This window comes from Myotis yumanensis, unplaced genomic scaffold, assembly GCF_028538775.1.
Source record: "Myotis yumanensis isolate MYYU_CA2020_CCGP unplaced genomic scaffold, mMyoYum1.0.hap1 SCAF_2, whole genome shotgun sequence".
NCBI lineage: Eukaryota > Metazoa > Chordata > Mammalia > Chiroptera > Vespertilionidae > Myotis > Myotis yumanensis.
This window is the reverse complement of record NW_027223753.1, coordinates 133,932,486-134,004,574: the sequence shown is the minus strand read 5'-3', so window position 1 is coordinate 134,004,574 and position 72,089 is coordinate 133,932,486.

Sequence of the window (72,089 nt, the reverse complement as noted above, 5' to 3'; positions counted from 1 at the left end):
ATATATTCCCTTCTTCTCCCATTGACCTCCTCTACCCTGCTCTCACCCTCTTCCCAGGTCTTCACTGCATTATTGTTTGTCCATGTGTTAAGCATATCTTCTATATATATATGAAAGGCCAGTAACTGGAACGCCAGAACGACTGTAATGACCAGAATGACCTGAATGTCTGGTCACTATGGCATCCACTGTGGCTGGCCAACCCCCCGCGGCCCCTCCCCCTGGCCATCCCCGCCCACAACTGGAGGTGGGGCTGGACAGCCAACCACCACAGCCCCTCCTCCAACCAGCCACCCCCCCATGGCCCATTCCCATGGCTGGCCCTGTCCCTGATAAGCCCCGCCACCCCAATCAGGGCAGGGGCAGCCATCCAACCTCCCATGTCCCCTCTTCCCTCACCAGCCTGGTCCCAGTTGGCCCCCATCAGAGCAGGCTGGCCGGACCCCACCTGTGCACAAAATTGTGCACCGGGCCTCTAGTATGCATGGTGGATCTTTGGTTATTCTCTTCCCACCCCCTCCCCTCTGAAATCAGTCTCTCTGTTGCATGCTTCAATGTCTCTGGTTCTATTTTGGTTTGATTAAATGACTAAAAAATGGGGCCTACCCTCTAAAAATATAGTTCAAAAAGAGACTTTTCTAATAAACCACTTTTTTTTGCAAGGGTGGACAAAAGTAGGTTTATAGTAGTGAGTAAGCAAAACTCTAAAAGGGAGAGAGAGATTTATTATTATTTATTAATTATTGTATTATTTATTTGTATTAAAACAGTAAGCCTACATTTGCCAACCCTTATATATGAGAGGTTGCATGTTCATTCCTTTTCCATGCTATTTCTATGAGATATTTTTCTAAGAGGTTAGGAAAAGTAACTTAATAAGTTATCTAATAGATCTTAAGCTACACTTTTCAGACTGCTAAATATGTATAAGTTGATGGTAGAATGGAATTTAAAGAGCATGAGAAGCTGCAATAGAGCTTTGTTTTTTACCTGGCATCCTAGGAATGGTACATACAAAGAGAGATCTGTAGGCAGATATTTAGTTATTTTTTATTAAGTAAGTTTATCATTTTAACTATTATAGAAAAATAGAAACACATAACAATTACATGAATTAAAAGTACAGAAAAATTAAAAGCAGCAAATGAGAAGAAACTATGATTCTACCACCACACAAAGCCATTTAATCAATTAACTTCTCATCCTCCCTTTCTCTCTTCCTCTCCCTCTCTCCTTTTTATACACACATACACACATTTACATGATTTTGATCACACATACATTTGAATTCTACTTTTGCAAAAAAAATTTGTTAAAACCCTTGCTATTTAATATTCTATGTTTATACATGCCTCTGTTTAGTTGTAGTTGGATATGTATATTTTTATAGAGTTGTACTTAAGAATAATAACCCCACAGAGACCTAGCTTGTAGAAACCCAACTAGGGAGAAGCAGTGGAGAGTGTTAGCTAAATGTGTTCTAATTCTTTGAGAAATGTCCCTTGAGAATGCTCAATGACTGCAGCTCCTCAATGTGCTTGCAAAGGCAGAGCAATTGAAAGTCTGGGAAGAAACCTTTCTGCTCCAGTGGAAAAAGCAATCCTCAGACATTTATTGAGGAGCCAGGGTCAATAATTAAAGAACACAGGGCAGTTTTTATAGTTATGGGTGCATTGACGTTACTTAAACATAATAAGCACATGAGTAACAAAATCATAGCAGAAACACTTGCTTATAAATACAGTGTACTTTTACCGCCCACGACATAACTAAATATGTATTTTCTAGCCTGGCCTGTTTTCTTGTTCTGTGTTTTTGGTTTGTTTGGTTTTGTGTGTGTGTGTGACAAACACTTTTTTTTTTTTTTTTTTTGGTTGCCCTCTTTTAAAGAAAATTCTTCCTAATTTCTAAGCAGGTCTTCAGGTTTTGAATTTCAAACACTAACTGAGATAAAAGGTTTTTCCTAAATAATGAAAGGCTCTCAACAGGCTGTAATCTCACCAGCAAGAGGGGAAAGAGGGCAGCTGCCAGCAGGGAAATGTTCAGAATTTCCCTTTCTCAGAAATATTTCTTCCTGTGGATGGATTCCCAGTCTTTGGAAAGCTTGGTACAGAGGCTTCTTCAGATCTTTAATGTCAGATGTATTTACTTTGGGAAACATATGAGAACTGAACTGTTAATTTGTATACTCTTAGTATGCATGTTATGCTTGAGTAAAAGGTCTCATTTAATATCGGGCACCAAAAACACTGACTGACCCCATTCTAAATATGAACTCAACTGCTGGCAGAAAGCTGGGCTTTGCTGTTTCTTTGGTTGTTCTGTGTTGTATGGACACCCAGTTGAAGAGATAGTACTTTGCCAGGACTCAGAAGGTCCACTTATAGCTTAATTGATCTCATCAAAGTGGCTTTACCCTTTTCCAAAGTAGCCAGTAACTTTACTTCAAAAGCATGAATTAATTTGCCTCTTTGAATTAAATAAATGGAATTCCACAGTGGTATGCTTTTTGTCTGGCCTATTTCACAAAACATATTTGTAACATTTATCCATGTCATTACGTGTAGCAGCCACTTAATCTTTCTCATTGTACAATTTTCTACTAGAGGCCCGGTGCACAAAATTCATGCATGGGGGGGGAGGGGTCCCTCAGCCAGGCTTGTGCCATCTTGCAATCCAGGACCCTTTGGGGGATGTCAGGCCTAAACCGGCAGTCGGACATGCCTCTCCCAATCCTAGATGCTGCATGCACCAGTGACTATACTTTTTAAACAGGTGAAAGGCATCTTGCTGTTGTACCGGCAGCTACATTTTTTATTTTTTTGCCCTGATTATAAAAAGTAGTACATAACATGATCTTTCTGAGGCAGTAGTATCATTTTCCCCATCTTATGGGTGGAAACACTGAATCAGAGAGGTTAAGTAATTGGCTTTGTTACACGGTTATAAGTGTCAAAATTAGGGCTGACCACAAAATGTGCAAGCCAGAGTCCATGCATGTCATCACTGCATCTTTCTATTTTTTCAGTGTTAGAGTAGCCTTGCCAGGTTTTAATTTTTAAACCTAAGAGACTTTACCCAGTATATAGGGCAGGGTCCCTAGGCCTGGCCGTTGATCAGGGCCATCTGTGGGGCGACCAGTGGGCGGGGCAATCAGGGTGCCTCCACTGGCACCCACCTTAGCTAGCAGCCTGGCGCCACCTGCTGACCAGCCCCCCCCCCCCCCCCCCATTGCTGCCGCTGGTTGCCTCCCTCTCAGTGAGCAGGTGCTCAATACAGGAGCATCGTAGCACCAGTCATTCCGCCAGTTGTTCTGCCATTTGGTTGATTTGCATATTAGGGTTTTATTGTATAGGATAATAGGAAGAAAACACATTATATTAACCATTTAGCTGAAATTGAAGGTCTGGTTTATTATAAATAATGCTGTTATTTACCATCTGTGGTAGTTTGTTAAGGAGGTCATAGAAATAAATACCAGACTGGGTAGCTTAAACAACAGAAAATTATTTCTTACAGTTCTTCAGACAGGAAGTCCAAGATTAAGGTGCCAGCCAATGTCCTCTGGAAACCTATCTCCATCCATGGCTTACAGTTGGTCACCTGTTTGCTATGTTCTCATATATCCTTTTCTCTGTATGTTCCTGATGTCACTCTCTCTTCTTATAAGGACACAAGTCATATTGGATTAAGTCAACTCATAAAAACTTCATTTAATCTAATTGTCTCTTTAAGTGACCTATCTCCAAATATTGTTACATTGGCAGTTAGGGGGTTAGATCTTCAACATAAGAATTAGTGAGTAATAATTCATCCCAGAAGACTATCACAGCAGATTAATTTTAGTTTTCTTATTTTTTGTTATAAATATATGTTATTTATTTTGTCTTTCTTTTTTCATTCAGCATAATTATTTGGAAATGTGTTTAGGTAGTATAATACATCAAATGTTCATTTTTAAAATTGAGTAGTATTCTATTGTATGGATACCACAGTTTATTCACCAACTACTGGACATTTTGGTCATTTCTAGTTTCAACTCTTACCAAAAAAAGCTACTATGAACGTTCATTCAAAATTATTTAAAAAAAATATATAATTTCATTTCTCTTGTGAAAATACATAGGAGTGAAAATGTCTATGTCACATGTTAGGTATATTTTAACATTTCAAGAAGTTGCCCACATGTTTCCCATAATGATTCTTCCATTTTACATTCCTACCAGCAATATATGAAAATTTCAGGTATACCATCTTCTTGCCAATACTTGATATGAATACTATACTTAAATTGATCCATTCCAATGAATGTGCTATGGTATCTCATCAAAATATTAATATGTTGGACAGGGACTTATGTAAATAGTTACCACCCATACATCTTAGGTAAATTATCTGTTGAAAGTTGTTGTCTTTTTTAAAAATACAAAATTAACAGAATTTTATAAATACAAGATTAATTAGATTCTTTATTCCAGTTCTTTATCAGATATCATTACATCACAGCAGATTATGAATAATTTTTTGTTATTCTGTGGTTTGTCTTTCCATTATTTGTGATGTCTTTTAAAGAGCAGAAGGCTTTAATCTCGAGAAAGTCCAAATTGTTTTTTCATGGATCATATTGTGTGTATCATATCTAAGAATTATTTGCCAAACCCAACCCGAGAAATTACTTCCAGAAGTTTAATAGTTTGAAATTTTATACTTAAATCTGTGATCCATTTGGAGCTAACTTTTATTTTATTTTATTTTATTTTTTTTTAATATATTTTATTGATTTTTTACAGAGAGGAAGGGAGAGAGACAGAGAGTTAGAAACATCGATGAGAGAGAAACATCGATCAGCTGCCTCTTGCACATCTCCTACTGGGGATGTGCCCGCAACCCAGGTACATGCCCTTGACCGGAATCGAACCTGGGACCTTTCAGTCTGCAGGCTGATGCTCTATCCACTGAGCCAAACCGGTCTCGGCTGGAGCTAACTTTTATATATGGTATCCAGTATTTACCAAAATTCCTATTTAATAAATGGATGTCAAATCATTCTAACATCATTTGTTAAAAATATTATAATTTATACACTTAAGTCGGTTTGAAAGTTTGTAACAAATAACTTGTTTATATACCTTTGGTTATATTTTCTGGCTCTATATTCTGTCCCATTATCTATATATCTATTTTTATGCCAATTTCATAATATAGTGATTATTGTGCTTTATAATAAGTCTTAAAATTAGGCAGTGTCAAGTTGTCCAACTGTGTTCTTTCTCAAACTAGTTTGGCTAATGCAGATTCTTTGGATTTCCAGAAAAAAAATCCTACATAATAAAAGACTAATATGCAAATAGACCGAACGGTGGAACAACTGGAACAACCAAATAACTGAACAACCGGTTGCTATGACATGTGCTGACCACCAGGGAGCATGTGCAGAGCATGTCAGGTGTTGGCCACAGTGGGATGGTGGGGCAGGTGAGCAGGGGTGCCAGACCAAAGCAGGGCAACAGTCACTGTAATCGGGGCGAGCCTCTGGTGGTTACTGAAAATTCTTTGCCCTGGGCTGAGACCTGCCCCTGTGCCTACCACAGCCTCGAAACCCACAGTTCCTTTCAAGGTGCACGAATTTGTGCACTGGGCCCGTAGTCTATAATAAGGTTTTCAATTTTTATAAAACTCTGAAGGGATTTGGACTGGGATTTTGTTAAATCTATAGATACATTTGGAGATAATTGATATACAAACTGTATATAGCCTTATGACTCATAAACATCATATATATCATACTATTAATTTAATATTTAATTCCTTATAACAACATTTCATTGTTTTCAATTTAGGTCAATAAGAAGTTACATTTCATCAAAACTTATATATAGAAGTGGGAATCTATGTAAGTGAACAAACATTGCATACTTATGATGGTATGTGTTATACTATGCTGTTTGAAAATGCACAAATATATATAGAAACATAAATGAGGTGAGGGCATATTATACAATTTTGAAATTTAAGTAATTTAACTACGGATTATGTTCATTCAAGAAATAAAAACAGGCATTTGTGGAATTATTTTCCACTAGCCATTTGTTGATGATATTCAATTTGATATGTTTTTTGCACCCCTGAAATCCCATACAGTTAGAATCTCCTTGAACATTCCAATAACAATGACACATCTTCTAAAAAACCAAAAAACTAAATTTTAAGTATCCACTTAAAAAAAAGCAAGGTGTTTTCTTGTTGTTTCTGTTGTTCAGAAAGCAATGTATAAAACAAAATCCATTAAAACAAGACAATGTGAACTGCTGTCATGGTATATGATGATGTCACTTAATTTACAGTTTTAAAAAAGAAATAAATAGCTTGAGACAAAGTTTTGCCAGTTAAAAAATAGTTAGGCTCTGCTGGACTGTAAGGCATATTGTTTTGATTACTTAGCATGGATTTGAGATGGCTTGCCTGGAACATGTGAAGGTCATTTTGCTGGTAATTAGAAATATTTCCTGCAAATTTCTGAAAATTATCTGTTTTTATAGTACTCAATTAATAGTTATGATGGGTCTATAACTCAAAAAGGTCTACAAGCCATAGAAAATAATTCTTATACCTTGTCAATATGAAGCCTGCATTTATGGGGTAAATACTGTACGCTGCAATGAAACAATTAGGAGTAACATAAGTCTGAGCATAATCATGCTAAGTTGTTAGGACAAATTAGCATTGAGCTGGTCTAGAGTGCAGAAAGTTGAATTATGAATGAAAGGGTGATTTCTATGCAGTAATGCTAGCTAAAATAAAGAGAATGGCGTTGCTGAGTTAATTCTTTGCTCTTTTCAGATTATTTCTACCACTCTGAGCTAGTTCGCTCAAGTCTTCTAATTATGTTCACAGGAAGAAAGCAGCTGAAATGCTAATTTATGATACTGTGACAATTTTTCAAATGTCTAACAGGGTTATAGTGTATAGAAAATTGAAAACATTTTTTCCTTTGCCCTGTGTTAAAATTCTTGTTCATATGAACTGACATTAAAAATGAAAGTAAAACCTTTTGGAAAGAAAAGTTAATTATACATTTCTTCCTACACCTTTCCTGTCAGATGTCTCCCTATTATCATGTATATTATTAGCGATTTTAGGCATTTTATGAGTAATTTGCTCTCCCCAGTTCTTCTGGTAGAATGGCTTCTTGGCTGTGTCTTTAACTCATAAACTTTAGACTTCCACTTTTATTTCTTCTGGGATACCTCATACCAAAACTATTTACCCACTGAGAAATACCAGAGCTGGATAAAATAGTAAAAAATATATATTTTAGAAGTCATCTGAAGGCAGATTCTGTGACAGTCAGAATTGGAGGGATCATGATCTTGGAAGAAAGAAGAGTTCATAAAATTGAGCCAAAACATTGCACATGCAAGTATCCTCCTTGGGTAATTTGCTAACTCTGAAGTGCAGTGTAGCACTGACATACTTCATTTCTGACACCAGATGTGTGGTTTTTATTCCACACTGACCACTTTGCTGACACAGCTGGGTGTCCTACAATTCAATAAAATTGTGACATTAACCAAATTAATGTAGACTCCAGTTGTTAAAGGCTCAATCCTACAAGACTGCCTCCTGGCTTCAGATACCATTTACAAGTAATAGATCACCAGGTTATCCTCAAATTCTGTCCAACTGGGTTACAAATCCCACAACCACCTCTTCAGGGTCTGTCATTTGCTAGTACTCACAGAACCCTGAAAAACTGTTTACTTCCTGTTGCCAATTTATTGTAAAGGATATAATAGAGGGTGCAGATGAACAGTCAGCTGAAGATATACATAGGCCAAGGTCTGGGAGGGTTCCAACACAGGAGCTCTGTCCCCTATTAAAGGTCTAAAAGCGTTGAGGTGTGTTATCCTCCTGAAATATGAATGTGCAATATTAATGGAGGCTTTCTAATGTAGGCATGATCTATTGTTAATTTATTTTCCAGCCCTCATCCCTCTTTAGAAAATGGGCAGTGGAGGTGAAAGATGCAAGCTTTAATCATGGCTTGATCTTTTTCATGACCAACCTCAACCAAGTTGCCTCATTAGAACAAAAAATACTCTAATTACCCCGGAAATTCAAAGGAATTTTGGAGCTCTGCATTAAACACTGGAGGGTTTAGGAGCTCGGGATCAGGAACCCAGATCAGAGGTCAAATATTACCAGGAACCAGGAGCAGAGATTCATATATGTTTCTTATTATTTCACAAGCAAGAAGCCAAAAGCTGGGCTTAGAGGCAGATGGGACTTGTAGGATCAAGTCTAGAAAATAGGAGTTACAGACAATTAAGCCCAATTCTGTGTACCAATTCTCTTTAGAAACATTTGAAATTCCTAAGCTATTCATGATGAAGAATAATAAAACAAAAAGAATGTGACAGAGAATCTGAGTAGTGTTTTTGCTATTCGTATAGTGTGAACGAAAATGACAAGTGAAGAAAGGGCTCTAGTAAAATTTACAGGGTGTCTGTTGGAACCCCTAAATCTACAACTAATGATTAATCTTAAATCAGAGGTAGTTAAACTTTACAAAGTTTGGCATCTTGACAAAGTAATCTTTGTACCTAAATAAACTGAGGAGAATGTCTTTCTACTGTAGCTGCCTGTCAGTGTACAGAGTAAGAAAGAAAAATATATACATATCTGTGATCTTTCACATAAATGTCTGGCATGCAATAAAAAATTACTAGATGTACTAAGTGAAAGACTCAGTAAAGAATAAGATAAGAAAAGTAGATCTTTGAGAAGATTCACATGTTGGAATACATTGACTATAAAGTTTTTAAATGGTTATATGACATATTTCAATTATTTTTAGCTTAGCCATAAGATTTTATGAAAAAAAGCACAGCATATACCAAAAACCAGAAACTAGAGCTGTGCATATTTGGTATGTGGAAGCAAAAAGGGAAAGTATAAATGAAAACACTGGATCATTCTTTAGTTTTATATCCCTTTCCAAGGTAATCTTTTGATCAGTTTGATTTTTCCTTACAACAGACATAACTGAACATGGATGTGATGTGAAACAAACAAACCTTCTGGAAATAAGAGCTGTATTGGTAGGGCCTGCATTTTAAGTGGTTTGGTTAGTTTAATTAGGGGTCAAATTGACACTCAGAGAATTAGCTTGGCATACTGAGCAATGCAGCAGATATTGGTCATATGGAGAATCAGCCCTCCTGCCTCTTGCCTTCACACTTAGTTTCATTGATTTAGAGTGTGTATAACTTCTCTAAGTTCCTGTGGTTTTACATTAGCAATTGGTGTTCCTCGGTATTGTCTTGTTCATTTTGAAAACTCCCTCAGGAATTACAATTACTGTTATCTTTGGTGGTCTCTCTTTTTAGGGAAGTAGGTAAAATAAATCACACCATGTATGATTTTAACTTGTTTGTTTGATCTATTCTTCCCTTCATTAGAATATAAAATTCAGGAGAACAGTTATTTTTGACAATTTAGTCATGGCTTTATTAATGGTCTGGAACACACCTTGCTGAGCATAGAGTATTTGCTAACTATATACCTATATATTAATCCACCAACTAATGATTGACTCTTTTCAGGGGCCGGGCTGGTCAGGGGGAAGGGAAGTGGACAGTTGGGGGGGGGCATATCAGGGCCCCGATCAGGCTGGTTGGCTGCTTCAGTGTGTGTCATAGCAACTGGTAGTTCTGGTTGTTCTGGTCATTCCACCTTTCCGGTCACTTGGCTTTTATATATATAGATAGAACTATCTTAATCAAAGTATACAATAATTTACTCAATCTAAATATTTTTGTCTATTCTTTAATGATCCCAACCCCAGGTAAACACTGATCTACATTTTGTCACTGTAGAGTCATTTTTTTTCTCTAAAATTTCATATAAATGGAATCATATAGACATATTATTTTGGGTTTGGCATCTTTTTCTTACTAAGATGGCATCTATGGTCCCATTTATATTTCCATCTATATTTCATGTGTATCAGCTATTTATTCATTCGTATTTCTAAGTCTATACAACAGTTTGTTTATACACTTAATGTTGATGACTATTTAGTTGTTTCAGTTTGGAGTTATTATAAATAAACCTGCTGTGAGTATTGGGTGCTAGACTCTGTGTGGACATATGTTTTCATTTTTCTTGAGATATACTTTGGAGTGGAATTACTGGATCTTATGGTAAGTGTATGTTAATCTTTGCAAAAAATTGCCAAACCATCTGAGGATTTCAGTTTCTCTACATTGTCACTAATATTTGGCATTAGCAGTTTAAAAATTATAGGCATAGTATGGAGTATGTTGCACTATTTCTGTGTGTTCTTAATTATTATTTCCCTGAAGACTAATGATGTGCAATAGCTATTTATCTGCTTGTTGACAATTAGTATATCATTTTTGGTAAATTGATTGTTCAAATCTTTCACCAATTTTGAAAATTGGATTTTCTTATTATAAAATTATAAACGTTCTTCACATATTCTGGCTATGAGTCCCATGTAGATGTGTGCATGTGTGTGTACTTGTTTGTATGTATGTGTATATTTGCTATTTTCTTTTAGTTTGTAACTTAATTGGAGTCCAATTTATTATTTTTTCTATGTGTTCTATCTAAAATGTGTATGTAATCTCAAGGTTATAACATGGTTGTTCTATGTTTTCTTCCAATTTGTTTTTATGTTTAGCCTTTGTGATTTGGTCTAATATCCATTTTTAGCTAACTTCTTGTGTACATAGTTTTAATTTTGCTTGCCTTCTATTTTCTACAGTGTTTTCTTTATATGTCTCAGCTTCACTTTAAAATGGGTGTTGAAGTTTGAAAGCTGATCAGCCTACTTGCTTTTCCTAAGAGCAAATTTATCTGAAAGAAAAATTCAGTGCCTTTCTGTTGAGCACAGAGCTGGATATTTTATAACTCCCCATATGACATATGCTCATCACACATAAAAATACTAGAGAAGGACAATGTTAGACCTTCAGATTCAGAAAATAAAATTACTGGCTCTATCTTTAAATTATAAATAAATCAGATTGGTTATATCAGTGATTAATATGATTAATACACTCAGCGAAAGTTTAACTTAGATTGTTTCATTATATAATTGATATCAAATTGAATACATAATTTACAGATCTTTGCTCTGTCCTCTGCATATAAAATTAGGTAGACAATGAGAATTCCTCCTTTTTTTCCTCAATATACATATTACAATAGTTAATTTTTAAGAATCTACTTATATAAAAACCCTGAGTGGTATTCATCATGACCATCAGAACCGCAACCAAGTGGAAAGAAGTCAGTCCTGCAGGGGTTGTCTTGGCAACGCTGCACCCTCCCCCTAGCTGTTTCCAGTAAGGGCGGGGGTTTGAGGCAGGAACTTCCCCTGGGAGCCTGGAGGCATCTCTTTATAAAGTGTGCTGGCGCTAGCACAGCCAAGGGTGAACCTGACTGGGGGGCAGCTGAAAGGCTTAGAAAAGACAGACAAGAGAATGGAAGCCGGGTCTTGGTGGGACATTGCTTCTCTGAGAGACAATTACCACACCCACAGCCATGCCTTTATTTTATAGCAGAAGCTACAAGGCAAAGTAAGGGCGTGACCAAGTTGTTTACAACATTCTCCTGTGTTTCAATCCTACTCAACTAAATGCACCTGAACTCTATCAAGCCTACATCACTCAGGCACTTGTTCAGACCATAGGTTCAAGCTTACAACTACAGCTATTGGCTATAATTGTGCTGGGAGGGCCCTGCCCTCCAAGCTGGGACTTGCACGTGGCAATGAGAGGACTGTGCCCTCTCATCAGTCCAAGGCTTGAACCTGTCCAAAACACTGTAGCGGCTCCCTACAATAAAGTTTTAATTCTGTTTCTTTGTTACTAATGTTGTGGCCCCACCTCATAAAAAGAAACAATTTCTGGAGGATGAGGCCCAGGAATCAGGATTTTGAAAAGATTCCCAGGTGATTCTAATGTGCAGCCAAGGTTGAGAACCACTGCTATAGATAATATTAAACATATATCTAAACGTGTAATTCTTTGTCCAAAAAATGAGCATGTTCAAAAATTAAATGAAGAAAATTTGGATATACTCCGAGATTTTCACACATATTTGAGTGATGATTCCATTGATTCCACAGATGATACTGAAAAGGAAAATTTTCCCATCCAATTTCTTAATAGTATTACTCCTTCGGGAATGCTGTGTCATAAATTAAAATTGAAAGTGGGTGCAATCATCATGCTATTGAGAAATCTCAATAGTAAATGGGGTCTTTGTAATGGTACCAGATTTATTATCAAAAGAGTATGACCTAGCATTATTGAAGCTGAAGTATTAACAGGATCTGCAGAAGGAGAGGTTGTTCTGATTCCAATAATTTATTTGTCCCCATCTGACACTGACCTCCCATTTAAATTGATTCGACGACGGTTTCCCGTGATGCCAGCCTTTGTGATGGCTATTAATAAATCACAAGGACAAACTCTAGACAAAGTAGGCATATTCCTACCTGAACCCATTTTTGCACATGGTCAGTTATATGTTGCTTTCTCTCGAGTTTGAAGAGCATGTGATGTTACAGTTAAAGTTCTAAATACTTCATCACAAGGGAAATTAGTCAAGCACTCTGAAAGTGTTTTCACTCTTAATGTGGTGTACAGGGAGATATTAGAATAAGTTTAATTACTTTATCAGCCATTGTTTGTATCACTGTTGTTTTTATATCATGTTTTTGTTGTTTTCATATGTTTTTGTTGTTTTCATATCATGTTTTTGTCGTTTTTATATCATGCCTCTGTTGTTTTATCCTTTTGTTACTGTTTACTTATTAATAAATTTATATATTGTTTTCATATACATCTTACTAATTTCCTTTCATCTCTCACACTTCTATTATAGAGAAAGGGCAAATAGCAATATTAAAATATCTCTGCTAATTAATTCCCTTTTTAAAAATATATATATTTTATTAATTTTTTACAGAAAGGAAGTGAGAAGGATAGAGAGTTAGAAACATTGATGAGAGAGAAGCATTAATCAGCTGCCTCCTGCACACTCCCACTGGGGATGTGGCCACCACCAGGGCACATGCCCTGGACCAGAATTGAACCTGGGACCCTTGAGTCTGCAGGCTGATGCTCTATCCACTGAGCCAAACCGGTTAGGGCAATTAATTCCCTTTTAATGTGCATGAATTTTGTGCACCAGGCTACTAGTATTGCATAATGCCCATAATACTTATGGTTAGAATTTGCTGACATGTTCCAGATAAATACAACTAGATAAAATATTCAGAAGATATTGACGTGGTGAGCAAGAAAAAAAAAATTGCTAGTGTGGTTTATAAGTAAACAATGATATTCTTAGTATTGATCACAGAGGACTTTCAATATGATCCATGTTTCACAGGGTTATAACTTAGTCATATTCTGAATTGCTACATAGAATAGAGATTTTGCAAATGATTCCATAGTTTGTAATTTCAAAAAATATTACCTGCAATAATGTCAACATTAAAATTTTAAAATAAGAAAAATAAATAAAAAGCAAGATGTCCAAATTAAAAAAAAAAATATATATATATATATCTTACTTAAACTAAGGCCTTTTTCTCTATAACTAGATATTCAGCAACACAGAATCTCCCTTTCTCAATAAATGCCATATTGCCAAACATTTTGCTAACCTATTTATTATTTATTTATTTATTCATTTATTTATTTTAAATTAATTTCAGAGAGAAAGGGAGAGAGAGAGAGAATTAGAAACATAAATTATGAGAGAGAATCACTGACTGGCTGCCTCCTGCATGACCCCCACTGGGGATCAAGTCTGCAACCAGGGCATGTGCTCTTGACCAGAATCAAACCTGAGACCCTTCAGTCCGCGGATCGACGCTCTATCCACCGAGCCAAACCAGCTAGGGCAGGATTTGGGAATTCTTAACAGAAATACAAAGACTGAAATTTTACCCAAAGGAAAGTGTTAAACTGCATGACAATTATAAATAATAAGAGTAGATGCTTAATACAAAAATGCAAAGTGTATAATCTCTGACAACTGTGAAACTCTGTTCCCAATATTTAAGTGGGAGAATTAGGTTTGACTCCAAAGGATAGATTTTATGGTGTGGATTTTGCAGGCTCTTGACAATTGTTTGCATAGTCAACCAGATTCATTTTTCCAGAGAAACCTAAACAAAAACATAGAAAAACAATGCTTATTCCATCATGGATTAGAAGAGAAAGAAACACATGTGTACTGATCTCTTGACAAGATAACATTAGATTTCAAGCTGTAGTATTGTTTATACCAGGTTTGTTATATAACATATTCAAAATGAACTCATTAGAATAATCCCTAAACACAGAGCAGTGTTGCTGAGGTGCAACTGCTAAAAAACCTTGTGTTCAGCATGTCAGTCTTAAGAGGAACTATCAACAGGCTTCACTTATCATGTGAAATACATCATTGCTCATAGCAGTTAGCAAAACCTGGCACAGGCAAAAAAGATGTAGAACACAGCTCCAGTGATACTTCACACAGTATTTGGCCAGTAGCCTCTAATAATAGTGATAAAAACAATTAAAGGTCATTTTTATTTCTATATATTGAAGGCAAAGACACAAAGAGCTAACAGGAAAAGGTTTATAGCATAATAAAATTTCTCAGCAAAGTTAACATTGTACAAAAACGTTACTTGAAGAAAATATGTTTTTCCCCCTGAAAACATTATAAGTATTTGTTGTTTACTTCCATGTGCAACCACACAGTTTCACCTCTTAAATTGCCTTAAATTTAATTTATGATCATTATTACAATGTATGTCAGAATATTTGCTTAAGCATGTAGATTTCCATATCTTACTACAAAAATCCTTCTAGAGATTATTCAATTTATGTGACAAATTCCTAGAAAAATAACACAATTTTAAAAATTAGTGGGGGAAAAAACTGTTGGTGTGCAAATGGGAATTTATGTTTTGTCTTATCCAAAGGTAAACCAAATAAGCTTGCTATCAACCTACTCTTCCTGGATTTCAACTGAAAATGAAATTAATCTCTTTATAATGATTGATAATTATTTAAAAACCCTTTGACTTTTAAAGACTTGCATAACCTTTAGCAAGGCTATATTTATTCAGTTTCCTCACAGTTTAACTCTCTCGTCTTCACTTGTGTTCTCTCTGTGTTTTGCCAGAATTAGCCAAATCAGAGACATATATTTGAGTTCCTGCCTTGATTTAGGTAGGAACCTATACTGTCAATCTGAACAATCCTTGTTTTCCCAATGCCTTCATTTTTCCCATAAACAGGCTATGTTATCCTGGGCCCTCCTCCCATACGGCCCCCTGTGTGTCATGTTGCACCTCTCTCTTCTAGGAGCTGTGAGTATAATACATTTCTTTCACTTTCATATGACTCCATAGTGTTATTGTGTCCGCACCTGGTTGATCATGAAAAATAAGGTCAATGGGGGAAGGAGGTGAACAGATGTAATACTTTCCACCATAATTATTTTAAAAATAGTAATAACCCATGTTTAAGTAATGTAATCACTCCTTGCTTCACAACTGGCGAGGAGGGTGGTGTGATATGTGTCAGAGATGGAAAATTTCACTGAGGTGCCTTTGCACTGTTCATGATTTCTCATTGGCGATCCCAGTTGGACCCCATCATTTGGGAGGGCCTCTTTCTCTCTCCTGCTGGTGTTGCTGTGCAGTACTTGGTGTTGCCCCTTCCTTCCGAGTGCTGGCAAGACTCCCCACGCTAAAGTGCAGATTGCGTCCCAACCCCGGGAGAACGCCCCAGGATCCGATCCGTTTCCTAACTACGATCCTGGAAAGAGAGCAGAAAGTTGTCCTTTCCCCAAGAGACAGAACCTCTGGATAGATTGGCTATTATTTTAGTGCCCCACCTTTGACCCACTTGATTTGGTTCTTTCCTTAGACTAATTAAGGAAGAACCCCTGCCAGCTGTGTTTTGGTGAAGCTACTGCGGAGTCACAGGGAGAACGGAAAGCAGATTGGGTAGGCGGGTACTAGCCAGCTGGCTGACCCTGCCCGCCTCACTCAGTTTGTCTTTGGGTGACCTTGTGAAAGAAAAGCGCTGCTACCTCCCCACTGGTGTCAGGAGTGTCCCTTCCTTTGGAGAGTCTACCATGTCACCCAGAAATGTCAGTGCTCCTAGCTAGCAGCCCCTGCTCCGCCCTGTCCTTTGCTGTGGACCCCCTCATCTCCCAAAACCATGGGATATCTCAGATCGCAACCATGGAGACTTGGAAAAGGGAAGGGTCACATTGATGTGTCCCTAAGACACCTGAGGAGGTTTCTCAGCTTATTGAGATTGTAAATCTCTAGGCCAATGCCCTTGGACACTTTTTATGTGTTGTTGTTTATTGATATGACAAGAGTGTCCTCCTTAAAATCAAATTATCAGAAAAAAATTTAAAGGCAAACTTGAGTCCTGCCAATGTTTCTCAATGGTTAGCATCAACTTTGAACCAAGAGGCTGCTAGTTCAATTCCCAGTCAGGGCACATGCCTGGGTTTTTAATTTGATCCCCAGCAGGGAGCTAGGCAGCTAATTGATGATGTTTCTCTCTCATCGGTGTTTCCATCCCTCTCCCTTCCTCTCTCTCTAAAAAAATTAATAGAAATATATCTTTAAAGGCAAAGTTGAGGCTACTTTTGCTCTTCTGGATGTAGAGCCAGCCCCTCTGAAGTTGACTGAGACACTCTAAAGAGGAAGTCTACTGCTCATAACAGGGACCACTTGAAACACCAGGAAACTGCCTAGTAACTAACACTCAAAGAGAGAGGGGGAATAGCCACTTAGAGATACAAGCTTAAGAGATTTTGCTTAAGAGACAAAGAGGATGGGGGAAGTAAAGGAGCTGATTATCATTGCGGTAGGGCATCCCCAGGAGAGGTTACTGCTTAGAGGCACCTGTCTCTTCTTCTGCCTCCTTTTCTTCTTAGCAACCTGAGACAACAACTGAAAATCACAGTTTCTGGTGGTTAAAAACCCAAAGAAAGAAAAATAAACGGGGGAGGACTTTAAACCTTATGTATTGAGTAAATGTCAGGTCAAGCAATCAAAATGCTAGCCCTAGATTACTTACTGATTTAAAAAAACAAACCATGAGATACAAAGGGAGAAAATAAAAGGTAATTAGATAAGTATATATAATTAAATATAATAAATGTATAATAAATAGATTGTGTATATGCGTTTATAATATATAGCTAGTTTTTCTTTAAATGTCTTATATGTTAATGCACTTGGAAATAAAAAGCTTATACACTAAAGTTTTATGCTAAAAGATTTATATAACAAAATATAAAAAAAGAAACTGATTGTGTTCTGTAAAACATAGGTTCTAACTTAATCTTTACATTTGCTAAAATTCATCAATTAAGCCACATGAACTTCATTAATAATTGTGGCTCAAGTTATAATTATACCTACAAATCCCACTAAATTTAAACATTGTACCCTTATAATCTTAAGACAGTAACTAAATGTAAAATGGAGAAAAAATGAGTGTGCCTCACATTAATTATAGCCTTGCCTAAATTTCCCTTAGTTACAATGCCAAGCCTTCTGATGCACAAAACAGCCCCTCTTGGCCTCTTGCTATATGCCAACAAATTACTGGCTACCTACTGCATTTTCTTGGAAATAGAGGTTCTCCCAGACCCTAAGCCTATGACCCTCAGACCCAGCTTCCCATTCTGTTTTGTATCATGGAAATGGCACCCCATAAACTTGACACTGCTACAGAGGCCTCCCTAAGACAGGATGGAGCCAAACCTAGGGCTTTGATATATTCCCACTGCAGGAAGAGGTAGCTTTCCCTGACCTCAGTCTAGACAACAGGATAATGGAGATGGTCACCTCTCCTCCAGACTCTTTGGCTATCTGGGGAGTCCCTTGAGATTAATTGGCTGAATGACAGTGGGAATTCGTGGACTACACAAATGGCACTACTCTAATATGTGATGTAGCTCAGGAGATGTTGCTATATTTTATCGCTTAGACCGAATGCCCTTAATAAAGGACAGGATCCATGAAACAACATACTTGGCCAAACTTCAGACAGTCATCTTAACACTGGATCCTCTGGCCAACAATGGTCCTATCTTTACATTTATTATAAACCATTGGTCTATTGCCTAAAAAGTGTCTCCTTCAGGGTAAAAAGAGTCTTTGGGAATCTCTGGCCTAACAGATACCCAAAATATACATCAAAAGTGTCTCTAGATACACTAAGGACACAATACAAGGACATACATGGATATGCTTTATAATGCTTTATACAAGGACCGGTACACCCACACTACAAGGAATAGGCAGAAAGGTAAAGACAATTCATAACATAACCACAATCCTCCAACAGATTCCCTTAAAATCAGATGTATTACTTATTCTCTTGCCTATGGCCCACAAAGGAGACACCTGGTGGCAGACTGGGTTCCATGTCTTCCTCATATGCCTAGTAGGACTATTCCTCATCACTTTTATCAAAGTTTGCCTTTGGTAGCTAAATCAAGCTGTCCTGCTCAACTTAAACATTTCCAAAGCCCAGGTGACAAATGTTATTCATCCCAATTAGTATTATCACTGATGTTGAGGCATCATAGAATGGGTTGCATCATAGATTTTTCAAACTATCTGTTTTCTTTTTTAAAAAAACTCTTTATTATTTAATGTATTACATATAGTATTACATATTTCTCCTTTTCCCCCCATTGACCTCTGCCCAGCCACCGCCCTCACCCCCCTAGTGTCTGTGTCAATTGGTTATGTTTATATGCATGCATACAAGTCCTTTGGTTGATCTCTTAACCACCCCGCCCCCCCCCCCCACACACACACACATACACACTCCTGCCTTCCTTCTGAAATTTGATGTCCAGGGAGAAGCGAGTGCAGATTGCTCTGGGTCACACAGTCAGAGCTCCCCTGTGGCCTGAGTGGGGTGCATGCTGGGTTACCCTAGGTTGCCCCAGCAGCAAGACCCTCTGTTTGGAGTGGAGTGGGCGGGTGTTGCTCTGGGTCGAACAGTCCCTGCTTTCTTATAACCTAGAAGGAGACGCACACTGGGTTGCTCCAGTTTGCTTTTCCTAAGTGGGGAGTGGGGGGCAGCTTGCCCTGGATCATTCACTTCAAGCTCCCCTGTCACATGAGGTGAGTTTCTCATTGTATTTCCCAGGCCCTAGGAGGAGGTACACAATACTGCTGCCTATTCAACTGCCACTTTATTGTCCTCCAAACTATCTGTTTTCTTGATGAATTAACATCCCACAACAGGCTGTGAACACCCTACCTAAGTTAGCAGGTAGGTACACCAGTGTGATAAGGCTGGCCCCTGTTACAAGTTCCTCCATTTTCCCTCCCTTGACTGTGACTTAGTGTCATTCAAACATGCCAATGAATTCCCCTCATAACTTTTGCTTGTATACTCCCAATAAAGGGACTTACCCACAAGTCATCTTTCTCTCTCTTTCTCTCTACCTGCTTGATTGAGTTGCTCGATTGGAGCTATCCGATATACCCCCTGCATGGCATGCAGTAACTCTCTCTTCTAGTATATGAAGTATAATAAATCACTTTCACTGCCATATGCTTCTCCATGATGTTCTGCTGTGTTATGTGTTTGCACCACACTGATCATAAAAAATAGTGACCTAATTATTCTTTACATTACAGTACTGTGTCACTTATAATTTAATCCTTTCCTCACAGAGTCCATTATTCTTGACCTAATATGTTAACAATTCCAGCTCCAAAAAGGTGATAGCAGCTTTATATAATTTACTAGAGGACCGGTGCACAAAAAATTCTGCACTGGAGGGGAGAGGTCCTTCAGCCTGGCCTGTGCTCTCTCGCAGTCTGGAACCCCTTGGGGGATGTCCACCTGTTGGCTTAGGCCTGCTCCCCAGGGAGATTGGGCCTAAGCTGGCAGTCAGACATCCCTCTGGCAGCTGGGGAGCCCTCAGGGGATGTCTACTTGCCAGCAGGGAGCAGGCCTAAGCTACAGTTGGATATCCTTAGCACTGCTGAGGAGGCAGGAAAGGCTCCCACCACCACCACTGTACTGGCAGCCGTCAACCTGCTTGTAGCTGAGCAGAGCTCCCCCTGTGGGAGTGTACTAACCACCAGGGGGCAGCTCCTTCATTGAGCATCTGCTCCCTGGTGTTCAGTGTGTGTCATAGTGACCAGTCATTCCCACTCGTTCTGCTGTTGGGGTCAATTTGCATATTACCCTTTTATTATATAGGAGAGGCCTGGTGCATGGGTGGGAGCTGGCTGGTTTGCCCTGAAGGGTGTCCTGGATCAGGTTGGGGGTCCCGCTTGGGTGCCTGGCCATCCTGGGTGAGGGGCTGAGGGCCATTTTAAGGCTTGCGACACCCTCTTCAGGATGGGGGGTCCTGATGGGGTGCCTGGCCAGCCTGGGTGAGGGGTTGATGGCTGTTTGCAGGCTGGTCAAGCCCCCCAACAGGGACACTCACCCCATGAGGGTGTGGCCAGCTTGGGTGAGGGGCTGATGGTTATTTGCATGCTGGCCACAGCCCCCAACCACCCAAGCTCCCAGTGGAGACTGGCAGGAAGCAGGCATCTGGGATTTATTTATCTTCTATAATGAAACTTTGTTGCCTTGAGAGGAGGCCCCAGCCCGCCAGGGCAGGTGGGAAGCTTGGCTTCCTACATTGCCAGAGCAACCAAGCCTCCTGCTTGCTCTAGCACCCGTGGCTGCTGGCCACCATCTTGGTTGGGTTAATTTGTCTATAATCACTCTGATTGGCTGGTGGGAGTGGCTTGGGTTGTAGCAGAGGTGCGGTCAATTTGCATGTCTCTCTTTTATTAGATTAGATTACAGAGACTTGTTCTTTTTCTGTGATAAGCACCCATCAAATGCTGGAGGCAATAGTATATTTTTAAAACATGCTCTTTACTGAACCGGTTTGGTTCAGTGGATAGAGCATCAGCCTGCGGACTCAAGGGTCCCAGGTTCGATTCCGGTCAAGGGCTTGTACCTTGGTTGTGGGCACATCCCCAGTGGGGGGCGTGCAGGAGACAGCTGATCGATCTCTCTCATCCATGTTTCTAACTCTCTATCCCTCTCCCCTCTTCTCTGTAAAAAATCAATAATAATATATATATATATATATATGTATATATATATAAACATGCTCTTAGATTAAATACGCCAGTGTGAAATTCTTTTTTATATCTAACTCTCTTGAAGCTGTATTACATTTTAGTAAATGGGTTTAAACTACCAGAAAATTATAAGTAATAAAGAAGTAAATAAAGAAAATATCAACTACATTTTTAAACAGCAAGCAGATAAAAACATGTAAAATTTTACAGACCTATCCAAACTGAAATTTCAGCCAGAAGCAAACTGATTAAACCACAAAACTCCAGAAAGTTACAGGAATTAGTTCCTTCAAAAAAAGGTCAGTGTGGAGCTGAAAAAACAGGATTGAAATACCCTGAATCTTCTTGAACTCCATAGAATTCCCAACTCTTAATCCTGCAGAATATTGTATAATTAATTTATTGGGAGGCTGAAACTTTGACAGAAGAGAGATGGGAGTTAAAGGAGTTTATTTAAAACTAGAGGACCGGTGCACAAAAATTTGTGCACTGGGGGGGTCCCTCAGCCCGGCTGGCCTGTGCCCTCTCACAGTATGGGACCCCGAGGGGGATGACCACCTGCTGGCATAGGCCTGCTCCCTGGGGGATTGGGCCTAAGCTGGCATTCAGACATTCCTCTGGCAGCCCATGAGCCATCGGGGGATGTCCACTTGCCAGCGGGGCGCAGGCCTAAGCTGCAGTCTGACATTCTTAGCGCTGTTGAGGAGGAAAGAGTGCTCTCACCACCACTGCTCTACTGGCAGCTGCCAGCATGGCTTGTGGCTGAGCAGAGCTCTCCCTATGGGAGCACACTGACCACCAGTGGGCAGCTCCTACATTGAGCATCTGCCCCCTGTGGTCAGTGTGTGTCATAGTGACCAGTCATTCCCAGTCGTTCTGCTGTTAGAGTCAATTTGAATATTACCCTTTTATTATATAGGAATGCCTGACCAGCCTGGGTGAGTGGATGATTGCTGTTTGCAGGCTGGCTACAACTCGTTCAGGGTGGGGGTTCCCCCTGGGGTGCCTGCCATCCTGGGTGAGGGGCTGATAGCTGTTTGCAGGATGGCTACAACACCTTCAGGGTATGGGTTCCCCCTGGGGTGCCTGGCCAGCCTGGTTGAGGGGCAGATGGCTGTTTGCAGGCTGGTCACAGCACCTTCACTGTGGGGGTCCCCACTGGGGTGCCTGGCCAGTCTGGGTGAGGGGCTGAGGGCTGTTTTCAGGCTGGCCACACTCCCTTCAGGGTGGGGGGTCCCTGCTGGGGTGCCTGCCTGTCTGGGTGAGTGGCTGAATGCAGTTTGCAGGCTGGCCAAGCCCCCCAGCAAGGACCCTCACCCCATGAGGGTGTAGCCTGCCTGGGTGAGTGGCTTATGACTGTTTGCAGGCTGGCTATAGACCCTTATGGGTGGAGGTCCCCCCTTGGGTGCCTGGCCAGCCTGGGTGAGGGGCTGATTGCTATTTTCAGGCTGGCCACAGCCCCTTCAGGGTGGGGGTCCCCACTGGGGTGCCTGGCCAGCCTGGGTAAGGGGCTGATCACTGTTTGCAGGCTGGCCACAGCCCTTCTGTGTGGAGGTCCCCACTGGGGTGCCTGGCCATCCTGGGTGAGGGGCTGAGGGCCATTTTAAGGCTTGCCACACCCTCTTCAGGATGGGGGGTCCTGATGGGGTGCCTGGCCAGCCTGGGTGAGGGGTTGATGGCTGTTTGCAGGCTGGCCAAGCCCCCCAACAGGGACCCTCCCCCCATGAGGGTGTGGCCAGCTTGGGTGAGGGGCTGATGGCTGTTTGAAGGCTGGCCACAGCCCCCAACCACCCAAGCTCCCAATGGAGGCTGGCTGGAAGCAGGCATCTGGGATTTATTTATCTTCTATAATTGAAACTTTGTTGCCATGATCGGAGGCCACAGCCAACTCCCGGCAGGCAGGAAGCTTGGCTTCCTCCATTGCCCAGCCAACCAAGCCTCCTGCTTGCTCCAGCTCCGTGGCTGCTGGCCGCCATCTTGGTTGGGTTAAGTTGCATATAATCTCTCTGATTGGCTGGTGGGCATGGCTTGGGGTGTAGAGAGGGTACGGTCAATTAGCATCTTTGTCTTTTATTAGTGTAGATAGTGCCGTGAGTCTCCAGCAGTTTTATTCCTGTTAAACTCTGCCAATGTGACCACTAGGCTTAATCAGTCAGAATTCAGAGAGGCTATTCTCCAGTATATACAACAATTTAGTCAACTTTTTCCCTTCAAACCCACTGCCCATCTGTTGGACAGCTCATCTCTCTCTACTAGGGGATCACTTGTATTGAATGCATTAAAGGGTTCTACATTTTCTGGTTTAGGTTGGGTTGGTCCAATTAGCATTCCAAGTAGAAGGTCAGAGTGAGGAAAGAGTAAGGTTGAGGTTCCTATTTTCTCAGCTTCCTCCCTGGAGAATTAATTATTCCTAAAGGCCTATTTTCACAACTTTTTCTGATAGTATTTTTCTACCACTCCCTTCCCTCCTATCTTTGTGCCAAGGATAGTAGCAGTTTGCCTGTTTGTAATCTCCAAGTTAATGCAGCATCCTTCGTGTAGTACAACTACACATACAACTTTAAATATACCCCTTATAATAAACCTAACTAAAGTAACGTGTTTCAAATGTGTAATATGTTTATTGATCCCTTTCACTAATAAAGGATTGTTTCTCTCTCCCAACAAGTAATTGAGCTGAACATATAGTTAACTTATTTTTTTCTGATTTTTTAAAATATTAAGAGTGTTTAAAGCTCCAGTTTATCCCTAAGATCATCCCCAGGCATTTATCAAAGTTTTAACATTTAGTATTTGGCAAGTTGCTAAGTAGTCTGAAATTTTAAGTTTCACATCTTTCTCTTTATAAGAGCTCTGACTGTTTTGTAAAAACAAACATACAAACAAAAACATAACTTTTAAAAGAAACTTTAAAATATAAAAATTATGTTTCGTATAATTTTTTTTCATTGGGGTCAAATAATGCAACATATTAAGTTCCTTGAGGAATTTTATTGAAGTTTTATTTTGGTCATAAATGATCAGTTTATATAAATACTCCATGGATAGTTAAAAATGATTGATAAGTTCCCTTTGAAGCATGCTAGTGTCTTAGAGAAATAAGAAATCAAGATAAAAAAGACCATGAGATAAATTCAAAGGTAGACAGAGATGTAATGTGTGTGTGTGTGTGTGTGTGTTTGTGTCAGAGAGAGAGAGGGTGGAGAGAGAGAGAGAGAGAAAGAGCGAGAGAGAGAGATTTAGGTTTATTGATTATGATGTCAAACAGCCTAGATTTAAAATTCAAATTCTGACTTTGATACTTATTAGTGATACTCACCATTTAACTCTTTTAGATTTCACTTTGTAAGGAGATTAAATTAATATATTAACTCTTTCATATAACAGAGTTACTGTAACAAAATCCAATAAAAATGACTAGAACAGAGCCTAGCACTGAATGTAAACTAAAGTTTTCTAATAACATATTTTACTCTGATTTTTTTATGGTCATGCATTTCTTATATATTTGAATCACCAAGATTACTAAATGTAATATTACTAAATGTAATATTTTTTGTTTTACACTAATTTTGAAATTTGATATATAATAATTCTATCAGTTTCTTAGCCTGCTATAACAATGTACCGTGTAGAACCAATGTACAGCGACATTTATCCTCTCACAGTTCTGGAGGACAGAAGTCGGAGATTAAGATTGGCAGAGCCATGCTCAGGGAAAGTTTCTAGGGCCAGATCCCTCCTTGTCTTTCCCAGCTTTTAGTAGTGCAGGTGTTCCTCGGTTTATGAGAGCATAACTCTTATCTGTGTCCTCATTCACATAATACTATCTTCCTTCTGTATGTCTTGTGTCTGTGTTTCTTCTACAAGGACACCAGGAAATATTAGAGCCAAACCTAATGAGTATTTCCTCATTTTAACCTTATTTCATCTACAAAGATTGTCTTTCCCAATGAGGTCACATTTACAGTTATTGGGGGTTAGGAATTTATCATGTCTTTTAGGGGGATAAAATTTAACCCATAATATAATATATGTTATTTTTTATTTCTAAAAATATAGGGTTTATTTTTAACCCTATATTTTGATGCTTTTTTAATTGGGGTAAATTAAGCTTTTCAAGGATCTTATCTACATACTAGAGGCCCAGTGCACAAAATTCATGCGGGGGGGGGGGGGGTCCCTCAGCCTGGCCTGCACCCTCTCCAATCCAGGACCATTGGCTCCTAACCACTCGCCTGCCTGATCATCCCTGCCCGATGGGGCTTGATGGCCTGATGCCCCCGACTGCTCCCCTGCCTGCCTGATTGTCCCTAACCCCTCGGCCTGCTAGCCTGATCACCTCTAACTGCCTCTGCCTGCTGGCCTGGATTCCCCCTAACTGCCCCGCTGCCTGCCTGATCACCCTTAACCTCCTCTGCATCGGCCTCCGCCACCACGGCTTTGTCCTGAAGGCTGTCCAGAATGATGCCTGGAAGGTCATTCAGTCTAATTAGCATATTACATTTTTATTAATATAGATAATATGACTAAGTGTTAACATTTCATACCCAAGTTAATCACCTGTCACAAAATTTATACAAAGATCCAAAATACACAAGATAACTTGAATCATCTTATATATCAGAAAGTAAGAAAGTGCTAAAACAAACTAACTAATGAAAAACACCCACACAGGAGCCAATTTAAAGAGCTACAGCTGGCCAAACCTGCAATAGTTGCAGTAAGAAAAAAAATAGTATTGGTTTATAATGCGGAATATAAAATAAATATCTACCATAGGGTGCCTTCTAATATAAATAAATAATTGAGTAATGGTGCAAAATAGACAGGTTTCTTTTAGAGAATAACTGAAGATATCTGAATAAATTTTGAACTTCAGCTAATAGTATATTGATATAATTTTATTAATTCTGATAATGGGACAAATATACTAAGACAAAATGTTAATAGCAAAAAAAACACTTGCTATATGTGCATAGAAATTTGATTGATTATCTTGGTAATCATTCTAAAACATTGCTAAAGGAAAAATTAATTATAAAAAATCTAAAGAGAAACCACTCTAAAGATACCTGAATATTAACAAAAATCAAGATAAATAGGGTTAATATCCAAAAATTCTAAAGAACTTACAAAATTCAATACCAAAAAAACCCTCAACCAATCCAATTAGTTAATGGGCAAAGGGTAAGAGCTCCTTTATTTATTTATTTATTTATTTATTTATTTATTTATTTTACAGCCACTTTGAGAAGGCCTGGGGTAGGGTGGGGGCTGGGTGGAAGGGGCAAAGAGGGGGAAAATAGGGGACATTGATAGTACTGTCAAAAATAAAAAAACAAATAAATAAAAATGGGTAAAGGACAGGAATAGATAATTCTCCAAAGAGGACATATGGATAACATCACTAATCATCATAAAAATTAAGACCACAATAAGATATCACCTCATACCTATCATCAATAAATCAACAAACAAGTGCTGGTGAGGATGTGGAAAATAGTGAACCATGGTGTACTGTTGGTGGGAATGCAGACTGGTGCAGCCACTGGAGAAAGTGGAGTTATCTCAAAAAATTAAAAATGGAACTTCCTCATGACCCAGTGGTTCTACTTCTGGGAATTTATCGGAAGAAACACAGAACACTAATTCGAAAATTATATATATATATATATATATATATATATATATAAATATATATCCCTATGTTCATTGCAGTGTTATTTACAATAGCCAAGATTTGGAAGCAGCCACGTATACATCAGTGGGTGAGCGGATAAAAAAGCTGTAACACATTTAATGGAATACTACTCAATTGTGAAAGTGAAGGAAATCTTACCCTTGTGGTAGCATGGATAGATCTGAAGAGCATTATATGAAGTGAAATAAGCCAGTCAGAGAAAGACAAAAAACATATAATTTCATTCATACATGGGATCTAATGAACAAAATGATACAGCAACCAAAACAGTGACAGACTCATAGAGAGCAGGCTGACAGCTGTTGGGAAAGGTCTAGGTAGAGGGATTAAGCAAAATAGAAAAAAAAAAAATGAGAAAAAACTCATGGACAGGGACAACAGTGTGGTGATTGGGGGAGGGGAGGAGCAGGGGAAGAAGGTGTAGGAGGTGCCGAAACCGGTTTGGCTCAGTGGATAGAGCGTCGGCCTGCGGACTGGAGGGTCCCAGGTTCGATTCCGGTCGGGGGCATGTGCCTGGGTTGCGGGCGCATCCCCAGTGGGAGATGTGCAGGAGGCAGCTGATCGATGTTTCTCTCTCATCGATGTTTCTGACTCTCTATCTCTCTTCCTTCCTCTCTGTGGGGAATCAGTGAAATATATTTAAAAAAAAAAAGAAGGTGTAGGAGGTATAAATGGTGACATGCGGAGGCTTGACTTGGGGACATGAATACCGAATACAGTGTCCAGGTGATGTGCTGTGTATAGTTTTGTTAATCAGTGTCACCCCAATAAATGAAATAAAAAGTTTTAAAAAGTTACAAGTCATATAACAGAGATTATTTTTAGTTAGAAGGCATAAGAGTATTAACTAGTGACTAAAGAGAAATAAAAGAGAAGACATTTGAAATGGCCACTTTTTAAATATATTTGCCTACTAAAATTTTTAGCATAGTTACTGTTTATGTGAAGATGTCACCGAATAGTTCTAAGGAAATATATATTCAAAATTAATTGTTGAATGTGGTATTAGAAAACCAGTTTCAATATATTTTTCTTGCTTTATTTCTTGTTGCTCTTTATTACTGTTTCCATTTGTAAATTAATTTTAAATTTTAAGAAGAAATGAATGTTGTGATCGTCTTTCAGAATTTTATGAGAAATACTACAGTCAGAAATATGCTTAAATTTCACTATTTCTTTTTTTTCATAACATTGTTTATGTTTTCCTTTTTCACTTTATCTTTATTGTTGAAAGTATTACAGATGTCTCCTTTGTTTTTTTTCCCCATTGCCCACCTCCACCTCACACACGCTCCTCCCAGGCTTTCACCAGCCTATTGCCTTGTCCATAGGTTAGGCATATAAGTTCCCAAGTTAATCTCTCTATACCTACCCCTCACCCTCACTTTCCCTTTGAAATTCTTCAGTCTGTTCCATGCTTCTATGTCTGCATTTATTTTGTTCATCAGTTTATTTTGTTAACTAGATTCCACATATGAGTGAGATCATGTGATACCTTTCTCTAACTAGTTTCTTTCCCTTAGCATAATACTCTTCAGGCCCCTCCATTTGCTGTTGCAAATGGTAAGAGTTCATCCTTTTTTACAGTTGCATAGCATTCCATTGTATAAATTTCTGACAGATTTAAAAAAAAAAAAAAGAAATTCATCTGCTGGTGGACACTAGGCAATTTCTAAATCTTAGCTATTGTAAATTGCACTGCTATGAATATAGGGAAAAATATATCCTTTCTGATTGGTGTTTCTGGTTTCTTAGGATATATATATGTATTCTTAGAAGGGAGATCATTGGGTCAAATGGGAATTCCAATTTTAATTTTTTAGGAAACTCCATACTGTTTTCCACAGTGGCTGCACCAGTCTGCATTCCCACCAGCAGTGCACTAGGGTAACTTTTTCTCCACATCCTCACCAGCACTTGTTGTTTCTGATTTGTTGATGATAGCCATTCTGACATGTGTGAGGTGATACCTCATTGTCATTTTAATTTACATCTCCTTGATGAGTAGTGACTTTGAGCATTTTTTTATATGTCTCTTGGCTTTCTCTATGCCTGCTTTGAGGAAGTGTCTATTTAGGTCCTTTGCCCATTTTTTAATTGGATTGTTTGTCTTCCTTTTGTTACGTTGTATGAGTCCCTTATATATATATATATATTGAAAATTAACTCCTTATCAGATGTATCATTAAAATATCCATACTACCCAAAACAATCTATAGATTCATAGTAATCCCTATTAAAATACCAACAGTGTATTTCACAGGTCGAGAACAAACACTCTAAAATTTTATATGGAAACAAAAAATACCCCAAATAGCCGCAGTAATCTTGAGAAAGAAGAACAAAGTTGGAGAAATCACAATACCAGATATCATGTCATACTGAAGTCACTGTACTCAAAACAGCCTGGTATGGGCACAAGAACAGGCATATAGGTCAATGAAGCAGAACAGAGTACCCAGAAATTCAATGTAGCCATTACAATCAACTAATATTTGACAAAGGAGGCAAGAGTATGCAATGTGGTAAAGATGATCTCTTCAATAAATGGTGTTGGGAAAATTGGACAATTACATGCCAAAAAAAAAAAAAAAAAGAAAGAAAATAAAAGAAAAAAGAAACTAGACCACCAACTTACACCATGCACAAGAATAAACTCAAAATGAATAAAAGACTTAAATGTAAGTCCTGAAACCATAGAAAAAAATCTTAGAAAAAAACATAGGCAGCAACATCTCAGACATCGCTCGTGGCAATATGTTTGTGGATGCATCTCCTAGGGCAAGGAAAACTAAGGATAAAATAAACAAATGGGACTACCTCAAAATAAAAAGCTTCTGCACAGCACAAAAAGCCATCAAAAAATGAAAAGGGAACCCACTGCCTGGGAGAATATATTTCACTTATATTTCTATTCCACAAAAAGAAAGGTGGTACATACATGTTCCCTGACCTATCTCTCTTTTCCTCTCATTTTATTCCCTGTGTTTTTTTTTTTTTCTTTCTCTACCTCAGCTGAAAAGAAGTCTAGGATTGCACTCAATTAGAGTGCAAACAGGTGTATATTCTAGAAAGTTTTGGCATAAGCATTGTAATTTGTAGCACTTATTTTGAATTTATCTTTATTAAAGCAACTATGCAGTGATTTAAAGGTGCTCTTATATGAATGATCTATCTCAACACAATCCTCTATATTAACAGTAAAAATAAGCTAAAAAGAAAGGAAGTGGTAGAGAACTAAAACCACTTTCCAAACACTGTTTTCATAAACGAATACTAAGACAAAATCAACTGGCTGCATAACTCTTCCAGTTATAAAATTAGGTCAAGAGGAAGAAATTGACTGCCCCTTGTACTTCTTGTTTTAACTCAAACCCATGCAAAATTCACAATCACCCTACAGTGTACCAGCTGTGAGGAACAGTTCTGGCTATCAACCTTTACAACTAATGAGTTCATTTAGGTTCTTTCTGTGCATTGACAATGTCTTTTTAATTCTAATGTAACATGCCTTTTTCTCTTTATTGTCTGTAATCTTACCTTTTTAAAAATTTCATTTTAAGCCATTTGAATAAGAGCATGTGTGATCTTCTAGAGGCAAAGACTTTGATAAGGACCCCAGTATAAGAGGGTTAAATAGTCTAATTCAGAACAGATGAATGCGTTAGTCATTTGGAACATTTGTTCTATCAAGTGCCAGGACACATTTCAACTCACGTTGAAATAGTGGTCAACACATTAGTAATTGAGTGGTGCTATGAAGGTGAAAATTCCAGTGAATACTCTATTGGATTTTTTGTGGTTTTAACTTTTAAATCAACCACATGAGAGGTCAGGAAGTTTAAAGATGACCAGGAAATAAAATGAAAAACATTCCTGTGTTGCCCAAAGTTTGTTTTTGTCTGTTTATTTTTTAATGTTATGATTTAATCCAATCAAAGAAATTTCCTTGCAAAATGATACAATCTTTTGTATGTTATATATGATGCCAAGGAATAATCAATATATTATGTTTCATACTTAATATAAACACTCTTTCTTGCATACATAAAGTCACAAGGTAGGCTAATTTTGGTGTAATAATTACAAAAGTAAAAAAATAATTAATTACTTAAACGTATGTTTATACTGCTCAATTTCATCACTTATTGGTTCTAAATTAGTTGTCTTTAATCCAGAATTACAAGTTCTTAATGTTGGTTGAATTTTAAAATTTATGTACAATTTTCTTTTATATGAGACACCCTAGCATTAACCAAATATGTTATGGGCTGATTATCATAGTGGGATAAAATTCATGAGTGATTTGTATGTATACTATTATGACAAAAAAGAAAATGTTCTTTGCCGGCATGGTACCTCAGTGGTTACAGTATTGGCCTCAGACTGAAGGGTCATGGGTTGATCCTGGTCAAGGGCAAGTACCTTGGTTAGAGGCTTCATCCCTGGGCCCCTGATGGAGCGTGTGTGGGACACAACAAATCCATGGTCTCTCTTCTGTCTAACATCGATGTTTCTCTCTCTCTCTCTCCCCCTGCCTTCCACTCTCTCGAAAAATCAATGGAAAAAATATCCTTGGGTGAGAATTCACACAAAAAAGAAGAGAAAATGCACTTTAATAAGATTGCTAATAATTTTGACTAATAATGAACTTTTGTAAGAGGTACATTTTAGACTATTATTTAAGAGCTAAAACCAATTTAGTTACCAAGGTGTGCTGTTATGGCCTGCCCTATTATTTAATGTACTAGAGGCCCGGTGCATAAAAATTTGTGCACTGACAGGGGGGTGAGTGTCCATCAACCCCACTTGTGCCCTCTCACAGTCTGGGACCCCTTGGGAGATAACAACTTGCTGGCTTAGGCCCGCTCCTGCGTGGCAGAGGGCAGGCCCAATCCCTAAGTGCAGCCCCTGGTCGGGCTCAGAGCAGGGACGATTGGCGAGTTGGGGCGCCGCCCCCTGTCACGCACAGAGCAGGGCGGATTGGGAGGTTGCGATGCCACCCCCAGTCACGCTCAGGGTAGGGCTGATTGGGGGTTGGGGCACTGCCCTGTCACACTCAAGGCAGGGTCGATGGGGAGGTTGCAGCGCCACCCCCTGTCATGCACAGAGCAGGGCCGATCAGGGGGTTGGGGCTCTGCCCCCTGTCACGCACAGAGCAGGGCCGATCAGAGGGTTGGGGAGCTCCCCCCTGTCACACACAGAGCAGGGCCGATCAGGGGGTTGGGGAGCTCCCCCCTGTCACACACAGAGCAGGGCCTATTAGGGGGTTGGGGAGCTCCCCCCATCACGCACAGAGCAGTGCCGATCAGGGCGTTGGGGAACTCCCCCCTCTCACACACAGAGCAGGGCCAATTAGGGGGTTGGGGCTCCTTCCCCTGTCCCAAACAGAACAGGGAGGATAGGGAAGTTGTGACCCCTCCCCTTGTCACACACAGAGCCACAGGGCGATCAGGGGGTTTGGGCGCTGCCCTGTCACGCTGCTCCAGGGGACAGGAGGCCTTGTGGCTCAGCTGATCCCAGTGCTGGGAGGCCTCGTGGCTCCGCTTGACATCAGGGCAGTGAGGCCTTGCTGCTCAGCTGATCCCGGTGCCAGGAGGCCTCGTGGCTCCGCTGATCCCAGTGCTGGGAGGCATATTACCCTTTTACTATATAGGATAGAGGCCTGGTGCATGGGTGGGGGCCGGCTGGTTTGCCCTGAAGGGTGTCCTGGATCAGGGTGGGGGTCCCGCTTGGGTGCCTGGCCAGCCTGGATGAGGCGATGATGGCTGTTTGCAACTGGTCACACCCCCTTCAGTGTGGGGGTCCCCACTGGGATGCCTGGGCAGTCTGGGTGAGGGGCTGAGGGCCGTTTTCAGGCTGGTGGGTGAATGAAGCTCCCAACCTCTCCTTTTTTTCTTTTTTTTAATTTTGGGACTTATTTACCTTCTATGGCTGTCACTGGAGCTGAGAGCCGGCTTTAGCTCTGAGGCTCGGCTCCAGCTCTGAGACCTCGGCTGCTGATCTGGGTTTGTTTGGCCTCTATAATTGAAACACTGTTTCAGCTCCAGCTCTGAGGCCGGCTGGCTTGTTTAGCTTCTATAATTGCAACATAGTTGCTTAGAGTGCAGCTCAGAGCTGGGCGGCGGCAGGCGGGGAACCTTGGCTTCCTCCGTCACTGGAGCAAGCAAGCCTCCTGTTCGCTTCAGCTGCCTGGCTGCCGGACGCCATCTTGGTTGGCAGTTAATTTGCATATCTTGCTGATTAGCCAATGGGAAGGGTAGTGAAGTTACAGTTAATTACCATGTTTCTCTATTATTGTATAGGATCATGTTGCCTGAGACAATGAATCCTGTTGTATTTTACATGGACAAGTGTTTGCATGTTGTCTGCATAGTTCACAGCAAACTCATGCAATTTTATTCATAGGCCTAATTTATGCACTAGGATCCTGGGACAGTGAGGAGTGCTGGTTGATAGAACTCAAGGACTTTAAAATCTATTAAGTTTATGTGCAAATTTAAAGTGACTATTTTGAAGACTAGGTAAGACAGACCATTTTACAACAGAAGTGCAAAATGCATCTTTGGCTTCTGGCTGTCAACAGTATGAGCTCAATCCCACATGTGTGCCTTGGCTTCCTTGTTCTTCTGCAGACACAGAAACACCTCTGCTGTGTACTCCCAACTCTGTTTTCCCTGCTGCTCCAACCCAACTGCCAGCCAATGTGTGTCAGCCAAGACTCTGGTAATCCAACAGGCCGGGTGTGCATACGGTGTGCATACTTACTGCCTAGAGAGATGTAAGTGATTTCCTGAACAGCCCAGACTTCACTTCTTTTTGCAATTTTTTTATCTATAAATTATAATTTACCATGTTTAACTCTTATGATTGTCATAAAGCACAAGGTTCTTTTCATTGTACTTTTTCTATAGTTTAGATATAGCAACTGGAATTATTAGGGATAAAATATTTTTAAAATATTTATACAATAAATATAATATATTTACTCTATTGTAATATATTATACAATACTAGAGGCCCAGTGCATGAAATTCTTGCATGGGGGGGTATCCCCTCAGTCCAGCCTGCACCATCTCCAATCTGGGACCCCTCGGGGGATGTCTGACTGCTGGTCCCAGGGATCAGGCCTAAACTGGCAGTTGATATCTCTCTCACAATTCAGGACCACTGGCTCCTAATTTCTTACCTGCCTGCCTGCCTGGTCACCCCTAACTGACCCCGCACTGGCCAGGTTGGCTTTTACTGCCCCGCCCTTCCGTCAGCCTCATTGCCCCCAACTGCCCCCCTATGCCAGCCTGGTTGTTGCATGCAACCTGATGCTCAGTCACTTGGTCGTCCCTCACTAACTGCCCCCTGCCGGCCTGGTTGCCCCACTCAGCATTCAGTTGTCCATTTGGTTGTTTCGGTCATGATGGTCAGTGGCTTTTTATATATTAGGATATTCATTCCAAATTATTACCTTCAGAAGGTAACAATAATAATAATCTCATATTACTACATATGTAATATTTCAAAATATTAACAAATCATTTCTCTAAAATTTTCCTGTTATTTTACTTTTTGAAAAACCAGTTATTTGCCAAAATGTATAAAGTTGATTTCTTCAAAAGATATTTTGCTTTTTTCCTACTCCTATTCTAATTAATAACTTTAGTATAGTGATATTGTTGTCTGCATGTTTCTCTTCCTCATTAACAGGTGGTGTATGGCAGTGGTTCTCAACCTTCCTAATGCCTCGACCCTTTAATACAGTTCCTCATGTTGTGGTGATCCCCACCCCCAACCATAAAATTATTTTCGTTGCTACTTCATAACTATAGTTTTGCTAGTTATGAATCATATGTAAATATCTGATATGCAGGATGTATTTTCATTGTTACAAATTGAACATAATTAAAGTATAGTGATTAATCACAAAAACAATATGTAATTATATATGTGTTTTCCGATGGTCTTAGGTGACCCCTGTGAAAGGGTCATTCGACCCCCAAAGGGGTCGTGACCCATAGGTTGAGAACCGCTGGTGTATGGGAAGTATACATTGTTTTCTGATCATACAGATGAAGTTGGATTTTGGTTCAGATGGTAATTATAGTAAGTTAGAAGACCCTATCAACTTATAAGTGGATTTAATGAAACAAAATATTTCATGCTTTTGCCTTTTATGAAAGGCATTCATGAGATTCGGGCTTTTTTCTTAAATCATATATAAAATAAAAAAAATAAAAATGTTTTATGTAGTTGTCTCTTTATTTTGTGTCTTTATCATTTGCTACAATGCTTTTAGTTTGAGATAAGTCAGAGATGCATTAAAATAGACATTACCAGTAAAAACAAATTTTAAGGTATGAACATCCTTCCCCATATGCTCCAAAGTTCTAGCCAGCTTAGTACTGAGATTGTTATTCAACAAAATAGTATAATCATTATTAAATATACTTTTATATTATTATAGATTCATATTACACAGAAATGGGTGAAATTACAGGTAAGTAATGTGGTAACTTTCCCTTATCCAACACTCTTAAGAGTATGAGGAGAAACAGCTTGTAAGCCTGGGTGATATGACAATTATCTCCAAACATGACAACCCATGGTGGCTTTGCACAGTTGTTTTTAGCAGTTATTCTTCTACAAAATGTACTTGCAAGCAGTTTTTCATATAAAAGTGAAGCTTTAAAAAAATCATCACCTTCATACTTTTTCTTTCTCTCTCTCAGCAGATTGAATGGCAAGGGCATTTTTCCAAATAAACTATTTTTTTTCTTTTCTAAAGTTTTTGTATCACTCACCCATATTATATCTGTGAATAAAATGTACTGTTTTCTTAACTATTTTCATACTTTAATTTTTCCATTTGGCTAATATATAAAAAAATTGCTTTTTATTTAGACTTATCCCAGTACCCAAATCGTATTTCATTGCTTTTTAAATTTCTTACTTTTATATTTTTTGATCTAATCAGTTTAATTATAAACTTTACCTTTCAAAATGCCTATAATCGTAGTAAAGTCTAAAGTTATCCCATTTTATAAAGATGAAGTAACCCAAAATCAGAATCTCATTTGGTAACCCAAAATCAGAATTCATAATACAGTGCCAATCCCCTAAAATTTCAAACTGAAGGTAGCTTGCTTGGGGGACTTTATCTAATTTATGGTCACACTGGGTGACACACTTCCTAACTCTGCGGTATCAGGAGGTTACTTGCCTTCCCTAAACTTCAGTTTGCACTTTGGTGAAATGGGTATCACAGTATCATTATGAGAATATAATGACTACTAAAAAGGAAACACACCTGTGTCTGCTACACAGCTTAAGAAATTGATCATAACCAATATCCTAGAAAACTTCCATGTTCTTGCCCCAAATCTTACCCTCTCCATTTCTTTTAAGAGCTAGTAACTCTGCATACTGTGCTTACCATTTGCATGCTTTTCTTTATACTTGACCCACTCACATGTGTATCAGTCATGAGGTATATGTAGATAATATATTGTTTAATTGATCACAGGATTGATCATGGACTCTTAGTGAATGTGCCAGAGAAGTGCAACTGGATTGGGTAAGCTCTATGTTTATCTCCAGGAACCCCTGAAAGTCTGACTTTCACTTTTGGTCACCAAAAGGGGGAGTGGTTGCTGGGACTGACCAACAGACCCTGTGTGACGGATGAATGGGTTACTCTGATACACGTTTCTGTGAAAGAGGGGGCTAAGGGACTACCTGGATAAAGGAACTGGATAGCCCAGCCATGGGCAAACTACGGCCTGCAGGCCAGATCAGGCCCGTTTGAAATGAATAAAACTAAAAAAAAAAAAGACAGTACCCTTTTATGTAATGATGTTTACTTTGAATTTATATTAGTTCACACAAACACTCCATCCATGCTTTTGTTCCGGCCCTCCGGTCCAGTTTAAGAACCCATTGTGGCCCTCGAGTCAAAAAGCTTGCCCACCCCTGGGATAGCCCCATTGGCCTGCATCCTTAGGCTTTTACTGTAGCAACAGCTTGAACTAAAATTAACCTCTAGATACAATCAGCAGGGTGAGTATCCTTGAGAAAGCACATGCTTCTACAAGGTCAGGTCTAAAGACTAAACTTAGAGATTCAAGTAAAACACCTGGGGCTCAGACTTGTTTGGAAAAGTCAAGGCAGGGGCTGCCACCTTTGGCAAGGTCCCCCTGGGCCCCCAACCTTTTGGAGAATCCTCTTTACAGACTTTCCACCCACGTCCTCACAGTGGGTTAACTAACTGATTGATGGTTTATAATGTTCTGCTTAAAATATGAAAGTCCCTTGGCAGCACTCAAGCTTAGTGCTTAGTTATGGATGATTTTATGTCTATCTTCTCTAGAGAAACAGAAAAGCAAGAAATTATATGTAAATGTGAATGGTTTAAACATACTAACATATGGGAATTTTCTTTTCTATAGAAACCCATTTTAAATATAAAGACTTTAATAGAGTCAGAGTAAAGACTATGGAATATTTAACAGTACTTAAGAGGAAGTGGAGTAACTACAGTAATTTCAGACAAGATTTCAGAACAAGGTATAAAAGTGGCATTAAGTAATCAATTCTCCAAGAAAACAAAAATATTAAATGTCTATGAACCTAACCACAGTGTCACATTTCTTAGATGTTGGAACTAAATTCTTTCAGAAGTATCAGCTTTAACATATATTAAATGTGACTTGAAGATGTTATATGGAATGGGTTCTAATACTTAAAATTATATACAATTCCCCCAAAATTTGACAAATTGATAACTCTAATAAAAATAAAATATTGACATTATAAATACATCTAGATAAATTTGTCCTCTCCTTAAGTCATTTGTATCCAAACCACTGATTTTGTAAAAATAAAACAACAACAACAAAAACATGGCTTTTCACGATATCCTGCCTAGATTCTGCAGTTGTATTACATTTACAAGCCAAAGTTATATACATAATTCATAGATGTATTCTTACTACTATATTTAGGAAAAAGGCACTTGAGGTACTTATTTTTTAACCTTGTTTCTCTCTTCAGGATAATTTTATTAAATATTGCAATCAAAAAAGACAATAAATTCTTATTCTGTATCGCCTTAGAGCAATGACAATCAGCTGGTGAAGTTTGCTTAACGAGGCAGTTATGACACTCCAAAGATTCTCTGAAATCAAAGTTATTTGGGATTCACAAAAACACATCACAGTCTCTTTTTCATGCACTATGGTACGGGGCCACAGAATATTACATCGACTTTACATAATTTATTCTGTTTTTAAAATCATATATATAAGTACCATTTTAAGATTTGAGATGCAAACATTTTTCTAACATACAAAAGAGAAAGAATGTGCTGTCTACTTTAAAATCAATTATCTTTGCATTCACTTTGACATTAGAAGTGCTGCTTTGATTAGTTTTCAAATTACACTCTGGACAATTATTCCATTGAAGCATTTATTTTATTTAGATCTCTCATACTGGCAATAATCATTATAGTGCATGCATACATCATAGTGATCATCTAGAGAGTTTTTCTTAATATTATCTGCTGGGTCTCTTACAAAACACACTCACCTAGATTCTTTTCAATAAGTCTAGGATGGGAGTTCATTCTTATGTATAGTGTAAAATAAAATAATATGTCTATTTTTACCCAATAGTAATATAAGTAAAATAATTTTGGAGAGATATATGTACCAAGATTATGTAAATTATATAAATACAAAATGGTTGATACATAGTAGTTGGTAAATAAATGTAGCCAAGTATATTTACAGGAGGTCAAAAAATGACAGCAATAATGAGTAGATCCCAAAGATCAATTTATATAAAAATAGAACAATTACATGCAGCATGTACAAAATAACAGGCAAGGAAATTGACTGAAAGGTCATACTATTTCAGGAAAAGAGCATACAGAGAAATTCTTTCTACTATCAACATTCTCTAAAATTTTAGATGGAAAATAAAAAGGCTAGCTGAAATATCCCAATCAATCTTTTTTTATAGCAAGTCTAATTGTGATATTCATTAAGCCCTTCCTTTTCCTAATAAGTACTTTCATAAATTCAGACAGATAGATTTAGGGTGTCACAATCAACTTTGTTTTCTCCCTTTTCTTCGCTCAGCAGTTACTAAGGATACCTTCTAATTTCTTGCCATCATTCATCTCACCTGTATCCAGTGAGTCAGTTACTATGTACTAGTATAGTAACTTGTGTCTGCACCCCATGCTATGTCAATTAACTTGCCTTTTCTTCCACATGTTTACCAGCAATATTCCCTATCTACAATGTAAGGCTTTTCAGTTTACCTTCCTTTAATATATTGTACTTATTCTAATCTTTCTGAAACTTGGGGAAGAAAAGTAATCTTTGGGCTTTGCTCCCATTTGGCACCCACATTGTAGAGAGCATGGTACATTGTACAGACTGGAAAATTCATTGAATAAAAAAGGATCAAATAAAATATGCCTTATCAAATATAAAAATATATATAAATAACTATCCAATCAATAATAGACAAACATGGTAATTAACCTTAACTTCGCTACCCTTCCCATTGGCTAATCAGGGTCATATGCAAATTAACTGCCAACAAAGATGGCGGTTAATTTGCATATGTAGGCACAGTGATGGGAGGCGAAAGTGGAAGGATGGAAGAAGCTGCCTGCAGGTGTCGGGAACCCAGGTGGCAGCCAAGAGCCGGAGAACTGGGCCGCCTTTGTGATTGGAGAAGCCGGGCTGCCTTTTCCGGCCCTGGGCCAGAAATCGAAGAAGCCGGGTGGGGCAGGGAAGAGGGGATGTCTGCCTCTTCCCTGCCCTGCTGGGCTTCTCAGATCACCAATCATCAGTGATTGGGAGAACACCCAGAGGCAGGGCCAGAGGCCAGGCTGCATCCCTGCCTGGGGGCTCGATCTGTCCTGGGACTGTGTTGCCGCAGGGCATGCGATCCTGTCTCAGGGCGGCACAGCCAGGCCCCAGAAGGAGACCCAGGGGCCTCCCAGCAGAGAGTCTCCGTGGTCAGACTGTGTGGTGTCAGGACAGGAATAAAGATGGAGGTGATTCAGATGCCTGGCCAGCAGCTTTAGACCAGCAAGCAGGGCCTTTCAGCTGGGACTGGGGTGGGGGTGGGGTGAGGAAAGTGAGCGGGAACTAGAGAACTACAACTCCCAGGAGGCTTAGCTGCCGGGGCCTGTGTGCCTGGCCATGAAATCGGATGGGACAAGTCATTTTGCACTTTAAGAGGCTTGCAAGGTTGGAAGTTCTGCATGGAGCCAGGGAGAAATGGAGCTGGAGCAGAGAGAGGGGTCCATGGCAGCTGTGGGCTTTGAGGAGTTCTCAGCACCTCCCTGCTTGGAGCTGGCGCTGCCTCCGCTGTTCAGTGGTCACACCCTGGAGAGCGAGCTTGAGACCGAAGTGGAGTTTGTGTCTGGGTGTCTGGGCAGCTCCAGCCTCCAGGAGAGAGACGAAAAGGAGGAGGCAGCCTAAGGCCAGTGGCCATGGTGCCAACAGGAACTCAATCAAGGACTTACCAAGCGCTGGGTTGGCACTGCAGGGAGATTGAGCAGTTGAACGAGCGGGTCCTGAACAGGCTCCATCAGGTATAGAGGATAACATGGAGACTTCAGCAGGAGTGGAGGTTCCTCATGAGGGTGCTGGACTCCTACGGCGATGACTACCGGGCCAGCCAGATCACCATCTTACTGGAGGACGAGGGCAGCCAGGGCACAGACACCCCCACCTCAGGCAACACTGAGAACGAGCCTCCAGAGAAAGAGGGGCTGTCCCCGCCCAGGAGAACTCCAGCGCCCACAGAAGCCAGCAGCCTGGCCCCTGGCGAGGGGCCCAGCAGTTGGAAGAGGTGGCCAGCACCACGGAAGGGCATCAGGCGGGAGTCCCACTGACTCCGGAGCTGGCCCCCTGCAGATAAAGGTGGAGGAAGACTTTGGCTTCAAAGCGGTTGAGGCTCTGGACTCAAGTTGGGTTTCTCGGGGGCCAAACTGCTGCCCTACCCCACCTTAGCCAGCTCCCCCTTTGACTGACCCCCCAATAAACGGACCCCATGCACTCCTCGGCAAAAAAAAAAAAAAAAAAAAAAGCTTATACAGGCATGCTTATAGGATCAAATAGTATAAATATACATGTAACAGGACAATAAAAAGAGAACCTGGCTATGATGATCACCTGAATGCTGCCTCTGTGTCATTCCTTCTTCGCCGACTCCGTCCACAACTTTGGGAACCCCTGGACCTGCTGGGACTGGACCCCAACATTCCTCTTCTTATAAGGACTTCAGTGAAATGAGCTGAGGGTCCCACTGGAACTTCCTCAATTTAATGTAATCCCCTCTTTAAAGATCTTATCTCCATATACAGGTACATTCTGAGGTTCTGGGGATTAGGATTTTAACATACATTTTGTTGATAACCCAAATCAGCCCTTAACAACCAGCATGTTGCAGAAAGTAAATTCCTACAGGGTTATTTACCAAACATTCAGAAGTATTTTTAAAAGAGCTAAACCCCTCGCCCACCGCGTGGGTCCCTCCCGGCGAAGAGCGAAGGCCTGGGTTCTGGGTGCTGGAGGAAAACTGGTGCCTCACATATAATTATGTTTGTACAATAGTTAAATAGTTAAATAGGATATAAAGAAGAACACTATTTTCTGTGAGACAAGCATGATTCTAAGCCTAGTTTTCTCGGGTACTGCTTAGCCTCACCACTGGGGAGATTTAGTAATATGATTACCCTAGACACAAAAAATAATTGCCTTTGTTTAGTTCAAGGCATCTATCCTCTCGTATTGATATGGAGTAAAGGATTAAAAGACTTTCAAGTTCATGGCAGAGTTTCCATTGGATAAAAAGGGATCACTGTGGTCCGTGGATGTGGCAGTCCTGCAGTCCTATGAATACTAGCTGGTGCCTGGAGGGCACTGATGTCATGCACAGGTCATAGAACACTGCTGAAGCCACAGCGATGATTGGCATCATAACTGTCCTGGTGGTGTCCTAGGCACTAGTCAGAATAGTGATTGGTGAGGGAGAAGTCTCTCAAGTGACTTGTTATTAATTGTAATTTGTTTATATCAATTGTACTAATTTTAATTTGATTCTTTGTCATCATCAACTTACACTCTGAGAGTAGAGTTTGGGGAGAAAGGTACTTGATTTGAGTGACCCTTTACAGAGTTGAACCATGAAACATAAAGAAAAAAAGAAACATCTGGAAAGTAAGTATTTCATCAAAACTGCAAGGATGTCAAGAGGTATGTGTTAAGCACATTCTCAATGCATAGGGTAATCAGGTAATGTTTTCTAAAGAAAGGGGGGAGAGAATTCCTAGTTGTGATGAGGAAGGGAAGGAGAGAGGGAGAGATGGATAGATGGGGAGAGAGCTATAGAGGGAAAGGAAGGAAGGGAAAGAGGAGAGACAAAGGCCGGGAGGGGGAATGGGAGAGAAAGTTTGAGAGAGAGAGGGACACAGAAGATGGGGAGAGAGCTATAGAGGGAGAGGAAGGAAGGGAAAAGAGGAGAGATGAAGGCAGGGAGGAGGGTGGGAGAGAAAGTTTGAGAGAGAGAGAGGGAGACAGAAAGAGAGAGGAAATGAGAAAGTATAAGGTGAACCATAGAGAGAGGGGGGAAAGGGAGAAACAGAAAATAACTTTGAACACTTAAAACTGGTTTTGTATCAAGAGTATAATTTCAGAAATGTAGACGATTAAGATGTAAATGTGGGACTCCGATGTGAAATGTAAGAAAAAATGGGATGCACAAACACACAAAAACACAAACAAAACACCTTTAACAGTAATGGTTAAAGTAAAGAAATAATTTGGCTCTTTCTGGGAAAAATGGAAAATTGAAATAATTTGGTTACTATGGAGATTAAAAGTAAACAAGTAACCACCAGGCAGAAGAACCATTGTCCAGGGGTGGGAGGGTGCAGATTGGAGCCAACCCCAGAGTTCCAATGGGAGCTCACAGTCTAAAGAGGACTGATATTTCTAACTTGTTTGGGATTTCTGCATCTCCCAGTGGACCTTCAGAAAAGGCTGTCTTCATTCCACTTTCAAAAACTATCAGTGCATGTTCAGAGAGGTTACTAAACATAAACTATGAGACATTCAAACTTACTCACACATACACACATATACTAGCAGAACATAAATAAGTCAGAGAAAAATAGAAATTAATCCAACATAGTTGCTCATAAGTTATGTACCCGTTCCATTTTTTTCTCTCTCAAAAACATATAATATCTCTACTTCATTAGAGTAGATAAGCCTTTAGTGTAGCGGTTCTCAACCTGTGGGTCGCAACCCCTTTGGGGCTCGAATGACCCTGTCACAGGGGTTGCCTAAGACCATTGGAAAACACATATATAATTACACATTGTTTTTGTGTTTTAATCACTATGCTTTAATTATGTTCAATCTGTAACAATGAAATTGGGGGTCACCACAACATAAGGAACTGTATCAAAGGGTCGCAGCATTAGGAAGTTTGAGAAATACTGCTTTAGTGACTAATATACAAATGGACCTATTTCTTGTTTATATGAAAAATCAGCACATATGTGCAGGCCTCAAAGCAAGTCTCTTCCATGAGATAATTTCTGGGCCTGAGCTGAGGTAAACTTTGTTATCATTAACATGCAGCTTTCAAATAGAGCCCAGGATATCAACATCCCAGTCAGCTGGGAAAGGGAGGACCACGGAGGTGCACATAGGAGGTGTGTGAGACAGTGTCTGGAAGGGGAACATGTCATTTCTTTTTAGAAACATAATCACATGGTCAAAACTACCTGCAAGAAAAGGTGATAAGGAGAATACAGTTGTATGTCCAGATAGAAAGGAGACAGAAGACTCTGTTCCATTTAAAAATAGCCTTCTTTGTGCAAACCCATGATATTTATTGTTACAGTAAATTTGACTGCACATATAATACTTTTCATAGAAAGCCTGTTACGCTGTCCAGGAAGGTTGAGCCCATGTGTGTGTACACTGAACTTTTCACATAGTAGACCCTTTTTATTAGTATTATTATTATATAATTTTATTGCTTTATATCATCTTTTTACTTTATAGTTATTGTTTACACTATTACAGATGTTCCCAATCTCTCTCCCCCTCTTCACCTTTAGCACCTCCGCCTAAACTGACATCTTTTCCTCTGGCCATCACAACACTGCTGTCTGCATCTATGGGTCATGCATATATGTTCTTTGGCTAAACTTTCAATCTTCTTTCATCCCATCTCCCCCCTCACCCCCTCTGATATCTTTTAGTCTGTTCCGTGTCTCCATGCCTCTGTTTCTATCTTGTTTGTCAGTTTATTTTGTTCAATAGATGCCACCTGTGAGATCATATGCTATTTGTCTTTCTCTGACTGGCTTATTTCACTTAGCACAATAACCTCCAGGTCCATCCATGCTGTTGCAAAAGGTATGATTTCCTTCTTTTTTATATGACTGCATAGTATTTCATTGATTAAATGTACCACAGATTTTTAAAAAATTTATCTACGGATATACACTTTGGATGTTTCCATATCTTAGCTATTGTAAATAATGCTGCAATGAACATAAAGGTGCATATATTATTTCAAATAGGGTTTTCGATTTTCTTAGGATATATTCCCAGAAATGAAATCATTGGGTCAAAAGGCAGTTGCATTTAAAATTTTTTTGATAAAACTCCATAGTATTTCCACAGTGGCTGCACCAGTCTGCATTCCCTCCAGCAGTGCACTAGGGTGCCATTTTTTTCTATATTCTAACTGAAACTTGTTTGATTTATTGATGGTAGCTATTTTGGCAGGTATGAGGTCATATCTCATTGTTTTTTGTAATTTAAAAAATAACAATTTTTTTAGATGATGGAAGAGAGAGAGAGAGAGAGAGAGAGAGAGAGAGAGAAAGAGAGAGAGAGAAGGAGGTTGTTGTGAGAAACATCTATAGGCTGCCACCTGCACACTACCCAAACTGGTATCAAATCTCCAACGTGGGTATGTTCCCTGACTGGGAATCAAATCCAACAAACTGGGCCACACCAACCAGGACTTGTTGTTGTGTCTCTGTGCATTTATCTGATGATTAGTGATGTAGAGCATTTTTTCATATGTTATGGGCAATCTGTATGTCTTGTTTGGAAATGTGTCTATTCCGGTTTTTGCCATTTTTAAATCAGGCTTTATTCTTCCTGTTTTTATTTTTAAAATTTCTTTATATATTTTGGAAATTATCCCTTTATGTGATGTAACATTGGTAAATATATTCTCCCATACAATGAGTTCTCTCTTCATGTTGTTAATTTCTTTTCTGTACAGAAGCTTTTTGTTTGTTTAAAGGACAGATAAATACACAAAAAACAAACATGGACCACATCTCTATATGTCTAATTTCTCAGCAAACTTACAGCACAGACACAAGGAAGTGGTCTAACTCAAGGCTGGAGAGCATGGGCAGCTTCTTCTTCAGATGACATATCCTGCATCTCTTTTAAAGACAAGCTAACTGTCCTGACAGGTTTGGCTCAGTGGATAGTAATTCGGCCTCTGAACTGAATGGTCGCAGGTTCAATTCTGGTCAAGGGCATGTACCTTGGTTGTGGGTAGATCCCCAGTATGGGGTGTGCAGGAGGTAGCTGATGAATGTTTCTCTCATCAAGGTTTCTAACTCTCTATCCCTCACTCTTCCTCTCTGTAAAAAAATGGATAAAATATATTTTAAAAATAAAATAAAAAGACTTTAAAAATAAAGACAGGGTAACTGGTGCTGGTAAGGATGGACAATTGAACAGAATGCAAAGTGAGGATGGTATCTAGACAGAACCCAGAGCTGAGCTGCGTGTTCCTGCCCATTAGTTGACACAAGGAGTGGGATGGGGAGGACAATGGGGGTAAAGTGGGACATATGTAATACTTTCAGCAATAAAGAATTGTTTAAAAAAACAACTTATGATTAATAAAAAACTCAAATGCATCTGCATCATCTTGAATGTGATCAGCAATGGAAATAATACATTCTGAGGGAAAAGCACTTAAAAAGACTGGAGCAAACCTAAAGAGATCAGTGGGGAACAGTGTTCTGTTTGAGGAAATAATAGGGGAGGGACTAAGTGTATTAGAGTTTCACCAGAGAAACATGGAAGAATATGTTCCTATGATTTGGAAAATGGCATGTTATATTACCAGGAACATGTGAAAGCACTAATAATTTAAAACAGGGCAAAAGTGGTAGAATACTCAAGAACTGAACTTTAGATAGAGTACAGACATACACAAGTCGAAGAGGCTATCACATTCCTATATGTTCATAGCCAATACTTTACATTCACAGTCATCTCTCATCAGACCTATTTGCACTCACTCAACTATCATTCATTTCCTGATAGTCTTCCCCAAGGCATCTAAGTTCTCCATGCTCCATTTTGTCTGCACCACAGAAAGATGAAATTTCTCTGACTCCTAACACACTAGATGAGTATCCTTGTTTTTAAATTGTATGGAAACTGAAGGACACAATATATGCTTTGTGCCTGGTTTCTTTTTTTCATCTTTGTATTTGTATAATTGATTCATGCTGCATGTGACATCAGTTTGTTCATTTAATGTATACCATTGAGTGAAAGTAATTTCTTCATTCATCATACTTTTCTGAGCAGTTGGGTGCTTTTTGTCTGAGTTACTTGAAAAGGTAATGTTTGGGGCATTATATTACATGTACTTTTCAATGTAGACATTTCTGTCTGGTGAATACTTAACATTTAGACTTCTAGAACTTAGCTTGCTTATTCTATAGTAGCCCATTCAGAACTCAGTTTTTCACCATTTGCTTTCTAACGCAATCTCATGTTACTGCACCCCTCATTTACACACTCTTCTCTGCACTCTCTGCCATTTTTTCAAAGCCCAGGATTCTTTCTGTTAGACAACTTGCTTTTCACATCCTCAAATTCTTTGATTATTTCCTCACATTTTTGCAAGTACACAAATTCCACTATCTTCAAAGATAATATTCTCAGTAATAACACTCCATATCTAAACAACAGGATATGTAAAACACACACAAAAATCCATCAGTAGCGGAAAAGTAATGTACACACGTATATGTGCTTAACATACAGATACAAAGCTCACATACCATCCACGTCACACAAAACTGATCCCATATTCAGATTTGCTAACAACAAATCAATCACAGTATAAAATCTTAACCCAGTTTTAAACAACACATTATGAACTAAACACCAATCACATTATGTTCTATACCATACTGCTAAAAATGTGAAAAATACGTTTACCAGATATGTTCATGAGAGATGATGATAATCATATACAGTTAAATAATGAGCATTGAGCTTTGTGAACAGTGAAACAGAAACAGTGACATGAGACAGTGAATGGTTAATATATTCAAAAAATATATTTTCACATCTCTATATGTAGTTCAATATAGATATCAATATAAATAGGTATACATGCAGAATGCTTCATAAAAATCGCACCGCATATCCCTTAATTGTACAATTTTTCATGAAAATATTGAGTTTATATCCACATTTTAGTTCATGTATACTGTTTTCCAGGCATACTTGTGAGAATATGATAATCCATACACATCAATCCATACACATAAATATCACATACAAGATACCCAATCCCAGTGGCATCCACCAAACACAGTTTTAATAAGTGTTTATTTAGACTTTAGAGTAAATTATATTTTATATGGGAAATCCATCTTAATTTTTATGAAAGAAATTATCATGTGTGGTAATCATTCCTGACATGTGATGTGCACCCAACATGTAGTGTTTGAAATGGCACAGGCCCCACAAAATGCCACATCTCAATGTTCCTTTTTATTCCATTACCCAGGACCCTGCAAAACTCAACAGGATGTGCCTCAGTCATTCATGGAGGACCCAGGCTGTAGTCAAGCAGCAGGAGAAAATACATCCTCCTCTGAATATTCCAGCTGTGTGTCTCCACCATACAACCTTCCCCATCGTGATGAGGATGGTAAGGAATATACAAAGGCGCGATCTGAGCTTGGTCAGGAGATGCAACTCAGCTGCTCAGCCCAGTCTCTACTAATTTAACTTTCCCAGCAAAAACAGGAAAGAGATTCAGGGCAGAGAGACTAGTACTAAGGGTTCTGCAGAGGGTCAAGTAGGCAGTGTGCCTTCAAGGACAGGGCAAGTTCGCTCAGCTCACATTTCCAGCATAACAGCACCGGTACAGCTGTGGCTGTGGTAGTGGACAGTGCTGATATGTGTATGCAGATTTCCTCAGAACCGGCCCCTCAGGTGAGCACAAACTGATATTCTCCTCAGACACTCACACATCTGTACTCCTTCATACCAGGTAAGTCCCTATTTCTCCTTTTAACTTTTTCTCTTAGATACACGGGACTTCATTCCACACTTGCCTTCCCAATCTCTAGTAGCATTACCTAGATATACTCTTACCTTGATTCCTTCACCCATTCCTCACTAAATCTAAAAATAATTTACATGCAATAACACAGATAATCTGTTTTACATTCCTCATTCTTGGTCAAACTATTGAAAATTCATGTGTCTTAAAGGAAATGAACTTTGATCTTCTATCTTTCTCATCCACAAGCTACTTCAGCATCCAAGACTTTTACCATCCCCTTTACCAACATCAAAAGCACTCCTGGGATATATCCCAGAACATCCATACAACTCACACAAACATATATACAAGACTATCTCCTCATAATTATGCCACGTAAATACCTCAAATAAAGCAAACCACACACATAGTTATACCATGTAAACACCTCATGTGAGGCATATCACACAGAGAATTCTGAAATATCACCATTGGATGTACTCTCACTCTCCATGCTCACATAGGGCATGGACATCTTACCTCCCACAGCCCCTTCCCCCCACAAAGACATTCCAGTTTTCTTATGTTTGCAACTTCCTTTCCTAGGATTCCATCAATTACAACCAAATGTTTCCTACCCTCGAGCCCTTAATATGCCCGTGTCCCAGTCAGCACGGAAACGGAAGATCATGGAGGGGCACATAGCAGGTTTGTATGGCAATGCCTGTTAGTGGCACATGTAATTTCCATTCATTTTTCATTGTACAAATGTAATTTCATGGTGAGAACTACCTGCAAGGAAAATTGGTAAGTCAACATAGTTGTATGTCCAGGTGGAAAGGAGACAGCAGTCTCTTTTCCATGTAAAAATAAACTTGTTTGTGCAAAGCCAGTCACCCATGACACATATTGATGCAATGCCTATTTCTGTGCATTTAATGTTTTCATGGGAACCATTTTACACATTTTATGAAGAGGGGGCTGTGTGTTCACTGAACACGTCACATAGCGGACTCTTATTGCTTGTTTAATAGATGGAAACATACACAGATAACAAGCAAGGAAGGCCTCTTCTTCAGACAATTTGTCCTCCACCTATTGTAAAGACAGGCTAACTGGTGCTGGTAGGGTGGGACTATTGATTAGTACACAAAGGCAGTGGGGATATAGACAGTGCCCAGAGTTGAGCTGAGTGGTTCTGCCCATTAGTCAACAAAAGGCCCCTCAGAACAAAAACTCAAATACTTCCGCATCATCTTCAATGTGATCAGCTGTGGATGGAGTTCATTCCATGGGAAATCACTGAAAAGTACTAGAGCGTGTGCAAGGAGATCAGTGCAGAACAGCGTTTGAGGAAATAATAGGAGAGGACCTAAAGAGATGAGAGTTTTATCAGAGAAAAATGGAAGAGTATGTTCCTATGAGTCAGACAAGGGCATGTTATATTACAGTGAACGTGTGAAGCTCTAATAACTTAAAACAGACACAAGCGGTAGATACTCAAGAGTGAACTTGATGTAGAGTACAGAGGTACCCAGTTGAAGATCCCTTCACATCCATATATTTTCATAGGCCAAGATTTACATTCACAGGCATCCAATATCAGTCCCATTTGCACTCACTCTCCCATCATTCAATTCCTTATAGTCTTCCACATGCATCTGCATTCTCTATGATCTAATTTTTCCTCTACCATACAAGGAGTTATAATTTCTCTGACTTCTAACACACTAGATGAGCATTTCTGTGTTGAAATTGCATGTAAATAGAAAGGCACAATATATACTTTGTATCTGGTTCCTTTTTCTCATCCTTATATTTGTGTGGTTTATTCATGTTGCATGTGATGTTAGTCTGTTCATTCTGTATACCATGCATAAATATAATTTCTTTATTAATTATACTTTTCTGAGTATTTTGGTTGCTTTGAATCTGGAATTACTTAAAAAGTTGATGTTCTGAACATTACATTTCTGTTTGCTGAATGCTTAAGAGTTAGACTTTCATATTCAGTCTAATCTATTCAGAACTCAATTTTTCACCATTTACTTTCTAATGCAATCTCGTGTTACTGCACAGTGAAGTGACACACTCTTCTCTGCACTCTCTGACATCTTTTTCAAAGCCCAGGATTCTTTCTCTTATACAACTTGGTTTTCACAACCTCACATTCTTTAGTTATTTCCACATACTTTGCAAATACATTAATCCCACCAATCTTACAGAGAATATTCTCAGTAATAACATACCATACCTAAACTGTATGATGTATTAAAATGCAGACCAATGCGTAACAAGAGGAAAGCAATCTACACACATAAATATGTGTTGAAGTAACACAAGGAACAAAGCATACATACCATCCTCATTCAGAAATAAACCATCCTATACCCAGATTTGCCAACAAGAAATCAATCATACATTGTTAAATTTTAACCCTATTTATTTATTTATTGATACTTTTCTTCTTTTTTTCATACTTTTTTAACCCAGCTTTAACCAACAAATTATGAACTTAAACACCAAGCATGTTACATTCACTATATCATACTGCTAAAAATGGGAATACTACATTTATTAGACACAATTATGAGACATGATGATAATTTTAAACATTTAAATAATGAGTATTGATCTCTGATAACAATGAAACAGGAACAGTGACATAAGAACAATTAGCAGTTAATTTCTTCAAAAATATATATTTATCTCTTTACATATCCCTATTTATATCTCAATATACATACATATGCATGCAGAATGCTTCTTAAAATTTGTACCATATATCCACTATTAGTACATTTTTTGATGAGAAAATAGAGTTGCTATCCATGTCTAGTTCCTACATACTGTCCTTCAAGCATTGTTCTGATTGTTTGATGATTCATATAGATCACCAAAAAAATCACATACAAGACACCCACTCCCACTGACATCCACCAAACACACCATGTAATGTGTCTACTTATAGTTTGGAGTAAAGGAATTTAAATGGGACAGTCTCCTTTATTTTTGTGAGAGTAATTGCCATGTGAAGTGCTAATGCTCGACATATAATGCCTGCACAACATGTAGTCTTTTCATTGGCACAGACCCACAAAAATGCCTCATCTCAACGTTCTTTTTTATTCCATTGCCCAGGACCCAGCAACATTCAAGGGGATGTGCCTCAGACTCAGTCATTCATGGAGGCCCCAGGCTATCGTCAGGCAGCAGGAGAAAAGGCATCCTCCTCTGAATATTTCACCTGTGTTGCCTCACCATCGAAGCTTCCCTGTCTTAATGAAGATGGTAAGGAATAAACAAAGGTGGGACTTGGGTTTGGTTCAGAGATGCAGCTCAGCTGCTCTGCCTACTCTCTACTTAGTTCACTTTCCCCTCAAAACCAGCAAAGGGCTCAGGGCAGATGACTAGGACTAAGGCTTCTGCAGAGGCACCAGTAGGGAGTGTGCCTTCCAGAACAGGGCAAGGTCCCTCAGCACAAATTTCCAATAGAGCAGCAGTAGGACAGCTGTCGTTGGTTTTAGTGGGCTGTGCTGACATATCTATGGTAGTTAACTCAGAACCTTCCCTCCAATGAGCACCAACTCGGATCCTCACACACTCATACATCTGTACTCCTACATATAAGCTACTAGTTGCTCAGTGCATGAAATTCCTGCAAATTAAAGGGGAATTAATTAGAGGAAATATTTTAATATTGCTATTTGCTCTTTCTCTATAATAGAAGTGTCAGAGATAAAAGAAAATTAGTAAAATGGATATGAAAATTACCCTCCTGTCAGAGTCAGGGGCATGCTGTGAGACACAGAGTCAAGTCCCCACCTACCTATGAGAGCCTTGAAATCACACAATACCCAGACATGGCTGGCCCCAACCCATCAAGCCCTGCAGGGCATGGGTTGCAGCCTCAGGTCCCCTGGCACAGCCTCAGGTCCCCCGACCTGGTACTCAGGCAGGGGGCGTAGTCTCATGTCCCCTGACCTGTCCTCAACCCCAGCCTGGCTTTGCGGGCTCAAGGGCCTGAGGGTGACTGGGTGTAATGACCATTTGCATCTTAGCTCTCTATTATATAGAATTGCCCCATTTCTCCTTCTTTTTACTTGTTCTCTCAAATACACAGGTCTTTATCCACCATCTCTAATAACATTATCTAGATATACTCTTACCTTCATTTCTTCATACAATCATTTTCAAACTTACCCATTTACACACTAATTTTACAAATAATTCATATCCTCATCAAATCCAACCAACTAAGCCACACCAACCAGGACTCATTGTGGATTCTCTTTGCATTTATCTGATCATTAGTAATGTTGAGCATTTTTTCATATGTTATGGGCCATCTGTATGTCCTGTTTGGAAATGTATCTATTCCGGTTTTTGCCATTTTTAAATTAGGCTTTATTTTTTCTGTTTTTAGTTTTATAATATATTTATATATTTTGGAAATTATCCCTTTATGTGATCTAACATTGGTAAATATATTCTCCAAAGCAATGGGTTCTCTCTTCATGTTGTTAATTTTTTTTTCTGTGCAGAAGTTTTTTGTTTGTTTAAAGGACAGATAAATACACAAAAAACAAACATGGACCACATCTCTATATGTCTAATTTCTCAGCAAACTTGCAGCACAGACACAAGGCAGTGGCCTAACTCCAGGCTGGAGAGCATGGGCAGCTTCTTCCTCAGATGACATATCCTGCATCTCTTTTAAAGACAAGCTAACTGTCCTGACAGGTTTGGCTCAGTGGATAGAAATTCAGCCTCTGAACTGAATGGTCGCAGGTTCAATTCTGGTCAAGGGCATGTACCTTGGTTGTGGGTAGATCCCCAGTACGGGGTGTGCAGGAGGTAGCTGATGAATGTTTCTCTCATCAAGGTTTCTAACTCTCTATCCCTCACTCTTCCTCTCTGTAAAAAAAATGGATAAAATATATTTTAAAAATAAAATAAAAAGACTTTAAAAATAAAGACAGGGTAACTGGTGCTGGTAAGGATGGACAATTGAACAGAATGCAAAGTGAGGATGGGATCTAGACAAAATTCAGAGCTGAGCTGCGTGCTCCTGCCCATTAGTTGACACAAGGAGTGGGATGGGGAGGACAATGGGGGTAAAGTGGGACATATGTAATACTTTCAGCAATAAAGAATTGTTTAAAAGAACAACTTACCATTAATAAAAAACTCAAATGCATCTGCGTCATCTTGAATGTGATCAGCAATGGAAACAATACATTCTGAGGGAAAAGCACTTAAAAAGACTGGAGCAAACCTAAAGAGATCAGTGGGGAACAGTGTTCTGTTTGAGGAAATAATAGGGGAGGGACTAAGTGTATTAGAGTTTCACCAGAGAAACATGGAAGAATATGTTCCTATGATCTGGAAAATGGCATGTTATATTACCAGGAACGTGTGAAAGCACTAATAATTTAAAACAGGGCAAAAGTGGTAGGATACTCAAGAACTGAATTTTAGATAGAGTACAGACATACACAAGTCGAAGAGCCCATCACATTCCTATATGTTCATAGCCAATACTTTACATTCACAGTCATCTCTCATCAGACCTATTTGCACTCACTCACCTATCATTCATTTCCTTATAGTCTTCCCCAAGGCATCTAAGTTCTCCATGCTCCATTTTGTCTGTACCACAGAAAGATGAAATTTCTCTGACTCCTAACACACTAGATGAGTATCCTTGTTTTTAAATTGTATGGAAACTAAAGGACACAATATATGCTTTGTGCCTGGTTTCTTTCTTTCATCTTTGTTTTTGTATAATTGATTCATGCTGCATGTGACATCAGTTTGTTCATTTAATGTATACCATTGAGTGAAAGTAATTTCTTCATTCATCATACTTTTCTGAGCAGTTGGGTGCTTTTTGTCTGAGTTACTTGAAAAGGTAATGTTTGGGGCATTATATTACCTGTACTTTTCAATGTAGACATTTCTGTCTGGTGAATACTTAACATTTAGACTTCTAGAACTTAGCTTGCTTATTCTATAGTAGCCCTTTCAGAACTCAGTTTTTCACCATTTGCTTTCTAACGCAATCTCATGTTACTGCACCCCTCATTTACACACTCTTCTCTGCACTCTCTGCCATTTTTTCAAAGCCCAGATTCTTTCTGTTAGACAACTTGCTTTTCACATCCTCAAATTCTTTGATTATTTCCTCACATTTTTGCAAGTACACAAATTCCACTAGCTTCAAAGATAATATTCTCAGTAATAACACTCCATATCTAAACAACAGGATATATAAAACACACACAAAAATCCATCAGTAGCGGTAAGGCAATGTACACACATATATGTGCTTAACATACAGATACAGAGCACACATACCATCCACGTCACACAAAACTGATCCCATATTCAGATTTGCTAACAACAAATCAATCACAGTATAAAATCTTAACCCAGTTTTAACCAACACATTATGAACTAAACACCAATCACATTATGTTCTATACCATACTGCTAAAAATGTGAAAAATACGTTTACCAGATATGTTCATGAGAGATGATGATAATCATATACAGTTAAATAATGAGCATTGAGCTTTGTGAACAGTGAAACAGAAACAGTGACATGAGACAGTGAATGGTTAATATATTCAAAAAATATATTTTCACATCTCTATATGTAATTCAATATAGATATCAATATAAATAGGTATACATGCAGAATGTTTCATAAAAATCGCACCGCATATCCCTTAATTGTACAATTTTTCATGAAAATATTGAGTTTATATCCACATTTTAGTTCATGTATACTGTTTTCCAGGCATACTTGTGAGAATATGATAATCCATACACATCACCATAAATATCACATACAAGATACCCAATCCCAGTGGCATCCACCAAACACAGTTTTAATAAGTGTTTATTTAGACTTTAGAGTAAATTATATTTTATATGGGAAATCCATCTTAATTTTTATGAAAGAAATTATCATGTGTGGTAATCATTCCTGACATGTGATGTGCACCCAACATGTAGTGTTTGAAATGGCACAGGCCCCACAAAATGCCACATCTCAATGTTCTTTTTTATTCCATTACCCAGGACCCTGCAAAACTCAACAGGATATGCCTCAGTCATTCATGGAGGACCCAGGCTGTAGTCAAGCAGCAGGAGAAAATACATCCTCCTCTGAATATTCCAGCTGTGTGTCTCCACCATACAACCTTCCCCATCGTGATGAGGATGGTAAGGAATATACAAAGGCGTGATCTGAGCTTGGTCAGGAGATGCAACTCAGCTGCTCAGCCCAGTCTCTACTAATATAACTTTCCCAGCAAAAACAGGAAAGAGATTCAGGGCAGACAGACTAGTACTAAGGGTTCTGCAGAGGGACAAGTAGGCAGTGTGCCTTCAAGGACAGGGCAAGGTCGCTCAGCACACATTTCCAGCATAACAGCACTGGGACAGCTGTGGCTGTGGTAGTGGACAGTGCTGATATGTGTATGCAGATTTCCTCAGAACCTGCCCCTCAGGTGAGCACAAACTGATATTCTGCTCACACACTCACACATCTGTACTCCTTCATACCAGGTAAGTCCCTATTTCTCCTTTTAACTTTTTCTCTTAGATACAGGGGACTTCATTCCACACTTGCCTTCCCAGTCTCTAGTAGCATTACCTAGATATACTCTTACCTTGATTCCTTCACCCATTCCTCACTAAGTCTAAAAATAATTTACATGCAATAACACAGATAATCTGTTTTACATCCCTCATTCTTGGTCAAACAATTGAAAATTCATGTGTCTTAAAGGAAATGAACTTTGATCTTCTATCCTTCTCATCCACAAGCTACTTCAGCATCCAAGACTTTTACCATCCCCTTTACCAACATCAAAAGCACTCCTGGGATATATCCCAGAACATCCATACAACTCACACAAACATATATACAAGACTATCTCCTCATAATTATGCCACGTAAATACCTCAAATAAAGCAAACCACACACATAGTTATACCATGTAAACACCTCATGTGAGGCATATCACACAGAGAATTCTGAAATATCACAATTGGATGTACTCTCACTCTCCATGCTCACATAGGGCATGGACATCTTACCTCCCACAGCCCCTTCCCCCCACAAAGACATTCCAGTTTTCTTATGTTTGCAACTTCCTTTCCTAGGATTCCATCAATTGCAACCAAATGTTTCCTATCCTCGAGCCCTTAATATGCCCGTGTCCCAGTCAGCACGGAAACGGAAGATCATGGAGGGGCACAAAGCAGGTTTGTATGGCAATGCCTGTTAGTGGCACATGTAATTTCCATTCATTTTTCATTGTACAAATGTAATTTCATGGTGCGAACTACCTGCAAGGAAAATTGGTAAGTCAACATAGTTGTATGTCCAGGTAGAAAGGAGACAGCAGTCTCTGTTCCATTTAAAAATAAACTTGTTTGTGCAAAGCCAGTCACCCATGACACATATTGACGCAATGCCTATTTCTGTGCATTTAATGTTTTCATGGGAACCATTTTACACATTTTATGAAGAGGGGGCTGTGTGTTCACTGAACACGTCACATAGCGGACTCTTATTGCTTGTTTAATAGACGGAAACATACACAGATAACAAGCAAGGAAGGCCTCTTCTTCAGACAATTTATCCTCCTCCTCTTGTAAAAACAGGCTAACTGGTGCTGGTAAGGAGGGACTATTGAATAGTACACAAAGGCAGTGGGGATGTAGACAGAGCCCAGAGTTGAGCTGAGTGGTTCTGCCCATTAGTCAACAAAAGGCCCCTCAGAACAAAAACTCAAACACTTCTGCATCATCTTCAATGTGATCAGCTGTGGATGGAATGCATTCCATGGGAAATCACTGAAAAGGAATAGAACGTGTGCAAGGGGATCAGTGCAGAACAGCGTTTGAGGAAGTAATAGGAGAGAACCTAAAGGGATGAGAGTTTTATCAGAGAAAAATGGAAGAGTATGTTCCTATGAGTCAGACAAGGGAATGTTATATTACAGTGAACGTGTGAAGCTCTAATAACTTAAAAAAGACACAAGTGGTAGATACTCAAGAGTGAACTTGATGTAGAGTACAGAGGTACCCAGTTGAAGATCCCTTCACATCCATATATTTTCATAGGCCAAGATTTACATTCACAGGCATCCAATATCAGTCCCATTTGCACTCACTCTCCCATCATTCAATTCCTTATAGTCTTCCACATGCATCTGCATTCTCTATGATCTAATTTTGCCTCTACCATACAAGGAGTTGTAATTTCTCTGACTTCTAACACACTAGATGAGCATTTCTGTGTTCAAATTGCATGTAAATAGAAAGGCACAATATATACTTTGTATCTGGTTCCTTTTTCTCATCCTTATATTTGTGTGGTTTATTCATGTTGCATGTGATGTTAGTCTGTTCATTCTGTATACCATGCATAAATATAATTTCTTTATTAATTATACTTTTCTGAGTATTTTGGTTGCTTTGAATCTGGAATTACTTAAAAAGTTGATGTTCTGAACATTACATTTCTGTTTGCTGAATGCTTAAGAGTTAGACTTTCATATTCAGTCTAATCCATTCAGAACTCAATTTTTCACCATTTATTTTCTAATGCAATCACGTGTTACTGCACAGTGAAGTGACACACTCTTCTCTGCACTCTCTGACATCTTTTTCAAAGCCCAGGATTCTTTCTCTTATACAACTTGGTTTTCACAACCTCACATTCTTTAGTTATTTCCTCATACTTTGCAAATACATTAATCCCACCAATCTTACAGAGAATATTCTCAGTAATAACATACCATACCTAAACTGTATGATGTATTAAAATGCTGACCAATGCGTAACATGAGGAAAGCAATCTACACACATAAATATGTGTTGAAGTAACACAAGGAACAAAGCATACATACCATCCTCATTCAGAAATAAACCATCCTATACCCAGATTTGCCAACAAGAAATCAATAATACATTATTAAATTTTAACTCTATTTATTTATTCATTTATTTATTTATTTATTTATTTATACTTTTCTTCTTTTTTTCATACTTTTTTAACCCAGCTTTAACCTACAAATTATGAACTTAAACACCAAGCATATTACATTCACTATATCATACTGCTAAAAATGGGAATACTACATTTATTAGACACAATTATGAGACATGATGATAATTTTAAACATTTAAATAATGAGTATTGATCTTCGATAACAATGAAACAGGAACAGTGACATAAGAACAATTAGCAGTTAATTTCTTCAAAAATAAATATTTATCTCTTTACATATCTCTATTTATATCTCAATATACATACATATGCATGCAGAATGCTTCTTAAAATTTGTACCATATATCCACTATTAGTACAATTTTTGATGAGAAAATAGAGTTGCTATCCATGTCTAGTTCCTACATACTGTCCTTCAAGCATTGTTCTGAGTGTTTGATGATCCATATAGATCACCAGAAAAATCACATACAAGACACCCACTCCCACTGACATCCACCAAACACACCATGTAATGTGTCTACTTATAGTTTGGAGTCAAGGAATTTAAATGGGACAGTCTCCTTTATTTTTGTGAGAGTAATTGCCATGTGAAGTGCTAATGCTCGACATATAATGCCTGCACAACATGTAGTCTTTTCATTGGAACAGACCCCACAAAAATGCCTCATCTCAATGTTCTTTTTTATTCCATTGCCCAGGACCCAGCAACATTCAAGGGGATGTGCCTCAGACTCAGTCATTCATGGAGGCCCCAGGCTATAGTCAGGCAGAGGGAGAAAATGCATCCTCCTCTGAATATTTCACCTGTGTTGCCTCACCATCGAAGCTTCCCCGTCTTATTGAAGATGGTAAGGAATAAACAAAGGTGGGACTTGGGTTTGGTTCAGAGATGCAGCTCAGCTGCTCTGCCTACTCTCTACTTAGTTCACTTTCCCCTCTAAACCAGGAAAGGGCTCAGGGCAGATGACTAGGACTAAGGCTTCTGCAGAGGCACCAGTAGGGAGTGTGCCTTCCAGAACAGGGCTAGGTCCCTCAGCACAAATTTCCAATATAGCAGCAGTAGGACAGCTGTCGTTGGTTTTAGTGGGCTGTGCTGACATATCTATGGGAGTTAACTCAGAACCTTCCCTCCAATGAGCACCAACTCGGATCCTCACACACTCATACATCTGTACTCTTACATATAAGCTACTAGTTGCTCAGTGCATGAAATTCCTGCAAATTAAAGGGGAATTAATTAGAGGAAATATTTTAATATTGCTATTTGCTCTTTCTCTATAATAGAAGTGTCAGAGATAAAAGAAAATTAGTAAAATGGATATGAAAATTACCCTCCTGTTAGAGTCAGGGCCATGCTGTGAGACCCAGAGTCAAGTCCCCACCTACCTATGAGAGCCTTGAAATCACACAATACCCAGACATGGCTGGCCCCAACCCATCAAGCCCTGCAGGGCAGGGGTTGCAGCCTCAGGTCCCCTTGCACAGCCTCAGGTCCCCCGACCTGGTACTCAGGCAGGGGGCGTAGTCTCATGTCCCCTGACCTGTCCTCAACCCCAGCCTGGCTTTGCGGGCTCAAGGGCCTGAGAGTGACTGGGTGTAATGACCATTTGCATCCTAGCTCTCTGTTATATAGAATTGCCCCATTTCTCCTTCTTTTCACTTGTTCTCTCAAATACACAGGTCTTTATCCACCATCTCTAACAACATTATCTAGATATACTGTTACCTTCATTTCTTCATACAATCATTTTCAAACTCACCCATGTACACACTAATTTTACAAATAATTCATATCCTCATCAAATCCAACCAACTAAGCCACACCAACCAGGACTCATTGTGGTTTCTCTTTGCATTTATCTGATGATTAGTGATGTTGAGCATTTTTTCATATGTTATGGGCCATCTTTATGTCCTGTTTGGAAATGTGTCTATTACGGTTTTTGCCATTTTTAAATTAGGCTTTAGTTTTTCTGTTTTTAGTTTTATAATTTCTTTATATATTTTGGATATTATCCCTTTATGTGATCTAACATTGGTAAATATATTCTCCAATGCAATGGGTTCTCTCTTCATGTTGTTAATTTTTTTTTCTGTGCAGAAGTTTTTTGTTTGTTTAAAGGACAGATAAATACACAAAAAACAAACATGGACCACATCTCTATATGTCTAATTTCTCAGCAAACTTGCAGCACAGACACAAGGCAGTGGCCTAACTCCAGGCTGGAGAGCCTGGGCAGCTTCTTCTTCAGATGACTTACCCTGCATCTCTTTTAAAGACAAGCTAACTGTCCTGACAGGTTTGGCTCAGTGGATAGAAATTCAGCCTCTGGACTGAATGGTCGCAGGTTCAATTCTGGTCAAGGGCATGTACCTTGGTTGTGGGTAGATCCCCAGTACGGGGTGTGCAGGAGGTAGCTGATGAATGTTTCTCTCATCAAGGTTTCTAACTCTCTATCCCTCACTCTTCCTCTCTGTAAAAAAAATGGATAAAATATATTTTAAAAATAAAATAAAAAGACTTTAAAAATAAAGACAGGGTAACTGGTGCTGGTAAGGATGGACAATTGAACAGAATGCAAAGTGAGGATGGTATCTAGACAGAACCCAGAGCTGAGCTGCGTGTTCCTGCCCATTAGTTGACACAAGGAGTGGGATGGGGAGGACAATGGGGGTAAAGTGGGACATATGTAATACTTTCAGCAATAAAGAATTGTTTAAAAAAACAACTTACCATTAATAAAAAACTCAAATGCATCTGCGTCATCTTGAATGTGAACAGCAATGGAAACAATATATTCTGAGGGAAAAGCACTTAAAAAGACTGGAGCAAACCTAAAGAGATCAGTGGGGAACAGTGTTCTGTTTGAGGAAATAATAGGGGAGGGACTAAGTGTATTAGAGTTTCACCAGAGAAACATGGAAGAATATGTTCCTATGATCTGGAAAATGGCATGTTATATTACCAGGAACGTGTGAAAGCACTAATAATTTAAAACAGGGCAAAAGTGGTAGGATACTCAAGAACTGAACTTTAGATAGAGTACAGGCATTCACAAGTCGAAGAGCCCATCACATTCCTATATGTTCATAGCCAATACTTTACATTCACAGTCATCTCTCATCAGACCTATTTGCACTCACTCACCTATCATTCATTTCCTTATAGTCTTCCCCAAGGCATCTAAGTTCTCCATGCTCCATTTTGTCTGTACCACAGAAAGATGAAATTTCTCTGACTCCTAACACACTAGATGAGTATCCTTGTTTTTAAATTGTATGGAAACTGAAGGACACAATATATGCTTTGTGCCTGGTTTCTTTTTTTCATCTTTGTATTTGTATAATTGATTCTTGCTGCATGTGACATCAGTTTGTTCATTTAATGTATACCATTGAGTGAAAGTAATTTCTTCATTCATCATACTTTTCTGAGCAGTTGGGTGCTTTTTGTCTGAGTTACTTGAAAAGGTAATGTTTGGGGCATTATATTACATGTACTTTTCAATGTAGACATTTCTGTCTGGTGAATACTTAACATTTAGACTTCTAGAACTTAGCTTGCTTATTCTATAGTAGCCCTTTCAGAACTCAGTTTTTCACCATTTGCTTTCTAACGCAATCTCATGTTACTGCACCCCTCATTTACACACTCTTCTCTGCACTCTCTGCCATTTTTTCAAAGCCCAGGATTCTTTCTGTTAGACAACTTGCTTTTCACATCCTCAAATTCTTTAATTATTTCCTCACATTTTTGCAAGTACACAAATTCCACTAGCTTCAAAGATAATATTCTCAGTAATAACACTCCATATCTAAACAACAGGATATATAAAACACACACAAAAATCCATCAGTAGCGGTAAGGCAATGTACACACATATATGTGCTTAACATACAGATACAGAGCACACATACCATCCACGTCACACAAAACTGATCCCATATTCAGATTTGCAAACAACAAATCAATCACAGTATAAAATCTTAACCCAGTTTTAGCCAACACATTATGAACTAAACACTAATCACATTATGTTCAATATACCATACTGCTAAAAATGTGAATAATACGTTTACCAGAAAGGTTCATGAGAGATGATGATAATCTTATACCTTAAATAATGAGCATTGAGCTTTGTGAGCAATGAAAGGGAAACAGTGACATGATACAGTGAATGTTTAATATATTCAAAAAATATATTTTCACATCTGTATATGTAGTTCAATATAGATATCAATATAAATAGGTATACATGCAGAATGCTTCATAAAAATCGCACAGCATATCCCTTAATTGTGCAGTTATTCATGAGAAAATTGAGTTTATATCCATATTTTAGTTCATGCGTACTGTATTCCAGGCATACTTGTGAGAATATGATAATCCATACACATCACCATAAATATCATATACAAGATACCCAATCCCAGTGTCATCCACCAAACACAGTTTTAATAAGTGTTTATTTAGACTTTAGAGTAAATGATATTTTATATGGGAAATCCATCTTAATTTTTATGAAAGCAATTATCATGTGTGGTAATAATGCCTGACATGTGATGTGCACCCAACATGTAGTGTTTGAAATGGCACAGGCCCCACAAAATGCCACATCTCAATGTTCTTTTTTATTCCATTACCCAGGACCCTGCAAAACTCAACAGGATGTGCCTCAGTCATTCATGGAGGCCCCAGGCTGTAGTCAAGCAGCAGGAGAAAATACATCCTCCTCTGAATATTCCACCTTTTTTTCCTCACCATCGATGCTTCCCCATCTTAATGAAGATGGTAAGGAATAAACAAAGGTGGCACTTGGTTTTGGTCAAGAGATGCAGCTCAGATGATCTGCCTGCTCTTGGCTTAGTTCACTAGGGGGGTATGGGGGCGGGGGTTGGTGGGAACTCTTGGAAGGGAAGAAGTATAACTTCTTTCTCAAGTGGAATGTTTACACCTTGATGTAACAGTTGAACTTTCACAAGAGTTGTAATAATTTTGATAATAAAATTCTTAACCATAATAATCATAAAAAAAATACCTGGAAAGGGCTCAGGGCAGATGACTAGTACTAAGGCTTCTGCAGAATCACCAGTAGGGAGTGTGCCTTCCAGAACAGGGCTAGGTCCCTCAGCACAAATTTCCAATATAGCAGCAGTAGGACAGCTGTCGTTGATTTTACTGGGCTGTGCTCACATGTCTATGGGAGTTAACTCAGAACCTTCCCTCCAATGAGCACCAACTCGGATCCTCACACACTCATACATCTGTACTCCTACATATAAGCTACTAGTTGCTCAGTGCATGAAATTCCTGCAAATTAAAGGGGAATTAATTAGAGGAAATATTTTAATATTGCTATTTGCTCTTTCCCTATAATAGAAGTGTCAGAGATAAAAGAAAATTAGTAAAATGTATATGAAAATCACCCTTCTGTCAGAGTCAGGGGCATGCTGAGAGACCCAGAGTCAAGTCCCCACCTGCTCATGAGAGCATTGAAATCACACAAGACCCAGACCTGGCTGGCCCCACCCCCATCAAGACCTGCAGGGCAGCGGTTGCAGCCTCAAGTCCCCTGGCACAGCCTCAGGTCCCCCGACCTGGTACTCAGGCAGGGGGCGTAGTCTCATGTCCCCTGACCTGTCCTCAACCCCAGCCTGGCTTTTAGGGCGCAAGGGCATGAGGGTGAGAAGGTGTAATGACCATTTGCATATTAGCTCTTTATTATATAGAATTGCCCCATTTCTCCTTCTGTTCACTCTTTCTCTCAAATACACATGTCTTTATCCACCAACTCCGATAGCATTACCTAGATATTATCTTACCTTCATTTCTTCATACAATCTTTTTCAAACTCACCCATGTACACACTAATTCCATAAATAATTCACATCCCCATCACACAGAAAACATGTTTACATCAAACTCTAGAAGACTTTCATGTCCCGAAGGAATTGAATTTTCGTCTGCTGTGTCTCTAACCATATGGCACTTCAGCCACCAGCCTTTCAGACCTTCATGAGCTGAACATTCTGAGAACTCAAATAAACGTTCACTAACATTCTCAGTCTCACAATCTCATAGTAATACCCGGTACCTTTCCTGCACTACTCCCATGTGCTGTCATAACACATAGCAAACATGCACACACTTGTTAGCCATGGCCTTTATGCAACATTAAAAAACATGCCCAGATATGTCCCAGAATATAATAAAATTCCACAAGTACATACATATAATCCTACATCGGAATTCCCACATAGTTATAACCATGTAAAAGCCTCAGGTAAAGCACACTAACACACAGAATTCTGAAATATCTCATACAGATGTACTTCACCTGTTCCCATAAATCATGGCAATCATACCTCCTACAGCTGTCATGCAAACCATTCTAAATTTTTTTTATATTTGAAATTTTCTGTCCTAGGAATCAAGGAGAGACCTGTACCCAAAGACTTGGTGGAAAGGAAGAGTTCCTCTGACTATTCATTTACCTACAGCTCTTCACCTCCAGCTAGTAATAAGGAGCGCTTTATGTCCTCAGTACATGGGACAGATCGAAGAGTCATGAAAATTTACTATATGCATGTACAAATGAAAAGGGGTGTGGCTGCCTTGTGCGAGACAGAGGACGGATGGCAGCCTCCCTCAAAAAAGACCAAAATGGAAGAAATGACCTATATTGAAGAGGCTCATAAAAATGTCCCCCTCTCTCACATGCCTGGGAAGAATCTCCCAATTGACCCTGAGCCCAGTGTAGACAGTCGAGCCCAAGGGGAGAGGGAGAAGGCTGACTGTAGCCCCACACCTCCAAATCTGGGGGTGTATCGAAGGGTCCCACTGTGGAAGGTCCTGCACAGAGGGTTCAGGTGCATGGCTTGTTGCCACGTATTCCCTAGCCTGGCGCTCCTTCAGGAGCATGTGGAGAACGGCTTCAGGGAGGGCTTCAGCTGCCATGTGTTTCATCGAGCCATGGCTTGTATGAAATACAAAAGCCTTAAGAGGAAGAACAAAAACTTTTGAAAGCAACATTACGTTGCCAGGAGGAAAAACATTTTGACACGAAGACCAACTTGAACAACAAAACAGACTTTTTCTCAGCCCTAAAAGAGAGGAAGTGAAGTAGGTTAGACTCCACCTAGGAGGCTTCATTCTCTTCAACAGACACAGTATCCAACCTTTTTTCCATTTCTAGCAACACCATCTCTGCGACCACACCACCCATCTGAGCAGACAACCCCTGTTAATCCTAAGACTGAGGGACCTGAAGCAGAACACACCATCCCAGATTCTGCCTTACCCTCTCTCCTACTTCTTTTATTATACCCACACTTATGTCATCCGTAAACATGCTTGATGCAAGAGTGTAGACACTGCAGGATTTAATAGTACAGATTCTAATACCACTCCCCTGCACTGACTCCTGCATTTTCATGAAATTGGTCTTTTTAAACAATTTTACATACTTTTCTAAATCTTTCTTTAAATGAAGATGTACCTCTTTCCAACATCTCCCTATCATATATTGACTTGCGTGATTATTTGGCTGGAAGATAGATATTATTGAGAGAAAATAAGGTATTGCAGGAATGGAATCAAAAGCAACTATAACCCACCCCTTACTTTCTATGTACTTGTGGGCACACAGGTGCATATACACTTCTTATGCATACATATCCATGGGGAAGGATGGAGCACAAAATGAACAGTTTCAAAATATTCTGATATGAGCATATATATAGGTGTCCAAAATGTCACAGTGAGTATTTACACTTAATAACTTTAGAGGGGCAAAAGCGACCAACTTGTGAAAAACTCCATTTGCATGTTTAATTATTGTAGGTTTTTATGCTTGTTTAACTTTCCACATTTTCAAAGATCATTTTTAATTTTTGTGTTTCTACAGAGGCTCAGAAACAAACAAAAAGAAAAATAAATGAGTTATTTAACATTCACAAAAGTATACAGGGCAAGGGAAATTCAAATAGTTCCCATTTTACATGATGGTCTTTATAATTTGTAGCATTTATCCTTCTGGAATTATTAAAGCTTAAAACTGCACTGCGGCATTTTGTACAACTGTATAAACATGTATTACCTTGAAACTGTTCAGTTTGTGCTCCATCTTTCCCTATGCAAATGCATGTATAAGAACTGCATATGCACCTGTCTGTCTACAAGTTCAAAGAAGCTAAGATAGAGATTATAGTTGCTGTTGGTTTCATCTTACTAGTATTTTTTTTTCTTCTTCCTTTGAAAAGAGGCTCTATTTTCTGGCCAAATATGTTGGCATGTCAGCAAGACCAGCCAAGTCATTGCTGGTCTACCTGCCGTGCATCAATGCACCTAGGAGTAAATGTCTATCCATGCTTGACCAATCTGTACCGATAACTTGGAAAATGTCCATCCATGCTTGACCAATCTGTACCGATAACTTGGAAAATTAAATCAGAAGAGATGGAGTTTGAGGGGTGATGGTGATGGTGGTGGTGTCCACCATCCATCCATGCTTGACCAATCTGTACCGATAACTTGGAAAATGTCCATTCATGCTTGACCAATCTGTATCGATAACTTGGAAAATTAAATCAGAAGAGATGGAGTTTGAGGGGTGATGGTGATCTTTTGTCTGCAACTCCAATTAAGGTTTTTCCATCTCTAGACTTGCTTCAATTCCTCTCTTTTGAAAGACCGGGCTGTTTTACCAATTCTTCTAATTTGAAAGACCAGGCTGTTTTAAAATTTCTCTGTTTTGTAAGACCAGGCTGTTTTAAAATTCCTCTATTTTGAAAGACCAGGCTGTTTTAACTAGCCACTAAGCCTTCCCACTAACTTTTCAATAAATTCCTGGCTTTTTTCCTCAATGAGCTTAAGCCCTTTACTATTATTTGTGGCCTATTGTTCCTTAATTGATGCAAATTAGCTTCAATATGATCATTCTTCCATTGTAATAGTTAAAATTATATAACTGAGAAAGGGGAACTCATTATATTCTGCTGACTTATATTGAATAAATAAGGGATACACATATATTCATTATCTATACTTGATTAATTAGATAGTACATTAAGTAGACATAGTACCCAATTTTTGCATGCATTTCTACCACCATCATCTCTAAACCATAACAGCAATATTAGCAGATAATGCCTTTTAATACCATTTTCCACTTTTCTGTGGGAGAACAAAGCAGGCCATACCATCCCACATACTTCCTTACACACTAACCAACTTTATTTCACCTCCCATATAGACCAGCCATAAATTCATGCTTCATGCAAAGAGTTTTACATTGAGAATTCTGCATGCAGAATTCCGTATACACAATTCTGATAATACAGATTGTAATACCCCTCCCCTGCATTCACTCCTCACATTTATACGGAAGTGGTCTTTGTTAAGGTAGAATATATTAGAGCATAGCATGCAATTGCAAAGTAATATGTATTTATCTGTTTCACTAAGAATATTGTTAAATGGTAAAAGGGAATAAAATTTCTTACATGGTACCAATTCCTTTTTTTGGAATTTACTATTTATTCTTATTATCTATCTGATAGAAAATATTTATAATATCTTAATATATTAAGTTTTTTATTTGTGTAAAAAATGTATATATATACATACATATATTTATATATATATATACACATTATATATATATATATATATATATATATATATATATATACTTTTGAGATTCAAAATCCTCCATAAGCTTGTCTTCATTTTCTTCCTCATTCCAGTATACCTAACATTCATTATACTCCAAAATACTTTTTATAAAGTCTAGTATTGTCTACAGTGGTTACCAGAGAGTGATTAAAGTATCTAAAATTATATTTTATGTAGTAAGGGTAGCTTTAATTTTCCACAAGAAGAAAATTGAGGCCCTTCAACCATTCTCCCATATTACTATGCTGTGCCTTTCTTTTAAATTCACAGTAATTTTTATATTGTATGATTTTTATTTATTTTTAGCATAGCAGTGTTTTGGAGGTGTTTTCTTACAGAGAGAATGACTTAGAGTTTGCTATTTTTCATTCCTAAAAGTCAAAGGATTCATCAATGATAAAAATAAATGAGTTGTTTTTTTAGTAATTTTTATAATTTTTATTGGATTTATTGAGGTGACATCTACACTAATAAAAGAGAAGCATGGTAATTAGCGTATGACCGCTACCCTTCCCATTGGCTAATTAGCATATCCTTATGCAAATTAACTGTCAGCCAAGATGTCGGCTGTCAGCCAGGCAGCTGAAGCAAACATGAGGCTTGCTTGCTCCAGTGACTGCAGAGTCCAACGTTCCCCCCTGACTTGCCGGCCTCTGAGCTGCAACTCTAGAAACTTTGTAACAAATATAGAAGCTAAACAAAACCCCAGAAACCAGCTTTCAGCAAGCCAGTATCTCAGAGCTGGAGTTATACATTGTTTCAGTTATAGAACACAATCAGCAATGGAAGCCTCAGAGCTAGAGCCAGAGCTAAAGCTGCCCCAGAATAAAAAAAAAAAAAAGAATAAAAGGAGTGGTTGGGAGCTTCAGTCAACAACCGCCAGCCTGAAAGCAGCCCTCAGCCCCTCACCCAGACTGACCAGGCACCCCAGTGGGGACCCCCACACTGAAGGGTGTGTGACCAGCTGCAAACAGCCATCATCCCCTCATCCAGGCTGGCCAGGCACCCCTGTGGGGACCCCCACCCTAAACCAGGACACCCTTCAGGGCAAACCAGCAGGCCCCCAGGCCTCTATCCTATATAGTAAAAGGGTAATATGCCTCCCAGCACCGGGATCAGCGGAGCCGCGAGGCTCCTGGCAAAGGGATCAGCGTGACTGGGGGCAGTTCCCAAACCCCCTGATCACCCTGCGGCTCTGTGAGTGACAAGGGGGCGAGGCCACAACCTTCCTATCAGCCCTGCTCTGTTCATGACAGGGGAAGGCGGCCTAACCCCCTGATCAGCCCTGCTCTGTGCCTGATAGAGTGGAGCTCCCTAATCCCCTGATTGCCCTGTGGCTCTGTGTGTGACAGGGTGCAGCCCCCAACCCCCCTCCCCCACAGGCCCTGCTCTGTGTGTGACGGGGTAGAGCCAAAACCTCCCCATCGGACCTGCCCTGAGTATGACAGTGGCGGCGCCCCAACCCCCTGATCAGCCCAGCTCTGTGGGTGATAGAGGGTGGTGCCCGAATCCCCTGATCTGCTCTGCTCTGTGTGTGACAGGGGACAGAGCCCTAATTCCCCTATCAGCCCTACTCTGTGCATGACAGGGGGGAGCTCCCCAACCCCCTGATGGGCCCTGCTCTGTGCCTGACAGGGGGCAGGGCCCCAACCCCCTGATAGGCCCTGCTCTGTTCGTGACAGAAGGTGGCGCTGCAACCTCCCCATCGACCCTGTCTTGAGTGTGACAGAGGGCGGTACCCCAACCCCCCAATCGGCCCTACCCTGAGCGTGACTGAGGGTGGCATCGCAACCTCCCAATCCGCCCTGCTCTGTGCATGACGGGGTGGCGCCCCAACTCCCCAATTGGCCCTGCTCTGAGCCTGACCAGGGGCTGCACCTAGGGATTGGGCCTGCCCTCTGCCACCCGGAAACAGGCCTAAGCCAGCAGGTCGTTATCTCCCGAGGGGTCCCAGACTGCGAGAGGGCACAGGCTGGACTGGGGGACCCCCTCCCCGGGTGCACAAATTTTTGTGCACCGGGCCTCTAGTCTATATATATATGAAAGCCTAAGTGACTGGCTGACTGACCAGCCAGTAGGTATGAAATTCAATGACCACTAGGGGGCAGACACTCAACACATGGGCATGGGGCATGGAAACATGGAACAGACTGATGAATCTTAGGGAGAAGTAGGGAGCATGGGAAGAGATTAACCAAAGATCTTATATGCATACTAGAGGCCCGGTGCACACTGGTGGGGTCCCTCAGCCTGGCCTGTAGACATCAGGCTGAAACTGGCTCTCAGACATCCGCCAAGGGGTCCCGGATTGTGACAGGGCGCAGGTCAGGCCGAGAGACACCACCAGTACACGAATCTGTACACCAGCCTGTAGTTGGTTCATAAAACCATACAAGTTTAAAGTGTAAAGCACAATGAAACAACATCTACACAGTGCAGTATGCACTCATTGCCCAAAATACCATACTAAGTATGTGTCTATACACTAGTTCCATGGTTGGCAAACCGTGTCTCAAGAGCCACATGCGGCTCTTTGGCCCCTTGAGTGTGGCTCTTCCACAAAATACCATGTGCGGGTGCTCATGTACAGTGCGATTGAACTTGGTGGCCCATTCCCAGAAGTCGTTATTTTGTGGAAGAGCCAGTATTTTGTGGAAGAGCCACACTCAAGGGACCAAAGAGACACATGTGGTTCACGAGCCGTGGTTTGCCGAGCCACAGTTTGCAGACCACTGCACTAGGTGTACCGGTTAATAAGGGCATATTTTGTAATCAAGGAAGACATGCTAATTTCAAGTTAAACAACAAAAGTTCTTTATTCATATTAATGTCCATCACTAGTTACGCATCGCCCCCGTATTTCAGGTAATTTGTAGATACCCTCACAATAGAACTTTTCTTGTTTTGAAGCAAACCATTCAGAGACTCAATTTTCCACTTCTTCATATGTTTTGAAGTGCTGCTCAAAAAGTGTGTGTGACATCGATCAGAACAAGTGGTAATCTGAAGGAGCAAGTTTGATGAATACAGGGGGTGGGTTAATACTTCCAGCACAAGATCTTTTAATGTGTCTTTAACTGGTGTTGAAGTGTGTGATGGTGCATTATCATGAAGCAAAATTACTTTGCTCTGTCTTCTGGCCCATTCTGGTCATTTCATGATCAAAGTGTGCTTCAAATTGATTATTTGTTGTCAGTAGTGATCAGTATTAATGGTTTCACCTGGTTTTAGAAGCTCATAATACACCACACCTTCCTGATCCCACCAAATGCAGAGCATTGTCTTCTTTCCTTTCAGAAGTGATTTGGCTCTGTTCCATGCTTCTGTGTCTCTGGATCAATTTTATTCATCAGTTTATTTTGTTCATTAGATTCCACATATGAGATCATGCAATACTTTTCTTTCTCTGACTGGCTTATTTTGCTTAGCAAAATATTCTCCTGATCCCTCTACGCTTTCTCAAAGGCTAACAGATGCTTCATTTTTACTGCTGTCTAGTATTCCATGGTATAAATATACAACAGCTTTTTTATCCACTCACCTATTCATGTGCACTTGGGCTATTTCCAGATCTTAGCTATTGTAAATTGTGCTTCTATGAACATAGGGGTGCAGATATTCTTCATGATTGGTGTTTCAGATTTCTTAGCATTTATTTTGAGAAGTGGGATCACTGGACCAAATGGCAGTTTCATTTTAAATTGTTTGTGAAAATTTCAAAAATGCTTAACATAGTGGCTGCACCAGTCTGCATTCCCACCAGCAGTGTACTAGGGTCCCCTTTTTGTCCACATCCTCACCAAGAAGTCATTTGTTGATTTGTTGATGGTAGACATTCTAACACCTGTGAGGTGATAACTCATTGTCATTTTAATTTGTATCTCTCTGATGATGTGACTTTGAGCATTTTTTTCATGTGTCCCTTGGCCATTTGTATGTCCTCTTTGGTGAAGTGTCTATTTACGTCCTTTGATCATTTATTTTTAATTGGATTTTTTCTCCTTTTGTTAAGTTGTATGAGTTCCTTATATATTTTGTATATTAATCTTTTATTTTATGTATTATTGTCAAACATGTTCTCCCATAGAATGGGCTTTCTTTTCTTTTTGTA